General features: G+C 45.3%; 2 protein-coding genes across 2 annotated transcripts in view; both read left to right on the top strand.

Moving 5' to 3' along the window:
• LOC147115601 (very long-chain specific acyl-CoA dehydrogenase, mitochondrial-like) overlaps positions 1 to 3,515 on the top strand; it is a 76,217-nt gene extending 72,702 nt beyond the window's left edge. The window contains exon 18 of the mRNA XM_085989981.1: positions 201 to 3,515. Coding sequence (XP_085846107.1) covers positions 201 to 422 — 222 coding nt within the window. The 3' untranslated portion in view covers positions 423 to 3,515. The remainder of the gene's footprint in view (positions 1 to 200) is intronic.
• A 22,220-nt stretch (positions 3,516 to 25,735) lies between these two features.
• On the top strand, positions 25,736 to 51,733 carry LOC147115600 (apolipoprotein D-like). The gene is made up of 6 exons (XM_085989980.1): positions 25,736 to 25,875; positions 31,794 to 31,932; positions 34,954 to 35,075; positions 39,225 to 39,313; positions 49,123 to 49,158; positions 50,675 to 51,733. Exons 2-6 carry the CDS (start codon positions 31,813 to 31,815, stop codon positions 50,908 to 50,910), a joined length of 603 nt encoding a protein of 200 aa, XP_085846106.1. The 5' UTR covers positions 25,736 to 25,875; positions 31,794 to 31,812; the 3' UTR covers positions 50,911 to 51,733.
• The last annotated feature ends 20,356 nt before the right edge of the window (positions 51,734 to 72,089 follow it).

The following is a 72,089-nucleotide window of genomic DNA, read 5'->3' as shown; positions in this document are numbered from 1 at the left end:
TTACATCTTTTTTGATGAAAAACCCCAAAATATGCTCCTTGAAGGCTACATGGACAACTTTATGATCTGTTCTGTGTCTACAGGGATGTTACATTACAACGGGATCAAAAATAATGATGCACTGTGCACATTCTGGTTTACTTGAATGCTATTTAGAAAATGCATGCAGCGTTTTAATAAACTTTCTGTCTTTGTTTCAGGCATATGCTCGCATAACCAACAATCTGAATGCACTAAAGTCTGAGTCCAGCATGCAGGTCATCAGCAACATGAAGGCTATATCAAACGAGCTTGCGGCCAAGGGAGGAGTTGTGGCAAACCATCCACTTGGATTACATAAGAACATAAGAAATAGGAGCAGGAGTAGGCCAATCGGCCCCTCGAGCCTGCTCCACCATTCAATAAGATCATGGCTGATCTGATCCTAACCTCAAATCTTCTATCACTCTGCATCCACCCGAACCCATGTGATCTCCCGGGAGAGGCGAAAAACCAGATAAAGACCCAATGGCCAATTTGGGAGAAAAAAATCTGGGAAATTCCTCTCCGACCCACTAGGCGATTGAAATTCTTCCAGGAGATCACTCTGTCCCTATATTTTCTACAGTACTTACCTTCTGTAAAGGCGATCTCCACCCCAGCCAGGAACAGGAATAAAACCATCTCCTGAAATCTAACACAGAATTAGAACACAGTAGGTGCAGAACAAGGCTACACGGCCCCTGGGCCCACTCCACTACCCACAGGGCCATGACCATTCCGAACCTAGACTCATGCCCAATTTCCTGCCCGCTCCCCGTAACCCTTAATTCCCTTTACTTCTAGGAAACTATCTATTTCTGTTTTAAATTTATTTAATGATGTAGCTTCCACAGCTTTCTGGGGCAGCAAATTCCACAAACCTACCACCCTCTGAGTGAAGAAGTTTCTCCTCATCTCAGTTTTGAATGAGCAGCCCCTTATTTTAAGATTATGCCCCCTAGTTCTAGTTTCACCCATCATTGGGAACATCCTCACCGCATCCACCTGATCAAGCCCCTTCACAATCTTATATGTTTCAATAAGATCGCCTCTCATTCTTCTGAACTCCAATGAGTAGAGTCCCAATCTACTCAACCTCTCCTCATATGACCACCCCCTCATCCCCGGGATTAACCGAGTGAACCTTCTTTGTACTGACTCGAGAGCAAGTATGTCTTTTCTTAAGTATGGACACCAAAACTGTATGCAGTATTCCAGGTGCGGTCTCACCAATACCTTGTACAACTGCAGCAATACCTCCCTGTTTTTATATTCCATCCCCCTAGCAATAAAAGCCAACATTCCATTGGCCTTCTTAATCACTTGCTGCACCTGCATACTAACTATTTGAGTTTCGTGCAGCAGGACCCCCAGATCCCTTTGTACTACAGTACTTTCCAGTTTCTTGCCATTAAGATAATAACTTGCTCTATGATTTTTCCTGCCAAAGTGCATAACCTCACACTTTCCAGTATTGTATTCCATCTGCCAAATCTCTGCCCACTTACTTAGCCTGTCTATGTCCCTTTGCAGGTTTTTTATGTCCTCCTCACTCACTACTTTCCGTCCCATCTTTGTATCATCTGCAAACTTTGATATGTTACACTCAGTCCCCTCCTCCAAATCGTTAATATAGATTGTAAAGAGTTGGGGACCCAGCACTGACCCCTGCGGAACACCACTAGTTACTGGTTGCCAATCTGAGAACGAACCATTTATCCCAACTCTCTGCTTTCTGTTAGAGAGCCAATCCTCCACCCAGCCAGAATATTACCCCCAATCCCGTGATTTTTTATCTTGAGCAATAATCTTTTGTGTGGCACCTTGTCAAATGCCTTTTGGAAGTCTAAATACACTACGTCCACTGGTTCCCCTTTATCCACCCTGTATGTTACTTCCTCAAAAAACTCAAGCAAATTTGTCAAACATGACTTCCCCTTCATGAAACCATGCTGAGTTTGTCCTATTAAATTATGTTTATCCAAATGTCCCGTTACTGTCTCCTTAATAATGGACTCTAACATTTTACCAACCACAAACGCCTGGTTTGAATCTAAATATTTGCAGGTCCTTTGTTTTTCTCCGCTTTCTACAGGACCCCCTTTTCTGAGATTCCTTGCTCATATCAAGATCTGGGATGGAAAGAGCAGCCTGGTGATGAATCAGTTACAGATTTTGTTTTCCTGCAGAGCCATTAAGACAAGTGATAATGATGGAGGTTATTTATTACCGACTTTTCTGTATGTTTGAGATGTGAAAAATTGTGACAATACTAGTTTTAAAAGTTTCTGCAAATTTGAATCTTGAAGTTTCACATTTGTCCACGATACTCTTCGATGTCAGAGCATTAGGGCTGACCATATGGTCCAAGTCAGATGGTGAAGTTAAATTCAAAATATTGGTAACATTCAAATATCAACATCAGTAACTTTCTGGGTTTTAATTAGTGTACAAACTGTGTGAAACTTGCTGTTACAGGTTTTGATGTCATCCAAGCCTCCTGAGTATTGTATTGAGTATTGTATTGAGCCATCTGTTATTCTTTATACAGTACACCATTAACATGTTGTTAAAGCAACAATAAGCATGTTTTGACAAGTAGAGCAGCCTTGTGATCAGGAGGTTCACAAATACACTTAATGAGGCCCAAGGGAACAAATTTACAGATTTTAATATGGTTATGGTGTTCTTAAAGGGATATTCTACTCACCGAATTACTTTTACCTAACATACGAAGAACTTCTGTGGAAGAAGTTTCTGCCACTATTTGATGTTTCACACAGTAAAACAAGTAATGGAGTGAAAACTTTTCCACTTAGTGCCCACAACCACTTTGTCCTTAGCAGCCATTTGGCAACAGATCATAATGTCATACTGTTTGCTGTAGGTTGAAATCATAGAGGAGTCTAGAGGGGCGATTTTAACCCTGGCTGCTTCCTTCCTGCAGTCTTCTATTTTAACCTTCTCTTTTGTGCAGGCGGGAGGGGCACCTGCCAGAAATCAGCAGGCCCCTTTAAATATGCAGATCAGGCTCCGATGATGTGCTATTTTAACCAGTGGCCTGTGCGGGAAAGCCAAGTGTACCTAGCGGGAAGAGGATGTGGGACCAGGAGAGGGTCAAACAGGAAAAGATGGCCTTCTGCCACCCAACATTCCATTCCTGACCACCAACCAGCTGCTACTTCCCACCGGTTTCGGTCGGGCAGCTGACTGGGGGTGTGTCGAAGTGGCCCGAGAGTTAAGGTTGCCTAGGCCGGACACTGCCAAGATCTGGATGGTTTGCCACCTGCTCAATTCCTGCCCTGAGTTAAAATCAGGTTAGAGTTTAGTTTGTTTTAAGTTTTTTCTAACTTTATTTAGCAGTAGGAAGTAGGGCATCCTTATTGTGACCTGGTGACCAAAGGCTACTTTCCATAAGTGAGAGATTTCATTTTAATCTATTTTTCCCCTGTGTAGATGAAAAGAATACAAATTAAATAGTGTAAAGAATTAGACATTGGAGTAGTACTGTGTATTCTATAAAGAAGTTATTTGGAGTCTGGAGTTCCTCTTTAATAGGGGATTATACAGTCATTACTATAAATATTTCTGGGAGAGGGAGGGGGGTCTGTTTCTGACTAAGTATTGACCATGGCTCAGTGATTGCACTCTCGCCTCTGAGTCAAAAGGTTATGGGTTCAAGCCCCACTCCAGAGTCTGGAGTACGTAATCAGTGCAGTACTGAGGGAGTGCCGCACTGTTGGGGTGGTGTCTTTTGGATGAGACGTTAAATTGAGACCCTGTCCTCTCAAGTGGGCATAAAAGATCCCACACCACTACGTGAAGAAGAGCAGGGGAGTTCGCAGTGTCCTGGCCAACATTTATCCCTCAACCAACATCTAAAACAGATTAACAACAACTTGTATTTATACAGCACCTTTAACATAGTATAACACCCCAAGGTGCTTCACAGGAGCATTATGAAACAAAATTTGACACAAGCCACATAAGGAGATATTAGGGCAGAAAGAGGTAGGTTTTAAGGAACGTCATAAAGGTGGAAAGAGAGGTAGAAAGGCGGAGAGCTTTAGGGAGGGAATTCCAGAGCTTAGGGCCTTGGTAGCTGAAGGTACGGCCACCAATTGTGGAGTGATTGAAATCGGGGATGGTCAAGAGGCCAGACTTAGAGGAGCGCAGATATCTTTGGGTGGTCGTGGGGCTGGAAGAGATTACAGAGATAGGGAGGGGACGAGGCCATGGAGGGATTTGAAAACAAGGATGAGAATTTTAAAATCCAGGTGTTGCTTAACTGGGAGTCAATGTAGGTCAGCGAGCACGGGGGTGATGGGTGAACGGGACTTGGTGCGAGTTAGGACACGGGGAGCAGAGTTTTGGATAACCTCAAGTTTGCAGAGGGTAGAATGTGGGAGGCCAGCCAGGAGTGCGTTGGAATAGTCAAGTCTAGAGGTAACAGAGGCATGGATGAGGGTTTCAGCAGCGGATGAGCTGAGGCAAGGGCGGAGACGGGCGATGTTACAGAGGTGGAAATAGGCAGTCTTAATGATGGCACAGATATCTGGTCATTTATTTCATTGCTGTTGGTGAGACTTTGCTGTGCGCATTTTGGTTGTCATATTTCCCTAAATTACAACAGTGATGGCACATTGAAAGTACTTCAGTAGCTGTGAACCATTTTGGGACATCCTGAGGTTGTGAAAGGCACTACGATGACATAAGTTTACAAGCTATATTGTAGAGATCAGCTTATATAGAAATCGCTGAAGTTACTAATGTGACTTTTTGTTTAAAAGGAAAAACTATCCATTTATTTGATTGTGGGGCAGAGGGCAGAGACGGAAATGAGGTTGCAATGACTGACCTCTGCCTTAGTTTTTCTATTTTGAAACAGAGCTTTTAGTGGAAGGGCAGCAGTAATTGGTACAGTGATGGAAAACCACACTGTTGACTGGAAATATCAGTCTCCTGTGTAGCTTGATCTTACTGTTTGTCTGATTTGTGCTGTTTTTCTGATGCCTCTTTATAGTAACACCTGCCTATGTTCAGGAAGAAAACAGTGAATCAGAATCATGTGGTGAATCTCTTTTCAATTAGGGCTGTGTGTTTTTAAAAAACAACTAAATATGTAATGTTACAAAATTGTAGAAAACATGCTAGACTAAGGAGTTGGGAATTGGGGGTAGAGATTAATTACAGAAGGTATAATGAAAGCAAACCTTTTCAGTGTGCGATGCCTTTCATTCTGAGTTGGGAAGGGGTGTTAACCTTCCCTGTAGAGCTTTGCCCCTTCATCTATTCCCTTTGGATCCATTTTGTACTAGATACTCTCTATAATGTACTGTTCATGACACCTGTTGGCAAGTGACTTGCTTTAGAATATGTCACTTTTTATACATTTTCCCTATTAATAAGAGACATTTAAATACTGGTAGTATCTGATGTCATGTAATATCAGAAAGTGCCTCTGTGAAAGGACGTGGGGTCTATCAGAGTGTTATGGAGAGGGTGTGGAGTATATCACAATATTATTGGATGGTTTATATCAGATTAGTTGTAATGTAGGACAGAGGATGTATTAGAGGATATTTTAGTAAGGGATGTGGGATATGAGCGAGTGTTTTTGGTGTATCGACGTATATTACAGTGAGAGGTGGAGCTGTAATATAATCAGGAATGCGTCATTCTAAGAATGTTCTAGTGATAGGTGCAATGTACGTTAGAAGCTAGGGAACTAACAAGTGGTGCCATAAGAGTGCGAAATAGAGGTTCGGTTCCCCCACACTGGGGAAATCCCAAACTCAGCAACACTTTCATTTCTCCTACACCCATTGTTTTCACTTCTTCTGAAGCAATGGCTCATGTTGGGGTATGGTCCATAGATGCTTGCAGTCTTCCAGTTCCTCACCCAAGTGGCCATTCTTCTTGTGTGAGACGAGGCAGTATCGGCAGGCCATTCAGTTATATGGGGTATCAATTTCAAGTCTACTCCAGTCCTTTCATAACATCCATATATATTCACCTTACAGCAAGGATCACTGGATAGCAATCAGAAGTGGGAGCTCCGACTCTCTGCCACCGCTCCTTTTAAATCAGTGGTGCTTATACGGTACCATTTAATAGACTAATGAATAAGGTCAGAGCATGCGGAGTCAGAGGACAAGTAGCAGAATGGATAGCTAGCTGGCTGCAAGATGGAGACAGAGATAGTGAGAGAGAGAGACAGAGGCCACGATTTTGCTGACCTCGGTGGGCGACGTTGGTGGCGGGTCCCGAGCCCGCTGCTGGCTCCATCCCGCTCTGTGAAATGAATTTCCCTTGATTGGGCTTGTTAAGCCTGCCCAGCGCATTTCCCGGCCAATTAGAGGAAGCGGGTCTGGTGAAGTCATTTCATGACGCGTCATCATCCTTAAAGGGACCATGTCCAACATTTGTGCTGTCAGTGTTCTACAGCATTGAGGTGCTGCAAACACTGAACAGCACTGCACAAAGGCACAGGGCTGCACCCAGGCTCACAGCACACATGAAGGTACTCTTTCCTTCCCATGGGCGGAAGAGACCTCACCAGGAGATCAACACAACCTGGTTGCACATTGCAGAGGCGAGCACAAGCAGGGATGTGGTTAGGAGGACCAGGGTGCAGTGCTGCAAATATTTCAATGATCTCAGTAGATCATGAAACGTTAGTACAAAGCCACACTCAACCTCATCCTGCTGTGCCTCTCATCACATCCCCATCACTCTGCCATCCCTACATTAATCCTGCACATCCTTACACCAACTTACCTTGCACCTCCACCCATTCCTCTCTATTTATATTATCACATCTCATTCTCACTAGCCACCCCTCACACTCACCCTCATCCTAGTGCAATCATACCAACTAACAACACACAAGGGTAGGCACTTGGGTGTTTTATGCAATGTTCATGTAAAGTTTCTGTTAATGTGGTGTCAAACATTGAACCCTTTATTTTCAAAACTTTGTGTTCTTGGACAGATTTGTGTGTGCCTTTGGAAGTGTCTTAGTGAGTTGCAGTGAATGGTGAGACATAACGGTACCCCCTGCAATGGCAATGAGTGTGAAAGGAATGGCTTGGGCATTGAAGGGATGCTTTATGGTGTGGGTGTGGCGTGGTGCCAACCTGGCGCATCATGTGACAGCCCGGGTGTAGAGCGTCAAGTGAAGTAAATCTGGCCATGGTGAGACCATCCCTGCCCTCCCGGGCAGCAATGTGGTTGGGTTCTGATGCCCTCTATCCCGTGCAGCATCAGTTGATTGCGGAGAAGGTTGGTGTTGTTGTTGGTGCTGCTGGTGTGCCTGGTGCTGTGGTGTTGCGGCTGATTGTGGTGGGACTCTGAGGACCAAGGTGAGAGTATAAAGGGTGCCCAAGCTGATGGAATAGATGGCAGGTGAAGTAGAGATGACAGAAGCGACCTGTCAATGGTGAGAGAGGTAATGAAGTCAGACTGGTTGGAGACTTGAGTAAAGACTTGCAGCATGGTGAATCTGTTGTGGAAATGCAGTGAGGAAGAGCTTGTGGCTGAGGGAAGATATCTCTTTAAGGTGGGAGCTTTTACTTTACATTTGAAGCGGTCAAGGAATCAGCTGGAGCAATGACCACTGAACTCCTGCCTCAGCTTGACAGATGTGGTCCACGACTAGCGTGAACCCCATGGGCGAGCTGTCAAATGCAAAAGGTGAGCTGAAAATCATTCTTAAGTGGCTCTAAACAAGCCACTAATTACCTGAATTGGGTCGCCCGCCGCTGCGTGTCAGGTCTACTCAGCGCTGACAAATCGGGAAAGGCGCATGGCGGCGGGTTCACAGCAGGGTCCTGACCCGCTGGTGGAAAAAAAAACACTTTGCCACCCGACCTGCCACTGATCGCGCCCGCTGACCCCCCACAAAATTCCGGCCAGAGAGAAAGTGAGAGAGGAATACAGCAAGAGGGATGGACAGAGAGAGAGTAGGGGTAAAGGATAGCTATTCAGAGTGGCAGAAGGTGGGAAGTGGGGTCTCACAAGGATCAGTGGTAGGACCAATGGTCCCTTTAAATGAGGCCGCGCAGCACTCTGGACCTCCTGTGCAGCTGGCTCATGGCGTTTCAATGAGAAGAACCACACATGCGCGATATTTTGAATGGGCCACGCAGCCCCTTAAAGGAGCTGCGTACCCAAAAAAAATTAAAGGGAACATTGGCTGGGACCACTGTTGTTCATAATTTATATTAATGATTTAGACTTTGGAATCAAAGACACAATTTCTAAATTTGTAGATGACATAAAATTAGGGGGGATAGTCAATGTTGAGGAGAACTGCAACAAATTACAAAAAAAATTAATAAATGGGCATATAATTGGCAAATGAATTCCAACATGTGAGGTGATACATTTTACTAAGAAAAATAAGGAGGTCATATATTACTTGGAAAATAAGAATCTAAATGGGGTAGAGCAGCAAAGGGATCTCAGAGCACAAATACACAAATCACTAAAAGAAGCGATGCAGGTTAATACGGCCATAAAAATGCAAACCAAACACTCGGGTTTACTTCTAGAAGGATAAAATTGAAAAGTAAAGAAGTTATGCTAAACTTGTATCAAACTTTGGTTAGACCACACTTGGCACAATTCTGGTCGCTATATTGGCCCAGTAATTCGGGTCCCAACGCGTGAGTAAGCACCGTGTACTCACGCGTGGGCCCGATGGAAGTGCCGGTTTTCAGCATGCACAGCGCATGCGCGGAAAACCGGCATTTCCTTTCCTCTGAACCAAGGGGTTCAGAGGTGGAACGCGTGCGTGCAGGAGTCTGCGCGTGCGCGCTGAAATTCCTTTTTTTTTTACAGGGTTGCCCGTGCAATAAGGCCTCCAGTTTTTACGCGAGAAAAAAGCAGACGTAAGTACTTCGTTTTAAAAGGTAAGTGGTCTATTAATTAAAGTTAGAATTTTTTTTCCACAGGTTTATTATTTTTAAAGACTTTACAGTAAGGTAAGTGTATTTTTAGACCCAATTTTAAAAAAAAATATTTTTTTCAAAAATTTGAATAATTGTTTAAATTAGTTTTTTTTACAGTTATTAATAGTTCATTTAATTAGTGGGATTTTTAAAAACTTTTATTTGAAGTTTAAGTACTGTTTTGGGCGCCTGGGGTTTTCATGAGTTTGACAGTTCTTACTATCAAACTCATGAATGAACTTTTGCAACATCCGATTGGTTGCCCAGTGCTCACGTGATCCCAGCTGGCTCATCGAACTAACTACGCTGCTGGATCACGCAAGCACAGCGCGCCGGGAGCTGAACCGGGCCACAGACAGGAAATCCACGCAGGGCCAGGCTTCAACTGTCGGCGCGCTATGTAAGTGTAGGTCGGGGGCTTGCACCCGTGGGAAGCCCCCGACACCAATTTCTGGGCCATTATAGAAAGGATATAGAGGCACTGGAGAGGGTGCAAAAAAGGTTTATGAGGATGATATCAGAACTGCGAGGTTTACCTATTGGGAAAGGATGAACTGGCTGGGTCTCTTTTCTCTTGAAAATAGAAGACTGATGGGTGACCTAATAGAGGTCTTTAAACTTATAAAAAGTTTTGATAGAGTAGACACGTTTCCACTTGTGGGGAAGAGCAAATCTAGAGACCATCAATATAAAATAGTCACCAAGAAATCAAATTGGGAATTCAGAAGAAACTTCTTTACCCAGAGAGTGGTGAGAATGTGGAACTCGCTACCAACAGGGATTGGTTGAAGTGAATAGTATCGATGCATTTAAGGGAAAGATAGATAAGCATATGAGGGAGAAGGGAATAGAGGGTTATGCTGATAGAGTTAGATGAGGAAAGATGGGAGGAGGCTCGAGTGGAGCATAAACACCAGCATGGACTGGTTGGGCCGAATGGCCTGTTTCTGTGCCGTATATTCTATGTAATTCTATTTTCCTCTCCCCACCTTGGGATGCTTCCCACTTTGTATAATGCAGCAAAACTCTGTGTGATGCATTAACCTCGTGGGATAGTAAGGAACCCCATAACTAAATCAGCGAGGGAATTGTCCCTTGACTGTTGATGGTTTGTGCATATCATGAATTTCCAGTTAGCAAGCTGAAAGTTCTTTACACTGCTCCTTTAAAAGGTAGAATTGCCTGCCATCCAGATCACTCTATCCTCTTTCCTCTGATGTTTCAAGTACATTTTAACATCTAACTTATTTCTTTTTTTTGTTTGAATCAACAAGTCTCGTCAGGATACAGGCTTACCAAATGGTTGTTTTTATTGCGTGATTATTGGACTTTGGTGTAACAAACATTTCTCATTATTAAAATTATAACCAACTCACAAATATTATTCCAAGGGCGGTATGGAGATAACATCCATAAGTTTGAATTTCTACTGATCTATTTTGATCTATACAGTATTGGACTGTTGGTCCATATTTCCGAGAGATCACCACAAGAGCAGGATTGGCTGAAACTTGGCAGTAAGTTTTTATTTCCCAATTTTCATTTCACTACCAGGCCATTGACATGGTAAATCGAGGTGACAGTGACATGAAATTCACCAATACCCAAGTTTATCCAGTCCTCGGCCCTCCAGCCTGGCAGAAAGTGGGATCCCGACGGGTAGTTAAAATAAGGTCAGTGACTTGTGCCCGGGGATTTTAATCTGCTGTTTGCAGCAGGTGCACAGGACTCCTGCTAAAAGGCAGCAGGATTCTGCTTTAAATACGCAGATCGGGCCCTGATGACATCATCGGGCCTGACTGCAGTTTTAGCCTAAGGCCTGAGTGGGCGAGCAGTGGGATCTTCCCTGCCAGGCCAAACCTGCTGGGGATTCACTCAGGAGTGTTCCTCTGGGGCCCCACAAGGAAACCTTGGGTGTCTGAAGTAAGCCCCCAAAGTGTGGACTAAGTGATATACAAAGTCGACTACACTGGCTTGTTGTAAGAAAGACAGACCCAATAATTGAAGTAAAAACGGTTTATTCAGGCCTGGGGAGCTATGGCTCTTGCGTCCCAACACAAGGCTCCAACTCCACCGAATCTCTTGAGGTTTACACAGTTATACACATATTCCGAGACCTCCTACTCCAGAGGTCCAATCGATTTAAAAGTCTATACATTAATCACTAACTAGGTGTGTCTAACTTCTACAAGGTAACCAATAACATAAGTTTCACTTTTCACTGTATGGGCCTGTGGCCCCTCTGATTTCTTGGAAATGAGTCATCAGGTCATGTGATTTCTGAGAAACGAGACCCTCTCTCTCTTGACCACTACTAAGTTTCGTTTCTCCAGAAAAGGGTTATGTCAGTGTCTCTTTTTGTAAGTTTCATCTCTCTAAACTGGTATGGTCATTTCTGCAATTAAACATACGAATAATTAGTACATTTCATCTTTAAACATTTTGCTGCGCAATTGCGTTCTACTAAACGTGCCCTTGTTACGCTCATTTTTAAATCTTACTTCAGTCCCTCCTTTTGACCTTTTGGACAATTGTTCCAAAACAGGTCAACATGTATTTCCACTGCCTGGTGTCTGCCAAAGCGTGCACTCCCTGGCCTTCTACCAGTCTAGGTTATACATGTATATGTCTTATTAATTTGGAGGCCGACTTCCCCCCCTGTGGTATGGTGATCTTTCCTTTACGGTGGTCTTTCCTTTAGGGTGGGCTTTCCTTTATGCACTCCTTCCGGTGTAACCATTCCCGGGGCCCCTTAGACCCTGCACTAATGGTTGAGGCTTTTCTGCTCAAGCCTGTCCCTCATTCCCACGTGGGGTGTGTGACGTGCCAATTCGAGACTGTCATCACACACCAATCCTCATTCACCACCCTCCTGCCACCCTCCTTCTGCCACCTCCATCTTACGGTTGGCCGGCTCGGTCTTTCATTACCATGCCCAATTAATCCCATATAATTTCAGGGCTTCCCATCGCGTCTTACACCATTTGCCTTGGAGAGGCGGGGGAGTTGTCCATTCTTAACATCGCTACCTGCCCCTCCTCAGTCTCTACTTCCTTCACCGCACCAATTTCGGCCTTACTCATTCTGGCACAAAGGCACTGGAGAAATAAAAATACACAATATATCAGAATAACAATCAAGAGGAATATCATTATGCCTTGTATCACTGAGGCGCCCACAGTCCCCGACCATCCTGGTCCCCAATTATCAAAATATAAGGAAGTGGGTAAGTTTCCTCTAATGTTGTACTAATGTCTTTTTGTTGTTTCTTTAAGCCTTCTTCTATTTTATGATAGTACTTTAAAATTTCCTTTGTTTCCTGCCGTAACTTCTGCCAAGCTTCCTCTAACTTAGGAGTTGCCTTGGGCTCTGGTATGACATAAGTTTCAACCCTTTTTAGTAAGTCCCATATTATCAAATGACCAGGTTTTCCTATCTGTGTAGGTATTTTTAGACCAAAACAACGGTTTGGTTGGGGAATGGTATAAGCCATATCTTGATATTCATATTTCTGTTCAATTGTGGTGACACAACAGGTCCCATTGTTCCTTGATGCTACCCAGGTCCAGTGTATCCCCTTGGGTGAACCTCGAGGGTGCAATTGGTAATTTTCGCAAATCCGCACTCGGATGTGTCTCCCTCGGTGGGGGTGTGTGTGCACACCCATGTCCTTCCCTTGTGGTGGCACCCGTCCACTACCACCCCCCTTTAGGTTTCATTCTTCTGTTTATTATCTTCATCCCTTTCCCAAAGCGCCTTGGTAGGGACATCATGATATTTAACCCACTTTCCCTTTGTACTTCTCCTATATTAATCACATCGTATCGGGGTTGTCCCCCTTCTGGGAATTGTGGGATGGCCAGTACAAAGCCAATCATCTTAGTCCATGGGGTCAGACAATCGCCTGCCAGGTATACTTGTCCCATTTTACATTCCTTACATAGGCTTTTATTTGTGTCAATCCTGGGTTCCAGATCCTTATTAGTAATCCAATCAGGGATCTGTCCATTATTTATTTGCCTCATGTTGTGCTGAGCATTCGACAATATCCATGAGCCCTACGTGGCACATATTAGTTCCTTATCGGTTTGGCGAGAAGCATTATTAAGTCTATCAATAATTGTATTGATTGTTTCTGCATGGGGGGCTACTATCTCTTCCACCCCTGACAATTGCATTATTGTTTGGTTTCCCTGCCAGTGTCAATTGCTGGCTATTTCCAGTAGCTTGTTTTAGTAACTTCTCTATTTTTGCTTGTAATTCTTCTACTCTTTCGTTTACTCCTTCTATGTCCAAGCTATTAACTGTTGCTAACCCGGCCGCATACCCTGCTCCGGTCGTTTCCAATACTCCCCGTTTCTTACATCTTTGTAAGATAGATTTTTTTCTGTGGATCCTCTAATTGTTTTACCCACAGGGAGTTCCAGGTTTGTTTTGTATCTCAAAAGTACTCATATTAATGGCAAGCTTAGTAACTCTATGTGCTACACTAAAATACACCTCATCCTGTGTTCTCCTTATTACTAATCCCCCTTGATAATGGCAATACTTATGTTCATCCCTAGAATCAAGGCAAGGACGCTCCATCTCATTCCGGACGTCCAATGTTCCTGTAATTACAAAAAGGGGCTGGTCGTCACCAGCCAGTTAGAATTATTCTGCTCTTATCCATTTTATCAGTTCAAAATGCTGTACATCTGGTTCATTTCTTGTTCTGTGGCTCTGTCCCCAGACATACCTGAAGATGCAAACTATGGCATATAATATCATCATACACAGCCTATTATCATCATACACAGCCCTATCATTGATATATGTAGTAACTCCCCTGCCCATTCTTTATATCTTCTAGTATACTCCTCACTCTGTCAAAAAGGGCACCATCTCTGGTTTACTCATTGTCTTTCTTATATATTTTTAACTGAGTCCAGTGTTTCCACCTTCCTTTACCCGTTCCAGACCCATCTACATGAGCACATGTGTCATTATTCATTAATACTTCATAAGGTCCTGACCATCTGGGTGCTAGCCCTGGTTTGGCTGGTATTATTTCTGCTATCACTTTGCTATCTATTGCTAAGACCTCCTTCTGGTCGTCCCGTGTATCCTGTTCTCGATCCCGTATAATCTGTTGGTCTTTGGCCTCATGTCTCTAACTATCTGTCCAGATTTATCTTTGGGTAACCGGACAGCCTCCCCAGCAGTCTCCCGGCCGTTTGAGACGGTGCTGCAATTAGTTTATAAGATAACTTCCATTTATCAAATCCTAATTTTCCTTCTATCACTGTGGGGAAATATTAACTCAACATTAAGAAATTTACATTTAATAATGTCCAATATCTTTAAATTCTGTTCAGTAATACTGAAGTTGTTACTTGGTGAACTCAAACAGCTGTCAGTGGAAAGGGTTAACTCCTTCGCAGGCTTTTGAAGGTGGAGCTAAACATTATTGCGTCACTTCACGCAACCCAAAAAACATCCCTGACTGAAAGACAGTTGTGGTTTCACACTTTGATTCAACATGAACATTTGGGCTTCATTGGTCAGATTCCCTCTCTCAGTTGATCGTTTAGCTGCCCATCTTCTTGTGCGCTTTAATTTATTATTACGGACTCTTTGGGTAGGAGAGAGGTTCCTACTAATTCTTTGATTATATTCTTGTCTCTTACGGGTCTTCTCCTGGTGTCATATATCCCTGCCTACTCCCGCTATCATGTAATCAGACACCACCCCAAAGGCATTCCGACTATCTATATAGGTTTACACATTTTCCTTTGGCTACCCCCCTTTGATCAAATCCTGTATAGGCTGGGCCATTTCTACTTTGTTTCCCGGGCCTGCCTGTTTGTTTGACTTATAATCTGGGGGCCAGTACACTTCATTCGCTTTAGGGTCGACTAAAGCTCTTACTTCTCGCAGTATATCTATCCCTAGGATTGTTCCTTCCGTGTTCTCGCATACCCACAACTGTGTAGGTATTATTATACATCCAATTTCTAGTAAGACTGTTTCGCTCTTATAAGCCCTGATTCTTCGTCCACCGATTCCTGCTATACTAACTGAAAGTTTCGTTCGGGGCAAGGGTAAGTCTGTCAATGAGATTGTGGCTCCTGTGTCTATTAACATTTTGCCCTGTCGGCCCCCTACCAATGCATCAACAAACATCCTCGGATCCCCCTCCCCTCTCTGGCGCGGTCCCTTCCTGCTGCCATCCCTAGAAGCTTGCGAGCAATCAAAGCACGCAGCCAGTCCTAATGCCCCTCCCATCTGTTTTTGGGCATTTGTCTCTTCCCTTGTGTCACTATGTATCCTAGGTCGACTACTTCATCCTTCCCTACCTATACCTTTCTAAGGTTTAACTCTAGTCCCGCCTTCTATAAGGCTTCCAGTACCATAGTCAATTAAATATTGTAAAGGGACCTGCCGCTATCAGATATTCTTGCGGAGTGGAGTTATCTTATTCAATTCGGACTACACCAATTTACATCAACCAGAATTTCACTGTGGCCACAATGAAAGTCTGGTTTTAATAGGTTAATTTACCTCATAACTTCAAGGTTAGATCTTAGACTGGAACTTAATCTTTCATTAAACAAACTTTTTGTTGCTCTTCTCAGTTTTTACACTCCAGCTTAACTTAAATTGTAATAGATTTTTTTCATTCTGAGGGCACAATCTTATTTGCACATTCTTAAACTTCCAAAATCCAAGACCAGACAAAGGGGTTAAATGCTTTTTCTTTAACACAGAGAAGTGGGTGGGGCTACAACACACAGCAGACATTTCTTTTTCTTAACGGACAGATTTTCAGACAAAGGAATATTGTAACCTCTTAAACATTCCTAATCAGGAAAACATCCACACTCACATTTTTATACAAACTGTAATTTCAGCATATGTCTAAGGTTCCTTTCACTCAGCAAATCTCGTGTTTTACTTGTCTTGGTACAGATGCTAATAACTTCCATGTTGGTAAAACTTTAAGTTTATCTTTTCCTTCCTTTTTAACTCGGTGACTCAACAGCTTTCCCTAGTTTCCAAATCCCTGTTTGTTTCTTTTTTTTTTGCTGGGGTTTCAAATTGGTTCGCCTGCAAATTAGATCTTTTTCCTTCTTTATCTCTCCCTTCTGTTTCAATTCCTTACATTATCTGTTGCCTCTTTATCTTTAGCTCCTCCCTACCAAGCCTTTGGCTCTCTGCACTGTTTTTTTCCCCAGGAGTCGGGTTATAGAATCCAGGTCCCTTGAGGATTCTTCTTCCACCCTCTTAGTCATAACTAACTGCTATGTTTAATGCGTAATTCACGGTATTGGTGAATTAGGTTTATACACTACGTTGCTCACCCCTATAGCGTTACCTTAGTTTCTTGCTTTCTGTTAGTCACTTCGTTTCGTTAAACACACCAACCCTTTAGTTCCGAGGTTTCGGTACTGTGGGGTCTGTAGCTCCCGGCGTCCTACTTGATCCTGGCCATCACGTGGGACTACTGTCCTCTTAATTCAGGCTCAGGCTAGGTGCTGGGGACAGACCTCACCCTTGTCCGTTCTAACCTCTTTATGACCGTAGGGTTTTATCTCATTCACTCACCACGGTGCACCCATTCATTCAATTGTTGAGATTTCGCTGTCTCACGGATAAAGAGGATTTCCCGCCTCCCGGGGTAGGGGTCTTTCCGCCCCTGTCGGTTTGCCGCCACACGGCTAAATGAGGATTTCCCGCCTCCTGGGGTAGGGGTCTTTCCGCCCCTGTCGGTTTGCCGCCACACGGCTAAATGAGGATTTCCCGCCTCCCGGGGTAGGGGTCTTTCCGCCCCTGTCGGTTTGCCGCTATACGGCTTAGGGAACACCTTATCCCTATCTTTTTAACCGCCTTCAATTAAGGGTGTCTTTCTCCTTATAGTTCTTTTATACGTCGATTCTGACTCAATGTCTCGCCAGCGATTAACCCCTAATTTTACAGGTGGTAATTAAAACATACTCACCCGTCTTAGGTTAACGCTGTCCGAGAGTCTGGTTCAGAACGCGCATCCCATCCTCGTCGCCAATTGAAATAAGCCCCCAAAGTGTGGACTAAGTGATATACAAAGTCGACTACACTGGCTTGTTGTAAGAAAGACAGACCCAATAATTGAAGTAAAAACGGTTTATTCAGGCCTGGGGAGCTATGGCTCTTGCGTCCCAACACAAGGCTCCAACTCCACCGAATCTCTTGAGGTTTACACAGTTATACACATATTCCGAGACCTCCTACTCCAGAGGTCCAATCGATTTAAAAGTCTATACATTAATCACTAACTAGGTGTGTCTAACTTCTACAAGGTAACCAATAACATAAGTTTCACTTTTCACTGTATGGGCCTGTGGCCCCTCTGATTTCTTGGAAATGAGTCATCAGGTCATGTGATTTCTGAGAAACGAGACCCTCTCTCTCTTGACCACTACTAAGTTTCGTTTCTCCAGAAAAGGGTTATGTCATTGTCTCTTTTTGTAAGTTTCATCTCTCTAAACTGGTATGGTCATTTCTGCAATTAAACATACGAATAATTAGTACATTTCATCTTTAAACATTTTGCTGCGCAATTGCGTTCTACTAAACGTGCCCTTGTTACGCTCATTTTTAAATCTTACTTCAGTGTCCCCTGCCCCAGGCTGTCCCCACTCTCCTAACTGCGATCGCCTGCCGAAACCCACCCCCATCAACCTATTTAGTGCTGAGGACTGTTCGTGCATGTTCCCAGCGGTGGCCTCCTGCCACCTGAATTCCCACTCCTGCCCACCATTCAGATAGTCGGTTTGGCCGGGAGGTTGGCAAGCTACATGTAAATAAGGCCTGGTGATTAAAATCGTCCGAGCCTCGCACCAATTCCAGCATTCGAGTCCGTCTTCCACACCTATCCCACCTTGAGTTAAAGTCGACCCCTCGGACTCAGTCCTGTGACCCTTCTCCGCGCTGCTCCCTGCTCTTGAATGATTCAGCAACATGACTTGAACCTGGAATTTCTTCGGAGCTGCTCCCGCTCCATTGTCATAACTTGACTAGAAATGCGGTGGAAACTCCTCAAGAAAGGGCCACACCCGAATCGCAAACTTGTCTGTTCCCTCCACAGGTGCTGCAGTGTAGTTTCAGCATTTTTTTCAAATCCCTCCATGGCCTTGCCCCTCCCTAGCTCCATAATCTTCTCCACTGCCCCGAGATATCTGCGCTCCTCTAACTCTGCCCTTTTGAGCATCCCTGATTATAATTGCTCAACCATTGGTGGCCGTGCCTTCAGCTGCCTAAGCCCTAAGCTCTGGAATTCCCTCCCTAAACCTCTCCCCCTCTCTTTCCTCTTTCAGACATTCCTTAAAACCTACCTCTTTGACCAAGCTTTTGGTCATCTGCCCTAATTTCTCCTTAGACGTCCGGAGATCATGAAAGGCGCTATATAAATGCAAGTCTTTTTTATATGGCTCGATGTCAAATTTTTTGTCATACAATACTCCTGTGAAGTGCCTTGGGATGTTTTACTACATTGAAGGAGCTGTATAAATACAAGTTGTTGCTGTTGTTTTCTATTTCTGTTGCAGATTGCAGCATTTTGCTTTTTATGTGCTACTTTGCAACCTTAACTTCATGAAATGGCAATGGTTGCACAGAAAATTACTGCTCTGTTGTTATCTGTGGGGGAAATTGGAAGCTATGTACTTTACCACTGACTGAGAGGGAAAGTCACTCGGGGTGCCATTGCGGTCCATTCTCACACACTCTCAAGAGGTTTGTTCTCTAACATTATTGCCAGAGGCCTGGTGATAGGTTTCCACCATGGGAAGACACATGGTACAAAGAGACCAAAGGAAAGGGAAACATTAAGAATATCAAGAAAATAAAGTGTAGCGCTCTTTCAAAAATAGTTCATGTGGAAGTTGATATTTCTATTTACCTATTTATATCCTACCCCATGTGTACTTGTACATTGTGTGTCAGCTGGAGAAATGAAGTGGTAGGTTTGTTTTGCTGATAGCTAGAACTAGAAACCTCCTCTTGCTGTTCCTGGACTAGATATATGTACGTTATGGAGAGCAGCTTTTTGGTGCTGCAATGTGTTGTACTATGATTGTAGCAAATGATTCATGTGCGTGATTCTCCTTTAATATAGTTTGAGTCCTTGAGCAGAGACCAGGTATTTGCCTACAGAAAGGAAGCATAAATCAGTGGTGAGTGATTTGCCTCATGTCACACTTAGGAACAAAAGAAATAGGAGCAAGAGTAGGTCATAGGCCCATTGAGCCTGCTCCGCCATTCAATAAGATCATGGCTGAACTTCTACATCACTCCACTTTCTCACCCTAACCCCCATATCTCTTGATTCCTTTAGTGACCAAAAAATCTTGAATATACTCATCGACTGAACATCCACAGCTCTCTGGGGTAGAGAATTCCAAAGATACACAACCCTATGATTGAAGAAATTTCTTGGCCATCTTCCGACTGCCAACTCGAAAGCAAGAGAGGCAGAGTCCTGGAAGTAGTTCGTCAGTGTTCTGTATCAACTGACATGATCTGTGGCATTGGGATTGAGAACAGTTTAAAATTAGGAGGGAAAAAATATTAAATCCACAGACTATCGGTTATAGCCTAATATTTTTCCAAGGAACTTGAATAGGTTTGTCCTGTTGGTCTCAGTGAAGGAGTAGTATGTGATATAGAGGGGGACTATTGCTTGTGGTATTCCATGATAAATAGTAAGGCCCTATCATAAATCATTGTAACAGTTATTAAAGAAAAGGTTGTAAGAGCTTTAATTATAAGGTCACATGACCTCAGATTGATTAATCTTGTAAAGCAAACACTTTCTCTGAGGAAATAGGCAGTATAATCTAATTGGTTCTATTTTGAGCAGAGGGACAAATCCTTGAAGATGGCAGGGCAAGTTGATAAGGCAGTTAATAAAGTGTATGGGGTACTTGGCTTTGTAAATAGGGGAATTGAATACAAAAAGAAGGAAGTCATGCTAAACCTTTACAAATCACTGGTTAGGCTTCAGCTCAATTGTGTACAATTCTGGGCACCTCAATCGGGTACAGAGGAGGTTTACCCAGATGATACCAGGAATGAGGGACTTTAGTTTTGTGGAGAGTGTGGTGAAGCTGGGATTGTTCTCCTTAGAGCAGAGAGGGTTAAGGGGAGACCTAACAGAGGTATTCAAAATTATGAGGGATTTTGATAGAGCAAGTATGGAGAAACTCTTTCCGCTGGTAAGTGTGTTGGTGACCAGAGGTCATAGATTTAAAATAATTGGTAAAAAAACGAAAGGGGATTTGAGGAGAAATTATTTCACAAAGAGGGTTGTTATGATCTGGAACGCATTACATGACAGGGTGGTGGAATCCGATTCCATGGGAACTTTCAAAAGGCAATTGGACATGTATTTGAAGAGAACCAATTTGCAGGGTTATGACGTGTGGGACTAAATTGGATAGCTCTTTCAAAGAGCGGGCACAGGCACGAAGGACCAAATGGCCTCCTTCTGTGCTGTAAGATTCTATTGTGGGAGACTACAGTCTCCCGTGTAAAGAAATAGGCAACACAGCGAGCTACAAGAAATAGGTCTTTACTCCAACTCTCACAATACAGTACTGAATTCGTAAAGCCCGCGAGCCTGTGATGACTCACGGATTGGTCACCTGCTGGAACCTGATTGGTTTTCCTTCTCTCAGCAGCAGGCAAGTCTGAACATGCCTTATTCCTCTCAGCTTGCAACTGTCTTGCGGGGGGAGGGGAATACAGCAGTTAAAAGGGGATTATACAGGTTTATCTACATACACACAGTGTTTCCCCAATGTGGCAACGCCACATACGCCCCCCCAGAATCCTCGTTAACTGTAAAAGTCAGTCTCTGCGGAGGTTTGACCAAACGGCCGTAGCGGCTGTAGTAGCCATCTGGCGTGTGAGGAGGGCTGTCTGGGAGGTCGGCCGGTTGGTTCGTCGGCTGGTCTGGCGGCTGGTCTGCCGGTGGGCTGGCTGGATGGGCTGCCGGCGAAGGTGGGGCGGCAGCTGGGAAGTAAGGTTCTGGCATGTCTTGGTCCTCTTGTGGGGCCGCCGCCAACGCGAGAGGTCTGCCCCGCCGTGGGGGAAGAGCCGGACGAACCGGGAAGCTGAGGTCCAGGTGCACCGGTTTGAGGCGGTCTACTGAAATAAGGTCCGGCTTCCCGCCGACGTCGATAAGAAAAGCTTTGTCCCCCGTCTCCAATACTGAGAAGGGGCCGGTGTATGGTGCCTGCAGCGGGCCTCTGTGCGTGTCCCGGCGCACGAAGACGAACTCCGCATGTCGTAAGTCCCGAGGCACGTAGGATGGCTGCGGGCCGTGTTGCGAAGTGGGCACTGGACGGAATTGCTGGGCCGCGTCCTGGTGCAGGGAAAGCTGTCTGGCGGCCGACCATGGCTCCATTGTCAGGGGGAGGAAGTCGCCTGGTACTCTGAGCGGTTGGCCGTAGACCATCTCGGCCGCGGAGGCGCGGAGGTCCTCTTTGGGCACGGTGCGCAATCCCAGGAGGACCCAGGGTAGTTTGTCGATCCAGCTGGTGTCGGCCAGGCTGGCGCAGAGGGAGGCTTTCAAGGAACGATGAAAGCGCTCGCAGAGCCCGTTGGCCTGCGGGTGGTAGGCTGTTGTCCTGTGCAATTTGGTGCCGAGGCCGGCGGTGATGGCATTCCACAAGTGGGAGGTGAACTGGGGGCCTCTGTCCGAGGATATGTCGGTTGGCACGCCGAACCGGGCCACCCATGTCGAGACGAATGCTCGCGTGACGTCAGTCATGGTGGTGGAGGTGAGGGGAACCGCCTCGGGCCATCTGGTGGTGCGGTCGACGATCGTGAGCAGGTGTGTGAAACCGTGCGACAGCGACAAGGGGCCTACCAGATCGACGTGGACGTGGTCAAAACGCCTCTCGGGCACCGGGAAACACTCCAATGGCGCCTTGGTGTGCTGCTGGACCTTAGCGCGCTGACACGCCACGCATGTGTTGGTCCAGTCTCTCACATCCTTGTGGAGTCCAGGCCAGACGAACTTGGCGGACATGAGTTTCTGAGACGCACGCATCCCTGGATGTGAGAGGCCGTGGATGATGTCGAAAACTCGCTTGCACCAGGCGGATGGGACGACCGGCCTAGGCGAAGGGACTGAGACGTCGCACAGGAGGGTTGTGCCGGCTGCGTGGAAGTGGATGTCGGCCAGAGTGAGGCTGGTGGTTGACGTCCTGAGGGCCTGGATCTCCGCGTCGGCGGCCTGGTCTCTCGCCATGCTGGTGTAGTCGACGCCCAGGTGCACTGCGTGGAGTGAGGGTCTTGAGAGGCAGTCGGCCACCAAATTGTCCTTGCCGGCAACGTGGCGGATGTCCGTGGTGAACTCCGAGATGAAGTTGAGTTGGCGCTGTTGGCACGCGGACCAGGGTTCGGTTACTTTGGCCATGGCGAAAGTGAGCGGCTTGTGGTCCACGAATGCAGTGAACGGCCGGCCTTCCAGGAGGAAACAGAAGTGTCGGATTGCCAGGAACAGGGCCAGGAGCTCTCTGTCGAACGTGCTGTAGGCCTGCTCGTTCTTGCGCAGCTGTCGGCTGAAAAATGCCAGTGGCTGCCATGCGCCTTCGACCCACTGTTGCTGGACAGCACCGACGGTGTAATCCGAGGCGTCCATGGTGAGGGCGGTCTTGGCGCCCGGGATGGGGTGGGCCAGTAGTGTGGCGTTGGCCAAGGCACTTTTTGGTCTGGTGGAAGGCTGTCGCCATCTCGCTGGACCAGGTGAGTTGCTCTTTGCCCATTTTGCCCCTGGTAGCTTTGTAGAGGGGGCGCATGAGTGAGGCGGCCTTGGGCACGAAACGGTGATAGAAATTGACCATCCCCAAAAATTCCTGCAGCGCCTTGACCGAGGTGGGCTGTGGAAAGTCCGCCACCGCCTGCACCTTGGAAGGTAGGGGAATGGCTCCCCTTGGCGAGATTCTGTGGCCGAGAAAATCAATTTGCGCTGCTCCGAACTGGCATTTGGCCGGGTTGACGATTAGCCCGTGTTGGCTGAGGCACTGGAAAAGAGAGCGCAAATGCGCGATGTGCTCGGCCTTGCTGGTGCTGGCCACGAGGATATCATCCAGATAGACGAACAGGAAGCTCAGGTCCCGTAGGACAGAATCCATGAGCCGTTGGAAGGCCTGTGCGGCGTTCTTGAGCCCGAAGGGCATGCGCAGGAACTCGAACAGTCTGAAGGGGGTGATGACCGCCGTCTTCTGGACGTCTGCATAGTGGACGGGGACCTGATGGTAGCCGCGAATCAGGTCGACCTTGGAAAAGACGGACTTTCCTGCTAGGTGTGCCGAAAAGTCTTGGATGTGTGAAATGGGGTATCTATCGGGCGTGGTGGCATCGTTGAGCCATCTATAGTCGCCGCAGGGGCACCAGCCACCGCCCGGCTTGGGCACAATGTGGAGGGGGGATGACCAGGGGCTGTTCGAGCGGCGGATGATGCCCAGTTTCTCCATCGTGGCGAATTCTTCCTTGGCCACCGCCATCTTGGCTGGGTCCAGGCGCCTGGCTCGGGCGAACACTGGTGGTCCCGTAGTGGCGATGTGGTGCTCGACACCATGCTTGGCTGCCGCGGCTGAGAAGGTCGGTTGTGTGAGCCTCGGGAAATCTGCGAGTAGGCAGGCGTAGTCGTCATCCGCCGGGGCAGAGCAGGACCCGACAAGGGCCGGGCTGTTGCTCTGCTGGCAGGCCAGTGAAGCGAAAGTTGCTGCGTCGATCAGGCGCCTGTCACGGATGTCGACCAGGAGTCCGTGGGCGCAAAGAAAATCGGTGCCCAGCAAGGGATGTGCCACCGAGGCCGTCACGAAATCCCACGTAAATCGCTGGCCGTTGAAACAAACCTCGGCCCGTCGCTTTCCAAAAGTAGCGATGGCTGCGCCATTTGCCGCCACGAGGGGTGGGCCGCTGCAGCCTGCCTGGATGTCGAGCTGGGAGGCAGGAATTATGCTGCATTGGGCTCCGGTGTCGCAAAGGAATCTGCGCCCTGAAAGGGAGTCGGTTATGCACAGCAGTTTACCTGCGGCGCCGATGGCCATCGTGGCGGCGGGGGCGCAGTCGAGCAGGCCTAGATGGCGGCGCGGGGCTGGCGCGTTGGGCCGGGCGGCCATCTTGGTTTGATCGAAAGAGCAGGGTGCTCTGCAGCGTTGGGCCTTGTGGCCGAAACGCGCATGGTAGTAGCATAGTTCTGCGGCCTGGCGTGGCGGCGTGCGCTCGGTGGCATCGGGGGGCCTCGCGGCTGCACAGCCGAGTTGGGCGACGGCGAAGACTTTGTCCGCGGCGGCTGCCAGTTGTACGCAGTCCGTGATCGGGGACCCCGCGAGGGCAGTCTGTACCTGCTGAGGAAGCAGGCTGAGGAAAAGGGCCCAAAACAAGAAGCACTGCGGTTCAGAGTCCAGGAGCGCAAGCATCCGGCTCATCAACTGGGTCGGGGTAGAGTCGCCGAGGCCTGGTAGTGAAAGAAGCCTACGGGCCCTCTCCTCCCCGGACAGGCCGTAAGCCTGCAGCAAGCGGCCCTTAATGGTTGAGTACTTGCCGGTCTGTGGTGGGTTCCCCAGCAGGTCGAGAACTTCGGCGGCGGTGGAGCTTGCTAGTGCTGAGACTACGTGGAGGTACCTTTCTTCATCGTCTTGAACCCTGCGAAGGGTGAATTGGGCCTCTGTGTGCGTGAACCAAGCTGGTGCTTGGTGTTCCCAGAAGGTGGGGAGCTTCAAGGACGCGGCGCCGGCCGACATCGGGCTGCTGCTGGTTGCCGTCGGGTCGTTGCTGGCCTCTGTAGGGCTACGTGAGTTGGGGGCTTCGGCCGCCGACATTCGGGGTCACCAATGTGGGAGACTACAGTCTCCCGTGTAAAGAAATAGGCAACACAGCGAGCTACAAGAAATAGGTCTTTACTCCAACTCTCACAATACAGTACTGAATTCGTAAAGCCCGCGAGCCTGTGATGACTCACGGATTGGTCACCTGTTGGAACCTGATTGGTTTTCCTTCTCTCAGCAGCAGGCAAGTCTGAACGTGCCTTATTCCTCTCAGCTTGCAACTGTCTTGCAGGGGGAGGGGAATACAGCAGTTAAAAGGGGATTATACAGGTTTATCTACATACACACAGTGTTTCCCCAATGTGGCAACGCCACACTATCATAGTAAATGCGCAGTTAAAGTAGTAGAGGCCTGGTAGCCCATTGATGCTGCAATGGTACATGCTGTGGAGATACTTAGGTGGAAAATATTTAATTTTGAAGAGACACTGGAAGGTTTATCCATCACAAAAAAAAATTAACTGGTCATTATTTTAATTGCTGTTTGCGCGATCTTGCTGTATACAAACTAGGCTCTTTTGCCTAAATAACAAGCATCTGTGATTCATTGAACGCCAAGTCTCAGGAGTTTGAGCTCCAATAAAGAGCAACATAAATGAATGTCTTTCGACAACAGCCGGGGGCTGCGCTACTGGCTTCAGTGACACTTCCAACAAAAGCAGAAAGCAAGTGCTGTTTGACGAGGGCTCTTCACATCTTGCAATACATTATATAACGTATATCATTCATCGAAAGTTATAAAGATTAGTGCGATATGGAGTTAATAAGCCGTTTGGTGAGAGTGAGCGCTTTTCATCATTACCTGATGCACACACTTGTACAGACGTGTACATTACTGGGACCTCCCCTGGGGCCGCGGGGTGGGATTGCTCTTACCTGGCTCTGTGAGGTAACTCTGATCTTGTGCTTCTTTGGGTAGCGCTGACTCGGATATAAGGACTCGTTGTGGGGCTGCTCACCAGACACCGGGACACAACCGCTGGGATTCGGGGTCAGCTCCAGATCACATCGCCGTTCAGTCTCCGCTTTGCTCCAGGGTGAGCTATTGGGGGTTATTGTAATACGGGGGGAGGGGGTTATTTCAACAGAGAAGGGTTATTGTAATAAGAGGGGTGGGGGGCACAGCTCCCCACCCCCCACTGCTGAAATGTGATCATCTTGTCCAATATTCTGCCCATTTTGAGTGAGGTCACCGCCTGGTTGTGTTACGGAGGGAACCGGCCGTCGGAGCGTTTGCTTGTTGGGGATTTGAGGGGAAACCCACTGGGGTAGACTGGAACCCCATGGAAATGAATAGAGCCGGTTCATTGATACAGAGATTGGCAATCGATTGAAGTTCTGACCAAAGGTCAGAAACGTGAACTCTGTCTCTCTCCACATGTGCTGCCTGACCTGCTGAATATTCCCAGCATTTTCTGTTTCTATTATTGAAGGAGTAGATTTGGTTTATTAGACCGTACGATTTGAATAAACAGAATTGGGTTCATTTGCAGACAGACTGAGGTGAGTGGAGTTTAGGGAAAGTGATCAGGACCCGTGTTAACGTGTTCGGTTTTCACAAATACAATCTGGAGCCCCGCTAAATTCACAGGTTGAGGGTGAGCTGGACACTCGAGTCCTTCTAACTGAAAGGGAGGAGGATGGTAAAGGTAGAGTCTTGTGTTCACAGGGAGCGCTGAGATGTGATGAGCGACAGGACATATTCCGGTTACTGCCACAGCTCTTTAAACATAGTTTCGAGATTACCGAGTAAGAAAGGCATTAACAATCCTGGACCTGCAGGGGCTGCTTGTACATGCTGGAAACTGACATTAATGCAGATGCTGGGAATACACAACAGGTCGGTGAACAGCTGGAAAGATTAAATACAGGGAAATTCATCTCAACTCAAACTCTGTCTCCCTCTCAGCCGAGAATGGTGTAAGGAAAGTCTGAAAGAAGAACGGGAAATAAATCATTCAGTGAGTCCCTATAATTCTGCCATTTTCTGCCACAAAACATGGCAATCCTTTTGTTCAAATTGTGAATTCTTCCTACATAACGGATAGAACTGATTGGGAGGAGCTGGATTAAAATACATGTTAGCTTGATAACACCATTGAGGCAATCGGAGTATCCGGCAATGTTCATTCACATCTCCTCATCTCAGTACTCGCAGTCTTTTCATCAACACTTTTATATCGTTGAAAAATCTTCAGAAGGAAAGGCAAGCAAACAAGATTGTGTTCGCAATTCGTTGTTAGATTTACAAAAGAGGATTTTATGATGATTCTCTCTTTAAAAAGGGCGAGGCGTCCTTTTTAAAAAGGTCCCCAATGGCGAGATTCTCTCCCCAAAAGGGCTGCCTCGGTAGACTTTCACTCTTTTAAAGGGGTCCTGACTAAGATACCGTCTGCTTCCCCCGAAGGTAATCGGAGGGGAAAAATCAGATGGCAACTTCCCACAAGCAGTTGTCGACTGGAACCAGATGATAGTAGCAGCAAGCTCACTAGACACATTTAAATATAAACTGAAGAATTTGGATGAGTAATTGCACTGTTGCGCTGGCCCAGTCTCCTCACTTTCCAAAGGTTGGCGGAGTACAGCTAGACTGCATGTGCCGACTCAACCGAGACAAGACAAGCGACACTTTAAAGGCCTAGAAATTCGGTTGTTTGCGCCAGCGGTTAGCGCCTTAAGAGACCGAGAATTGGGGCGTTGCCTAATGTTGGGGCGGGCGCAATGAAGATAGCAACAACTCCCATATTGACTATACATTTAACGCCTGCGCTAAGTCTTTGTGCGCGCCCGCGAGCGCAAGCACATAATGACGTCATTTCATCGTGCAACGCCTTTTAGGGGCGCCTGAGTAGATATTGGGTGGCGCCCGGAGCCTTAACGCCTAGCGCTATTAGTGACAGTTCGAGGGAGCGTTAGCAGGCCCTTCTCGGAGTCGGGGGGCGCTATTTAAAGGGGACAGCTCTAGTATTGAAGCTTTAGCCACTTGGCCTGTTCATTGCGATTGTTGGTGGAGAGAGTTGGGGTGCTACTGTGGAGCAGAGTTTTTGGATTTTAGCATTAGAGTACTTGGGACCCTCAAACCTGTCCGGAGCAGTTGGAGCACTAGACCTAACAGCCTTCTGACCAACTGGCATCGGAATGGGAGATGCTTTGGAGGGCGACGGGCTCCTGGCCGAACACTATGAAGGGGCAGAAAGACGGCGGGAGAGAGGGCCGGGATTGGCCAGAAGGAGGAGGGGCAATGGAGGTTGCCCAATCCAAGGGTATGCTGCGAGGGTCTTTAGGGGTCATACCTTGACATGTCGGAGGAGCAGTGTGTGCGAAGGCTCCGAATCGGGAGGGACGTTGTTACTGAGCTGTGCCACCTGCTTGCTGAGGATCTACAGCTGCGTCTACGGTGCATGACCTCTCTGTCGGTGGCCGCTAAACTGACTGTTGGCCTCAACTTTTATGGCAACGGATCCTTTCAGTGAGCCATTGGGGACATTGCGAATATCTCTCAGGCTGCAGTCCACTGCTGCATCCGGCAAGTTACAGCTGCCCTTTATAGGAGAAGGCGTCAATTCATCACCTTCCCTCTGACCCTGGAGAAGCAGGCGGAGGAGGAGGAGGAGGAGGAGCATGCGGACGAGGAGGAGGAGGAGCAGGAGGAGGAAGATGGAAGGGCTCCTGAAAGTAGAAGGGCCATCCATCACTGGCTCATGAGGAGTCGTCTCGAGGCCCCTCTGGCGGAATGATGAGTGTCTTAACTGCTGCGCACTTTGGATGTTTGAAAGCATCTGAAGACCAGCATCACTGTAATTATTCACGTACATCTTAGCACATTTAAACTTCTCTTTATTGTCACAAAAGTCTTTCATTACAGCAAAACAACATCATGTCAACAGAAACCATAACAAACAAAATAACACTAAACTCTTCGGCAAAGCCGCCAAAATGAAAAAACTTTTCCCAACAATTCCAACAGGTGAGGGTCTCCTTGAGTTTGGCCAAAGAAACATCTCAGGACCTCCCTCTACTGCTGGCCCCTTGATGGAGAACGACTTCTCTTTCGCGCTCGGCCCCTTCCCTCCCTGCTGCTCCTACATAATTGAACCCCAGTGGCGGGGTGAAGGCTGGGGGACGCCTGCTGGCTGTCTGGAAGTGCAGAAGCCCCTGAGGGACGGCCTGGCCGACCTCTGGGCTTGGAGGGTGCGGACGCAGGATGCTTGATCTGAGCATGGCTGGAAGCAGTGTGCCCTGCAGGTGGTGGCAGCTGCACTGCAGACGTGCCAGCGCTGGCATGTGGAATGGTCACCTGCCGAGAGAGGACACCTGCACCATTGTCGGACGACACACTGGCTCTCTGAGGGGACCGGCTCGGCTCATCCGCCACAATCGCATGCTCCACTGATTCCTGGCCTTGTATGGGACTGGAAGGGCCCGGGGTGATCCTAGCTGATGCAGATAGGGTGGCTGCAGTGAGAGTTCGCGTTGCCTCAATCTGGGTGTGGACGAGGCCGGCAAGTGACTGTGTGGCAGCAGTGAGGACCTGTGAGCCAGGTGCCAGTGCTTCGGAGAAGCCCTGGACAGTTCTTTCCATTGCTTTGGACAAGGCTGGTGCTGACCGCTCCACTGCCTCGGACAAGCCCTGGACAGACCTTTCCAGGGATTGTCCGAAGCCCTGAACAGTCCTTTCCATAGCGGCCTCGAAGCCCTGGAGAGTCCTCTCCATTGTTGGTGCAAAGCCCTCGACAGACCTCTCCATTGTTGCCCCGAAGCCCTGGAGAGTCCTGTCCATTGTTGCCCCGAAGCCCTGGAGAGTCCTGTCCATTGTTGCCCCGAAGCCCTGGAGAGTCCTCTCCATTGTTGCCCCGAAGTCCAACACACTCTTTGCCAGTGAATCTATTGACTGAGGCATCCTCCCCACTGCAGCCATCAGCTCAGTGTGCCTGAGCCGGGCCTGGGTGCTCATTTCAGCCAGGCGACGCACCTCCTCTGCACTCTGTGCAGCAGTCATCACTACCTACCTTGCCCTCCGGGGAGATGGTGGCTGAACTTGCCTACCCCCCTTGCGTTGCTGCATGCCGCTTGTTCCGGCAACTGGCTGATCCTCAGAGCCCCCCCCCTCCCCTCCAGGGAACTACTATCCCCAGTCTGTACATGTGTATGCTCCTCTGAGATTGGAGCGGATGGCCTGGCTTCCTCCTGATCCTCAACTCCGGAGGCACTGGCACTGGCAGCTTCAGGGCGTGGAGCCCCAGTTGGTGATGCATCATCTGAAAGCAGGGAGGTGGAAGAGTGGCTTTAGCAAAAGGACAGGTTGGCAGAAAGGCATGGCAGATTGCGGCACACTGAGGAAGCATGCTGGCGGGGGGACCAAGTGGAGGGAGACAGTTGCAAAAGGTGAGAGCCTTACCCTCGCTGTCGAGAATGGGGTCGGCAGCTGCAGTGGTTACAGGACCAGACAGACGTCCTCCAAGAATCTGGTGCACTCTCTCCTCGAGATCCATGAGCGTGACCACTTGTGGAGGTCCGCCACCGGTTCGACGCTGCTCCCTCCGCATCATCGCCAGCTTGGACTGCAGGGGAAAGAAGGGGAAGTTCTGTAACATGATGCCTTGAGAGATCATCTGATGCCCCCCATGGTGCAAGAGCCCTTACACGATGCCTTGAGAGATCATCTCATGCCCCCCATGGTGCAAGAGCCCTTACATGATGCCTTCAGAGATCATCTCATGCCCCCCATGGTGCAAGAGCCCTTACATGTGGCCTTGAGAGAAATGTCCATGTGTGTGCCCAGAAAGGGCCATGGGTGCTTGCTGACACATGGCCATTGGGGCATCATGGCAACAGGGTCCTCGAAGTTAGGTGCAGATGGAGGGAATCAAAAGTTTGCATAACCAACACTCACCCTAACGACCCGAGTGAGGTCATTGAATTTCTTCCTGCACTGAACAGGGGTCCTGGTCGCCAAGCTGTTGGAGTTGACCCTCTGAGAAACCTCCCTCCAAGATCGCCGGTAAGCCTTTTGATTCGGCCTCTTGCCATTGTCAGGATACAGAACATCTCGACGGCGCTCAACTGCAGACACCAAGTGGTCCAGGGCCTCAGTGCTGAAGCTCTCTGTCTCACCTTCTCCATCCTCACCAAGTTTGTTGCGCCAGAGAAGGGCGAGCGCTGATTCTGAGGCCTACAGGGCGTTGAGTGTAGCAGCTCAGGCTGACTGACCCACCCCTTTAAGAGCCGGCCGGCGCCTGGAAGTCTTGTGGTTTCCGGTAATTGAGATCACCTGCGCTGCGCCCGTCCACGCCGATATTGGGTAGCGCCTGAACTTTTGCGCCTTAGGAGCCCCGTGCAACGTCTGAGTTAGCGCCTCAATCCCCTTTGGGGGCGATGCAACCCAATATCTCACCAGGCAGCGATAAGTTTCGTCTGGCTATAAACTTTGCGCAGCGCCAGTTCTAACACCTCAAGCGGGGCTATACCCAATTTCTAGGCCTTTACCTTAAGGTGAAGAGCGACATCGGCGTTACCTGTCAGTAGATCAGCTGTGTGCCCTTCATCAAAAAGGAATGCACAGGTAGGGAAGGAACCAAAAGAAGATGAAAAGAAGCAATTTGCACAATAGAGAAAATGAAAACAAAACAAAGCCTGGGTAAAGAAGTCTGACCCATTCACCTGAGGATTATCGATGCCTGGAACTAACTTTAGCAAAATGAAAATCAGTGTTTAAAAACACTCCTTTTTAAAGTTTAAGCTCTTTTTATATTTAAAAAATGATGCATGTTAACCCAATACACAACATGCAACCCCACAGCTTAAAATGTGATTGCCCTCTATGCTATATTTTAAAGAGATGGTTCAGTTTAATCATTTCTGTTATTCTCAGATGTTACTCTCCTCCTCCTGTTTCTGAATGCCAAGATCAGAGTGATGAGGTTGAGAAACCTAATTTAACCTCTTTGTCTTTCAGATCCTCCCAAGACGGTAACATGCAGGGGGTACTATTGATGCTGTTAGTTTCTTCCATCTGTTTCACCACAACAAACAGCAAAAAAAAAAGCGTCCTTTGTTCTGAAATACCTTTGCAACAAAATTTCACTCTAAGAGAGGTTAGTAGGTAGTTAAATGTATAGCTGTAATAGTTAGTTAATTGTAAAGCTGTATGACATCATCAATTCCGTTATGTCAAGATATATTCCTGACAGCCTTTATGAAGTTAATAAACAGCACTAGTCAGGGGGACTGAATAGGACAGCAGTTTAGCACATGGGTTTTTCACCTGTGGGCCTTGGATTTCAATCCAGACCAGCCTGATGAAATCGATTCTTCTCTCCTGTTCGGAATAGAAGTCCTGTATGAAATGAGGTTTGGTTCCTACCACCTGGTCCATGTGGTGGGTGCAATGTTTAGTAAAACTCAGTAGTACTAAATTAGCAGATTCACTTAAAGAGGCCCAAAGTATGATTGTTGTAGCTACCAAATTTAAATAAGTGCAATAAGTAGTCTTCTTTTGAGTTTGGTTTTAAGGCAAATGTTTGAGATAGTTGAGAGAGCGTTATTTTGGATCTGGTTGTGCTATACCTGAACCGGGAGTCCTTGATGCTCACAATGGTTGACAAATTCTCAGGCATTGGCATCTATCACCTCGATGGCTGCAACATTTACACACAAAAATGTAGAAGAGACTGCCAAGCACACCACATGATTAGTTCTGAGTGATTGCTAATAATTATAATGTGGTGTCACATGGGGATTGTATCCACAGCAAGTAACGCCACTAAGTTTATTTCAGCCAAAGGCTATGCCTTGAAATAACTATCGGATGTTGACGATGATTGGTGGAAGGGAAGAAACTGCAACTCTGCCATGTCATCAGGCCACCATTTTGAGGGAAATAATTCAATTGAGATGTACTTGTTAGCAGATCCCACTGTTAATTCTGATATATGTATGGTGTTATGAAAATATTTTTTGTCAGGAGGAATACAGTGGGCTCCTTGGCTTTATTGGTAATTGTTGAGCATTGCATAGTGTCCTGGATGTATTTCTTTACTTTGTAAAGCATAATTGATTTCTGTTAAGAACATGTTAAACAGCTCACTGATGTCTCAGTACAATTCAGCTTAACAAAATGAGCTGGTTGGGAAATGTGAAGAACCAAATAAAGCACACTTCAGAGCTAGGAGTTAAGCTCTGGATAGTCTTAGAGGGCGAAATTCAGTCGGTTAGCACCCCCAGTTAGTGCTTGGCGGGGGCACTAACAGGGTGCTCAGGCAGTAGCACCGCGGCGGGGTGAATCCCGCACCACACAGCAGATTCGCCGGCCCCATAGCGCCCGATCTGCAAGCTTCAGTAGCGCCCCCCATCTTACCGCCTCGCGTCGACAGCGTCAGGGAGCGGAGACGTGAACCAGTCGGCTGGCAGGGCGCTACTTAAAGGGATGTGCCCCAGCTGTCAAGGAACTTCCGTTCCAAAGGTCAGTTCTGAGTGTCCGAGAGCGCAGGATGTATCTGCAGCCAAACAAATGCTGCTTAGTCCCCGGAGTGTTGTGGGTCGTCAAAGCACTTTGCATTTCATCTCACAGCATATCGCCGTTCTGCACCCCCCAAATCATTGGGGGCTGGTGTGCAGACTCCAGTTACCCTCCCCTTTAATGGCTGGAATGTGCCTGGGCCAATGCTCACCCCCGATTACACAACACCTCATATTCATTATCGCTTGGAGCCTAACACGACTCACCCATGCCATTAGCGCCTGATTTAGCCCTCCCCTGCATTCTTTGAGTGCTGAGACTGAATTTAGTGGGCAGCGAGATTGATTAGCGCCTGGCGCTCAATTTCCAACTTCTCAAAAGTTAGCGCCCCTTCCTGGGTGCTACTGAATTTCTCCCCCTTAGTTCCTTAATTTTTAAAATCTCAATTAGGTGGATGAACACCTTGAGGCACAGGTTCTGCCAGTCTCCCATCATAACTCCACTGTTTCTATGAGCTTCCTCCTTGGCTTATGAGGGACAGAACTTCCATCCACCCCTTACAAAGCAAATGGCAGCTGGGATGGAGATTCCCTAAGCTGGGAGTTCCCGCTCCTCAGGCTGGAAGGAGACCTGGTGTAGTTGTGGCAGCTGGTACGTCAACTGAGTGGCCATATACCAACCTCCATAAGGCCATATGTGGGCTCCATCAGTGAGGGCAAAGTAAGTGACTTGGACCCTAGAAGAATTTTAAATTGAACCTTTCTCAGGAGGCTGATCAGTGTATTGGCTGGGTCGGAGGAGACCTGGGCCATCCCTCCCCACACTGGCAGGAGGGCGCTAGAGTTTCTGACAGGCATAGGCAAGCATGTGCCAGAGAAGTTCCTGAAGTGATGCTTGTGTCAGGCTGACTCATGCAAATGATGTTCACCTCCCCCCACCCTGAGTGACCCTGCAAACTCCAGTGGGTTCAGCATTGGAGGGCACCACTGGGATTGTGTCCAGAGAAATTTTGGATCCTTTATAACCATAAATGTTGAATTATGTACTGTTCATATATAGTAATAAGGAGTCAATCCTTTTGACTGAGGACTGCATATGCACGCACATGCGCGTGTTTGGGTTGGGAAGGGAATGACTTCAACACATGGCAAATTGTTGACATTATCTTCTTATAAGTATCAACTTGGCTCACCTGTGGACTCCCCTCAAGGCCATAAGGTTCTGGGTTCAAGTTCCACTTGAGCATATAGTCTAGGCTGACACTTTGGTGCAGTACTGAGGGAGCATTGCATTGTTGGGAGGTGCTGCCTTTTGGATGAGACATTAAACCAAAGCCCCATCTGCTTGACAAGCAAGGATTTCTTCCAATGTCCTAACCAACATTCATTCCTCAGCCAATATCATCAAATGGTCATTCATCTCATTGCTGCTTGTGGGGCCATACTGTGCAAATTAGCTGCTGTGCTTGCCAACAAAAACAAAAGTGATCACATTTCAAATAGTAATGAACTGATTGTGAAACACTTTGGCATAATCTGAGCACATGAAGGATTCTAAATGAATGCGAGTTCTTTCGTCTTTCTTTCTAAGTTACTGTTGAATCCTGAGTGATCTGTGCACTCAGGCTCATTAATCTATTTTTTGTTTAATTTCACAGTATATGGGAATATGGTACGAGATTCAACGACTTCCTACAGCTTTTGTGCAAGGCAGATGTGTCGCAGAAAAATACACCCTGCAAACAGATGGTTGGATAAAGCTTGTCACTCAGGAGGTGATGTAAGTATTCCAGAAACAGATGGAGGGCAGAGCAATGGAGAAAAGTCAAGAGCACAGATACGCTCACTAATAGTTTAAACTAATAGTTAATTGCTTTAATAACCTGGAAACAAATTTGTTTTAAAATCAGGAGTTCTAAAGAAGCCCTTGAAGTTAATTTGGATCCTCTTTATTCAGTGAAAAAGCAGTTTTTGCAGTGTTCAGATATAAATTCTATTCAGTGACTGCAGATCTGTCAATGCCCAATATTCTCATCTAACACTTCTTAATCTATTGCGAGCAGTAAGTTGCGCGATGCAGTTATCACTTGTCAGCAACAACAGCTTGCATTTATATAGCACCTTTAACTTGGTAAAACATCCCAAGCATCTTCACAGGAGGGCAATAAGACAAAATTCAAACCGAGCCAAAGAAGGAGATATTAGCTCAGGTGACTAAATGCTTGGTCAAAGAAGTAAGTTTTAAGGAGGGTCTTATAGGAGGAGAGAGAGGTCGAGAGATGGAGAGGTTTAGGGAGGGATTTCCAGAGCTTCGGGCCTAGAAGGCTGATGACATGGCCTCCAATGAGTGGGCGAAGAAAGTAGGGGATGCGCAAGAATCCAGAGTTGGAGGAATGCAGAATTTTTGGAGGGTTGTAGAGTTGAAGGAGGTTACAGAAATCGGGAGGGGTTAGGCCATGGAGGGATTTAAACCTAAGGATGAGAATTTTAAAATGGAGGCGTTGCTGGACTTAGTATGGATTAGAATGCAGGCAGCAGAGTTTTGGATAAACTCAAGTTTATGAGGGTGGAAGATGGGAGGCCGGCCAAGAGAGCATTGGAATAGTCGAGCCTGGAGGTAACAAATGACACAGTTAAGCACCTGATCAGGGCAGAAATAGGCTCGTAACCTTCACTGAATTACCATGTGAAATACTGAAGATAGAAGTGGTCAGAAAATGGTGACCGGAGGTAGAAAAAATATTCAAAGCTAAATGAAAGAGAAGGACCTTGCGATAAAATAGGCAATAGACTGGAGGATATCTATTTTTGAAGTGAAATTAATCAACTAAATAGTTTCATGAAGAAGGAGACTTGGGAAGCAACTGCTGATTGGTTGAATGCAGTCTCTTGGAGTAACAGGAGTTGACACAACAATAGAAAGAAATGGAATGATGTTAAGCAGAATTTACAAAAGAAAATGTATTTTAGAAACAGAGAGGCCTGGGGTTCACATACATAAATCTTTGAAGGGGGCAGGACAAGTGGATAAGGCTGTTAAAAAACATATGGGATGGAGGGCTTTGTAAATAGGAGCATAGAGTACAAAAGCAACAAAGTTATGCTAAAACTTTAAAAATCACTGGTTCGGCCTCAGCTGAAGTATTTTGTGTCCAATTCTGGGCACTGCACTTTAGGAAGTGAGTCAAGGCCTTGGAGAGGGTGTAGAAGAGATTTACTAGAATGACACCAGGGATGAGGGACTTCAATTATGTGGAGAGACTTGAGAAGCTGGGATTGTTCTCCTTAGAGCAGAAAAGGTTAAGAGGATATTTAATAGAGGTGTTCAAAATTATGAAGGGTTTTAATAGGGGAAGTAAGGAGAAACTGTTTCCACTAGTAGGAAGGTCTCTAACCAGTGGACACAGATTTAAGATAATTGGCAAAAGAACCAGAGGGAAGATAAGGAGAAATGTTTTTATGCAATGAGTTGTTACGATCAGGAATACACTGCCTGAAAGGGTGGTGGAAGCAGATTCAATAGTAACTTTCAAATGGGAATAGCATATATACTTGAAAAGGAAAGATTTGCAGGGCTATGGGAAAGAGCAGGGGAGTTAAATTTCTATGATTTGATATGTGAAGCTATTGGAAGATGTAAGTATAGTGAGGCTTTCAATTGTAAGCTGCAGCCAGCAGTGTAACTGATGGTCATTAAATTACACGTTACATGGAACACTTCATTTGTTAAGTTGCAGTGAGTTGTTTTCTGCTGTTTTATTTACTGATTGGATTAATTACTAAACGGATTAATTGTTTACTTTTGCAGTTTTCTTAAGGTCAGACACGTTCTTCCTGTCTTATTCCCAAGTGTGAGTGTGTGAGATGAACTTGACTATTTCTGCTATCTTCCATTTCTGCAATAGGCTCTGTTACTTTATTGTCCTTCATCACCAAAGATTCTGATTGGCTGCACAGGAGCCGAGAGGGCACCATTGCTGAATCTTTCTTTCCTTGATGTCTTCTCTGTTCCACAGATCGTTTTTTCTTACTGCAGAGTTGGATTAACAGAAAATGTGTCATTAACTGGCCGTTACATATTTGGCTCTGCAGTAGACACCTTGTAGGGTTTTGTGGCATCAGTTTCTCCCATATGCAGTCTGAACATACTTTTATCAACTCACACAATGGCAAAGATGGAGATGTAAAAATAGCATCCCATTGTGACCAGGACCCAATATTCATGTCTTTGGCAAACACAAATTGTTGGGAAAGGATTCATTCCTTTAAGACACTGTTTGCTTTAAAGTAGCAATTTCGAGACCTTAATCTCTGTTTATTCAAGTTTTGAGCAGGAATCGGGCAGGCGGGAGCTGAGGAGGGCGGCAAACTGTCTTGACCGCAGCAATGTGGGGCCCGGACTCTTTTAACTCCCGGGCCTTGTCTGCATGCCCCCAGTCACTTACCCGCCTGACACTGTCAGGAAGCAGCATCTGGCCAGTGGGTATGTTGGGCGGCAGGAGGCCGCCAGCCAGGACCAAAGAAAGATCCCTGGCAATCAGCTAAGTTGCAGGTAGGGGCTTTCAGTTGTGAAGGGACATTGTGTGGGGGGTGGGGAAGTCCATGCAGGGGAGACCTAAACTTTCTTTGTGGGCCTGGAGGAGCAATCCAGCTCCTTCTGACTCCGCAAGGCAAGTTTAGAAACGTACCTGTTTTGCCTCTTCTGGCCCTCGCTCTTCTTTCTGCTAACTTCATCTGCCGGGAAAACCTCAGGCCACCAGTTAAAATGGCTGTCGGGGCTCGATGAGATTACCTTAGCATGATCTGCATATTTAAAGGAGGACCCCACCGGTTTCACTCCGCTGTCCTTGCCGTCTATTCAGAAGATCTGGTTATAATTGAAGACTCAGGGAAGGGAGCGCGATGTTGGTGATTCAGTCTTGCTCCTGATTTTAACTGTCCAGTTTCTGCTGGGTGGGTAGGGTTAAATTCAGCCCTTTGGCTGTGAACAATGCTCTTGAGTTAAATGGGTGATCCTCATCAACTGGCAATCCATGAAAACAGATGCACTCACTTCATATGTTTAGTGGGATCCATAGATAATGACCCAGCAGAACCCCCAGGGAAATGGTGTAAATGGCCATTTTCTGCTGTTTACGTCATTGTCTAGAGGGTTCCACTGGTCTCCCGGCGGAGTTACAGTGGGAGATTGGTAGAAATCCCTGTGCAATTACGGGGCCAACAACTCTGTGCAGAACAATTGAGTTCAACACATTTTTCAATTGTATGAGTTGAATAGGAGTAGTACACAATCAATAACCTTTTTATGTAAAGAAAGTGGAGTTAGATTATTTTAAATATAGAAAATAGATTTCTCAGCGAAATTTCTCCGTTACAAAGTGCTTGCTTTTTCCAAGTGCAGTTGGAAAGTCCCTCTGAGGCTGTGGATGTCTTGTACAGGAAACAACCGGACTAAATCAGTGAAAGGGTTCTGAAAATAACTGGCTGTTGTTTTCAAAACCTTTCTGCTTATTGAGAAACATCTTAAATAAGTCCATGAAGATTTCCTTTTATCAATTTTTTGAATGTATTTATGATTTCCCTAAAAATACTGACCAGAATAAATCTTGATGACCACTTTTCCTTCATGCCCTGCACCCATCGCCTTGGAAAAGGTAGAACTGAAGTAAATTCTGTTTCATAGTTGGTCAGCTCCCTACATTAGTGTGTTGTGGAAGGTGGAGAAAACATTTTCCTTTAATGAATTGACTACAGAGGATGATAGAGTGGTGAGTGAGTTCTCCACTAGCCTGCCTCTGCTCACTGAGCCAGACCTGTTCAGGTACTGTATCCGAGATCTCAAATTGTATTATCTGTCTGAGGTCACAAAATGCTGAAGTAAAGCTGTAAAGATTACACTTTAAAAAAATAAAATCTGTGTTTTATGCAGGCCTAATGGTTCTTTGATAGCTTATCAAGGAGATATTGTTCCAGCTAAAGTGAATGAAACAGCTAGACTTCAATTTAAAGCCTACAAAGGTAAGTACACAAAGCTAAGTGAAATCTACATATATTGGTCTATAAATTTTGCCAGGTTTTTCCTTTACATGTGAATCACCTTTTGCTACCCATCTGCCACCTCCAAATAAAAGATGAAGGGATAGAAATGGAATTGGCTTCAATGTGACTGAATCCCAGTTGGGGCCTATAAAAGCGGGCCAATGCGACACCGCCCACTTTGTGCTACAGCTCAAGACCAATTCCTACTCCTGGTGAGTGTGCTTTTCCCTCAGCCTGTGAAGAACACATTTTACTCCCTACTCGGTGAGAATGTGTTTGCCTTCTCCCAATGAGGGAGCATGACACTCTTCTCTCTCTTCCATGCAGAGACAGCATGTCATCCCTTCTCCCATCTCCACAGGGAGCACATGTCCTCCCCTCTCACCTCTCCATGGGAATTTGTCCAACCGGCGGTCTGTTTCCCCATTCCCTCGCAGAGAGAGCATGCCTCTACCTCCCTGTAGAGAGAACATATTCATCCCTATTCTTTCCTCATATTCCACCCTTCCTGCAGTGTCAACACATCCTCTTTCGTGCTGACAGAGAATGTGCAAATTCTCTTTTCACAGACGTTTGCACCTCCCTCTCCTCATCACAGAAAACATAGATTCTCCACTCTCCAGTTATCGGGAGAAGGTTGTTCCTCATTGCCCTAATTGGAGAGACTATGGCCTAGAAATTCAGTGGCCTGCGCCACCAGTTTGCGCCCAAAGAGGGCTTTTGCGCCACTGGCCACACCTACCGCGATATTTAGCGAGGCGCTAATGGCGGCGTTAGCCTGTAGCGCTGCGCCACCACCGATGACGTCATCGGTGCGCGCAGCGCCCCGATATCGCCCCGCTAGCCATATTTGGTCGCTACCGCCTCCTCCGCGCCGGCCGCAAACAGCGACCGGTACACAGGGGCCTACCTGTGGCGGTAGTGGGGCGAGTTAAGGTGGAGGTGCGGCCGGCCGCTTTTTCGGCGGCCGCCTGCCCGCACCTCCGTCCCCGGCCTCCTACACCACCCCCCCCGCGGCATTGCCGGCTGTTTCCCGAGAGCCCGGCACTTCTCCTTGGTGCCGGGCTCATTTGCCGGCACTCGCGAGCGGGGATCGCGCTGTTGCAGGCACCTCCCCCTTAAGAGTGGGAGGAAGGCCTGCAGTACTGCAGGCTGCCGTGCTGCAGCGGGTGGCGCTGCGGCACTTTGCGCGCCGATATTCAGTTTCAGCGCCCCAAGCGGGGCGCCGGAACCCTTGTTTAGCGGCCGACTTCCACTTGGAGCGCTGAAACTGAATATCCCGATGGCGCAAGTGGCTCCGCGCGCAGCGGTAATTCCGGCGCCCAGGCGAGCTGTGCGCCCCAAACTGAATTTTTAGCCCTATATCTTCCTCTATCCTGCCCCCCAGAGACAAATTTCCCACTCTCCCAATCACATTGAGCACTTATTTCCTTTTTGCCCCCCACAAAAGAAGCCATTTTTTTCCTGTTTCCCCTCAACTGTAGAAGAACAAGTAATATTTATTTTTTGACACCCATTTGATGCATTTTGGAGTGAATTGTGATTAGAAATGATTTACCCCAGTCTAACAGCAGTCCGTGCTACTAATACAATATAAGCCATGGTGTGGAGATGCCGGTGTTGGACTGGGGGGGACAAATGTAAGAAGTCACACAACACCAGGTTATAGTCCAACAGTTTTATTTGAAATCACAAGCTTTCGGAGCGCTGCCTGACGAAGGAGCAATGCTCCGAAAGCTTGTGATTTCAAATAAAACTGTTGGAATATAACCTGGTGTTGTGTGACTTCTTACATTAATGCAATATAAGGCATAAATGATAAATTTTCTAGTCTTGCAGTTGAGGATGGAGCCCACAAATTCAAAAGAAAGGTAATTATTTTTAATCTTATCTATATTTTATCAAATGCCAGGCCGGTTAGCAAAGATCTGCATGTCCCCCAACCTCCATACTTGTGCACAACTTTTCGTGAGCATAGAACTCCAAAGATTTACACATACATGAAACTCCAGCACAAGAGAAATTCAGGCCATTCTGGGCTGTGCTTAACAGAAAATGACTCGAGCTGTAACAAATGCTGATTTAGATCAGCAAACCACGCCATGCTGAGAAAATGCTGACTGTTAGGGACAGAAACAAAGTACGCAGCTGACATAAAATGAGAAGGGGTTTCAAAAAGAGGGAATAAATGCAAAGGGATCTGGATAGGTTGGGCAGGTGAGCTGATGAGTGTTGAATGACATTTAACATTGGACTAAAGCAATGTGATGAGATCACGGAAGGGAAAAAGTTTGTGGAACTACATGCTAAATAGATATCAGAGAAGATCTGGGGGTATTGCTGGATAGCTCACTGTGCAGTATGTGGCAGTAGTTAATGAAAGAAAGAAAGAAAGACTTGCATTTATATAGCGCCTTTCACGACCACCAGACATCTCAAAGCACTTTACAATCAATGAATTATTTTTGAAGTGTAGCCACTGTTGTAATGTGAGAAATGCGGCAGCCAATTTGTGCACAGCAAGCTCCCAGAAATGGCAATGTGATAATGACCAGATAATCTGTTTTTGTGATGTTGATTGAGGGATAAATATTGGCCAGGATACCGGGGATAACTCCCCTGCTCTTCTACAAAATAGTGCCATGGGATCTTTTACATCCACCTGAGAGGGCAGACGGTACCTCGGTTTAACGTCTCATCCGAAAGACAGCACCTCCGATAGTGCAGCACTCCCTCAGCACTGCACTGGAGTGTCAGCCTAGATTTTTGTGCTCAAATCACTGGAATGGGACTGTGAACCCACAACCTTCTGACTCAGAGGTGAGAGTGCTGCCCAATGAGCCACAGCTGACACTCGGGAAGCTAAGCAGATATATAGACAGAGAGATAGAGCACAAATCCCAAGAGGTGATAAAGAGTCTGCACAAGGCACTGGGTATGGGAACATATGGAGTAGTGTGTACAATTCTGGTTGCCATACTACAGCAAGAATATCCAGGCATGGGGCAATCCTGAAAAGATCAAACTAATACCTAGCTTAAATAGGATCTTTAAAATCAGATTTTATTAATTTCTAAGGCATTATTCACTCATAGCAAGATTACAATTGTTCCCCTGCGCATAATCTCCAGCAATTCTTCTTATCCCACAATCACAGGGGGTCCAGAACTCAGAGGGCTGTTAATCCTGGTGTAAGTGTTGGGATCCACCTACTGATGATCTGTGGTGCTGAGCTGACCCCATCAAATTAAATGGGATCAGAGGAGGTCATCTGATTTAAATATGCTGGGTGGATGCCTACACTACTAAAGGTGCATCTCAGGCCCCTGCCAGTGGGGACAGGGTGCATAATGGAGCAGACAATGCCCACTCTAGGAGAGTGCCATCATCCCCACCATGGAAAGAGCCCAGAAGTGTGTCAATCAGCCCCCTTTATGGAGGGCCAAAAAAAGTTACAAATTTAAAAAATCTTTAGAGGTCCAGGTTAAGTCCCAGGTGGGCCTCACATCCACTGGTCGGCAGATGAGTATGGCTGAGTAACAGACATTAAACCACAATGGAAAGATTACTGAAATCTTGGCAGCACAGATGGAATTGAAGAACAATCCTGAAAGCAGGGAATGAACTATAAAGACAAAGGGATTTAGGAGAGAATTCCAGAGAATAGGGCTGAAGTGGCTACAGCTTCTGCCACCAATGGTGGGGTAAAGGGAGGAAGGCAATGCACAGTAGACTGGAGGACTAACGGGCATGGGAAGACTACAAGCTTAGAAGAGATGGCCTGAGAGTGGCCATGGAGGGATTTGAAGAGGAGAATGAGAATTTTAAATTCCGTGCATGCATTGATGGACAAGGTGCCAGTGTGATCAGTGAGGAAGGGCTGATGGGCAGATGGGATAGGATACAGTCAGGGAACCTTTGGTGAAGTTGGAGTCTATGAAGACTGGTGGGCGGGTGTCAGCAGGGAAGCCATTGAAGAAATCCGGTCAAGAGGCGACAGAAGCATGGACAATACTTTCAGCAGCAGTGGGATTAAGTGACAGGGGGAGGGCACTCTTGTGGAGGTAGAATTGACACATTCTTGGTGCTGAATAAGATACAGGGGAGGTAGATTTTCATCTTGCCGCCCGGGCGTCACACTGGTGTTGCGGATCAGCCGCCTGTTCTACAAACTGCCCGATTTTCATTCCCATTGAAACCAGTGGAAAGGAAAATCAGACTGTTTATATAATGGGCAGGATGATGTCAGTTTTACGCCCAGGTGGCAAGTTGAAAATCTATCCCCAGGTTTGAAGCTCAGCTCTGGACTGAACGGGATGGCGTGTTTTTGCACAGCCCGATTAAACCTGAGCAAATGTTGGGGATGATGGATTCTGTGACAAGAGGTTGGTGTTTATGGTGGGGGCTGAAAATTTCAGCTTCAGTGTTCCCAACATTCAACTGGAGGAACTTTTAGCTCGTCCACAACTCAGGCCAGAATTTTCCGGGGTGGTTGTGGGCGCGATCGGGGGTGGGTCACGTGGGAAAGTGGATAGTTTTTGGGAGCGGGTCGGGAACCCGTCGTCATCTCAACCCGACGCGCCTTTCCCTCTGGCGTGCTTGGCAGTGCGGCAGCGACCCGACCGGCAGAGGCGGGCGACCGAATTCAAATCATTAACAGGTAGTTGTCAGGACAGAGGGCATCAGCACCCGAGCACATTGCTGCCTGGGAGGCCAGGGTTGGCCTTATCATGGCCAGATTTACTTAACTTGACGCTGTACACCCATATGGCTGCCACATGATGGCCCAGGTTGGCACCACCCCGCACCAACGCCAGAAAGCATCCCTGCAATGACCAAGCCATTCCTTTCACACTCACCACCATTGCTGGAGGTACCGTTATGTCTCACCATTCACTGCAACTCACTAAGCCACGTCCAAAGGTGCACACAAATCTGTTTAAGACCAGAGAGTGGTGAAAATAAAGATTTTTATATTGGACAGCACATTAACGGAAAGTTTACATAAACATTGGCTAAAACACCCAAGTGGCTACCCTTGTGAATCTACTTGTGTGTCATCTTTCCCTTCTGTGTACTTCTACCAGGTGCTAGCCCTGTGGCTTCAGCAGAGGTAGAGGCAGCCTGTTCACTCCCCTGCTGCCAAGGAGCTGAAGAGCACCTTGCTGCACATCAGTGGGGCCATGAGGATCCACATCTACTCTGACATCCCTCCTAGAGAGGAGGTCTATGAGCCTCTGCCATCTATTCTCTGTAAATAGCCATCTATTCTCCACAGAGACCATGTGCTCCTGTGAGTGGCGCATTAGCTGCTCCATGTAGGTGGCCATCCTATCCATGGAGGAGCCTGCGACATGGTGCTGTTCATGTTGGAGATGGACTCCTCCATTCTCTGAACATTTGCAGACACACGCTCACAAAACCTGTCAGAGCCCCCTGCCCTTCTTCCTGCACCTCCGGGATTGCCCTCTTTCTGGATGGCTCCTGAGACTCGGCATCTGCATGCAGTTGAGCAGAGCTAGGAGCGTCCTGCGATCTCCGGACAGGACTCTCCACTGCTGTCCCTGTCTCCACCATCTGCTCTTGCTTACTTGTGAGTTGTGAGACACCAGATGACAACACTATATCTCGCGTGAGACCCACCCAGGTGTGCGTATCTGCACTGGTGCTACGTGCGCTTATGTCTGGTGACTGTGTGCCCTCAGAGGCTGGAGGCTTCCTCTTCCTCCTGGACAGTTGGAGGGGGTTGCGGGGGGCCTCTTGATGGACCTGTGGGAGAGTAAAGAGATGAGTTAGATATGTCATATGAAGAATGGGTACATAAACCATTATGCATGATGATCATTCATTGGCTGCTGACATCAGTTCCCATATGAGTGACTGATGTATGCCATGTAGCTGTATGAGATGTAATTCTGTCACCAGGTTGCTGAGATGTCCCCCTCTCTCCATCTCCCACCTCCAGCTGCTCGGCGATTCCAGATATTTCTAAAGCAGCCTCCTCTGCTGTTGTAAGGTTTGCAAATGATGGTGGGCCACTGCCGCTTCTCCCCCTCTCCTTATTTTGGGCTCTCTTTTCCTGCAAGGAGCAAAAGAAGAGAAGGCTGAGTGAGACTGATGGAATGAGTGTAAGGAATGGATGGGTTAGATCTTTAGCGGGAGACTATGATGGAGTGGGGTGGCAAAGCCAAGTGGACTGCTTGTGTGTTGCTAATTGGTATGATTGCACTAGGATGAGGGTGAGTGTGAGGGGTGACCAGTGAGATGGGGATGTGATAATGTAGATAGAGAGTGAGGGATGCGTGGATGTGCAACGTATGTTGGTGTGAGTAAGGATGTGCAGGGCTAGGCTTGGGAAGGCAGAGTGATGGGGATGTGATGAGAGGCACAGCAGGATGAAGTTGAGTGTGGCTTTGTACTCACCTTTCCTGATCTAATGAGATAATTGAAACATTTGCGGCATTGCACCCAGGTCCTCCTGACCACATCCCTGCTGGTGACCTCCTCTGCAATCTCCAACCAGGCTGTTTTGGTCTCCTGGGTAGGTCTCTTCCGTCCATTGGAAGAGAAGAAGACCTCCCTGCATGCTCTGACTCCCTCCATAAGCACATGGCCCCTTTAAAGATCCTGGCTGAAAACGCGTCATGAATGTCGTCACCAGACCCGCACCATTTAATTGGGCCGGGTAACGCGCAGGGTGGGCTTAATAGGCCCTATTAACGTAAAGTCGTTCTGTGGAGCGGGATGGAGCCAACAACGAGGTCACGACCCGCCATGGCCACCGCCCACTCCGGACCTGTTTGGGTAGGCAAAATTCCGGCCTTAATGTCAGACAGGGACTCTGGCAGTATAGGCTGTCACTGTTGGCTTCTAAATCATTTCTAAATCACAACACTACATAAGAACATAAGAAGTAAGAGCAGGAGTAGGCCATACGGCCCCTCGGGCCTGCTCCACCATTCAATAGGATCATGGCTGATCCGAATCTAGACTCACGTCCACTTCCCTGCCCTCTCCCCGTAACCCCTAATTCCCTTATCAGCTAGGAAACTGTCTATCTCCATTTTAAATTTATTTAATGTTGCAGCTTCCACAGCTCTCTGGGGTAGCAAATTCCATAGATTTACTACCCTCTGAGTGAAGAAGTTTCTCCTCATCTCAGTTTTGAAACCGCAGCCCCTTATTCTTAGATTATGCCCCCTAGTTCTAGTCTCACCCATCAGTGGAAACATCCTCCCCGCATCCACCCGATCAAGCCCCCTCACAATCTTATATGTTTCGATAAGATCGCCTGTCATTCTTCTGAACTCCAATGAGTAGAGTCCCAACCTACTCAACCTTTCCTCATACGTCAACCCCCTCATCTCCGGAATCAACCGAGTGAACCTTCTCTGAACCACCTCGAGAGCAAGTATATCTTTTCTTAAATATGGAAACCAAAACTGCACGCAGTATTCCAGGTGTGGCCTCACCAATACCCTGTATAACTGCAGCAAGACTTCCCTGTTTTTATACTCCATCCCCCTTGCAATAAAAGCCAAGATTCCATTGGCCTTCCTGATCACCTGCTGCACCTGCATACTAACTTTTTGTGTTTCATGCACCAAGACCCCCAGATCCCTTTGTACTGTAGCACTTTGCAGTTTCTCTCCATTTAGATAATACCTTGCTCTTTGATTTTTTCTGCCAAAGTGCATAAACTCACACTTTCCAACATTATATTGCATCTGCCAAATCTCTGCCCACTCACTTAGCCTGTCTATGTCCTTTTGCAGGTTTTTTATGTCCTCCTCACTCATTGCTTTCCCTCCCATCTTTGTATCGTCGGCAAACTTGGATATGTTGCACTCGGTCCCTTCCTCCAAATCGTTAATATAGATTGTAAAGAGTTGGGGTCCCAGCACTGACCCCTGCGGAACACCACTAGTTACTGATTGCCAGCCCGAGAATGAACCATTTATCCCAACTCTTTGTTTTCTGTTAGATAGCCAATCTTCCACCCATGCCAGTATATTGCCCCCAATCCCGTGATTTCTTATCTTGATCAGTAATCTTTTGTGTGGAACCTTGTCAAATGTCTTTTGGAAATCCAAATACACTACATCCACTGGTTCCCCTTTATCCACCCTGTATATTACATCCTCAAAGAATTCGAGCGAATTTGTCAAACATGACTTCCCCTTCATAAAACCATGCTGACTCTGTCCTATTAAATTATGTTTATCCAAATGCTCTGTAACTGTTTCCTTAATAATGGACTCCAACATTTTGCCAACCACAGATGTTAGGCTAACTGGTCTATAGTTTCCAGCTTTTTGTCTACTTCCCTTCTTAAATAAGGGTGTTACATTAGCAGTTTTCCAATCTGCCGGGACCTTTCCTGAGTCCAGGGAGTTCTGGAAAATAATCACCAATGCATCCACAATCCCTACCGCCACTTCTCTCAAGACCCTAGGATGTAGGCCATCAGGTCCGGGGGATTTATCCGCCTTAAGTCCCATTATTTTACTGAGTACCATCTCCTTAGTGATTTTAATCATCTTTAGCTCCTCCCCCCCCCCATTGCCCCCTGTTTGTCCAGTGTTGGGATATTTTTAGTGTCCTCTACTGTAAAGACTGATACAAAATATTTGTTCAGCGTCTTTGCCATCTCCATGTTCCCCACCACTAGTTTCCCGGTCCCATCCTCTAAGGGACCAACGTTCACTTTAGCCACCCTTTTTCTTTTTATATAGCTGTAGAAACTCTTGCTATCTGTTTTTATATTTTTTGCTAGTTTACTTTCATAATCTATCTTCCCTTTCTTAATTAATCTTTTAGTTATTGTTTGCTGGCTTTTAAATGCTTCCCAATCTTCTATCCTCCCACTAGATTTGGCTACTTTATATGCCCTTGATTTCAGTTGGATACTATCCTTTATTACTTTACTAAGCCACGGATGGCTGTCTTTTCTTTTACTCCCCTTTTTCCTCAGTGGAATATATTTATCTTGAAAGATGTGAAATATCTCCTTGAATGTAGACCACTGCTCTTGTACCGTCTTACACTTTAATCTGTTTCCCAGTCCACTTTAGTCAATTCTACTCTCATACCTTCATAGTCTCCTTTATTTAAGCTCAGTATGCTGGTTTGAGATCCAACTCTCTCACCCTCAAACTGAATTTGGAATTCAACCATATTATGGTCACTCATTCCAAGGGGATCCTTTACTAGGACATTTTTTATTAATCCTGTTTTATTACACAGGACCAGATCTAAGATTGCCTGCCCCCTGGTTGGTTCAGTTACATACTGCTCAAGGAACCCGTCCCTAATACACTCTATGAACTCTTCCTCAAGGCTGCCGTGCCCAATTTGATTAGTCCAGTCAATATGAAAGTTAAAATCCCCCATGATTATAGCTGTTCCCTTATTACAGCCCCAACTATTTCCTGATTTACTGTTAAATAATTTTATTTTTAGAAGAAATTAATCTTTATGAAATCCATTCTTACTCACAATAAATTTAGTGAATTCTGCCTAATAAATGCAGATCTTTAAATTTTGCTACTTTCTAATGCAAATGGTTTGCTGGATTGCTCGGAAAAATCCATCTCTTGCTAATTTGGGGGATTGTGTGTCAATCCTCACTTTCTTCAGGGAGAATGAGAGAGCAGCATTCACTTACCATGAATTTAGCTGGTTTTACTTTTAAAGTTATATTGATATTGTTACTTGTAGTTTTGTTCCTGTTTGGCATATGCGGTTACTTTTAATCCATTAATTTTTGTTACGTTTTGTTAATCCAGTGGAAGTTCCGCCAAAATACGCAGCACAGTTTCCAGGTACGTACTGAAATATACAACTCTCTGAATAATAAGTGTAACACAGTTTAACAAATGATGTCAGATCCTGTCCGGAATGTAATAATCGAATTCAGTGTATTAAGTAATGATCACTTTATTTCTGGTAATTCACTGTTGATTGTTTCTCATTAAATTTGCAGTAATTATGTAAGATTTGTTAATCATTCAGTACAGGCAATGCATTTATTCAGGATAAATCAAGATCAGTTGCTATTTGACTGATTTGTTTCCACACAAATTTCTCATGATGCAAATAGATAGGCAGTGGAGTAGGCTTTTATTCAAAAAATAGGCTTAATGTATAAAACTCTGCTGGGAGATGATATCTGGCATATCACACTTTCTACATCCAGCCCAGTGATGGAGTACTATGGTGTATCGACAGCCATTTAGGATTGATACGATACAGAATTAATGAGCTCAGGCACATCACCTGGAAGAGGCAATGTGTAAAGACCAGGCCAAATAGGGAAGTGAATATCTTGAAGAAGGTCACTTTAAGGTCACTTATAAAGCTTCAGAATGTTATTGGAATATTGTGCAGAAGTCAGCTGTTATGTTTTTGGGTTTTTACTCTTGATATTTTTCAAATAGAGGTTGTTTTCTCTTAGTAAACCCTCAATTAGAGATCAGACTAAAGTTTCTTTCAAGCTTTCTTTTTGTATATCTGTAAACTTTCTTTCAGTATGACTCGATGTTAATTAGGAGCTATTTTCTGTTGCTGGTGGACTTCCTTTGTAGATTAGAAATGCTTGGCTTTCTTTCTCCTTATTTTTAAAGATTGTTTTACACCTGTAAAAAGGTTTGATGTCTGGAGTATGACGAATCTGTGCTGGATGCAAAGGGAGTGAGGCAGCCAGATATAGATATAGATAGATAGAAGCAAGTGGTGTGGGATGTTCTGTCAATTGTTCATTCCTCTTTACCCCACGTTATATTAGAAGAATGCAGGGTCCTTCTGAGTAGAAAGTTCTCTTCTGCTGGTCAATGCTAATGTGGGATGATGTGTTACTTTTACCTTCAGTCATAATTCTTTGATTTCAATGACGTCTTTCAATCAAGATCCATCTTAAATATTGGAGCAGTTCTACTGCCCCATTTTGAAGCAGTATAGTCCTCATGACCTCCTATTCCTATTTGTTTGTGTTATTACTATCCTTACTTCTCCATAAATGATAAAAGTTGAGTAATTTCTTTATGCTGTTTCATATTTCTTCGGTGGTTCTGTTGGTCATTTGGCAACAGAGCCGTTGAGAGATACTAAATATTTATACATGAAAGACCAACTGGACAACCTGTGGACATCAAAGTCACAGGTGAGGTTGTCTGTAACCATCCGATGGAGATATTTTTCACGTCTCGTTGTTCTCCATGATGTATTGTAGTATTTTTTAAAGGTTTATCCAGGTACTGAGGTTAATTCTACTATCTAGGTAGCCAATGGAAATTACTTGCTTTATCCCAGATTAATGTTCTGTGTCCTGTGTTTTTGCAGAATTATCCTTTATCCCATACTGGGTATTAGCCACTGACTATACAAGTTACTCACTGGTATTCTCCTGCTGGTCCACGTTTGGTTTTAGACAAACGGAATATGCCTGGATTTTGTCAAGAGAACGGCAGCTACAAGAAAATACCACTAACTACCTGCATGGCATCCTAACTTCAAATGGTATCGACGTTACAAAAATGATTACATCTGATCAAGAAGGTTGCCCTTCATACACATAAAGAGGTGATCAGAATCCATACAAAATCAACACTTTAATCTGTATCAAAATCAATTCATCTTTAGTTTTTATGATTGCACTTTACAACTGAGTTAGTATAACTGGGATTACATCATATGTGCTGAGGTTTTTGTGATGAGCTGTGAACTGAGTACAATTTATTTTACTAAAAGTGAAACAGTCATAATAAACGCCTTCAAAACATGGTCAGTTGTCAACATTTGCCCCCAAAAACAAATATAACAATGTTATATTTATATAGCACCTATAATGTAATAAAACATCCCAAGGTGCTTCACAGGAGTGTTATCAAAAAGATACAAAATTTGACACCGAGCCATATAAGGAGATGTTAGGGCAGATGAAAAGGTAGGTTTTAAGGAACGTCTTAAAGGATGAAAGGGAAGTGGAGAGGCAGAGAGATTTAGGGAGGGAATTCCAGGGCTTAGGACCTAGGCAGCTGAAGGCATGACCACCAATGGTGGAGCATTTAAAATCGGGGATGTTCAAAAGGCCAGAATAGGTCGAGCGCAGAGGTCTAGGGGGATTATAGTGAGTAGCAAAAACATCTGTGGTGATTTTGAAACCGTGATCAGTCGATCATTAGAAGTTATTGAGCCACAATACACATGCCCTGGCATGTTTTGCCCAAATTACAAAGCACTTGGCTGAGCTCCTGCTATCAACTAGTTGGCATAAACAGATAACTGACTTGTTAGTACTGATGCATGTGAAAATAATGCACCTCATGATTTCAGACTGCACAAGCCATCTCATCCTTTGTAGTCACGACTTAGTACAGTTTGACCTCACTATGGGGTAGATTTTCAGCTTTCTGCCCGGGTGTAAAACTGGTATTGGGGATTGGTTGCTTGTTATAGAAACGGCCTGATTTCCATTAATTTTAATGGAAATGAAAATCGGGCAGTTTCTACAACAGGCAGCCGATCCATAACACAATCTTACGCCCGGGGGGGGGGGGGGCGGTGGGGGTTTGGTGGTGGTGGGGGGGGGGGTGGTGGGCGGGGGCGGGGGGCACGTTGAAAATGTAACCCAGTGAGTTTTGTTCCACAATTATCTGTCTGCCCCATTTCAGTTATTTTATCACAGTTGATTTTACAAAGTGCACAGTTCTTAGAACTTCTATTATTAGTTGAGTTGTTGTGCATGCTACCATTTTGCTTTGTGTACTGTGATAACACAGAAAACTTGCAGCAATGAATGCTACTCTTGGCAATAAAAATATGAAACCAATGTTGTTATGTTCTTTATAATCTGCTCCATGCTATCCGTTTGAATGGGATTGTACATTTTTTGTACACTGTTATCAGTGGCACAGTGGCAAATTTAGAAGTGGGTGCACTCTATATAATATATTATATATATTTTCTAGGGAGTCGAGTGATATGCCCTCCCCCACCCTGAGAAAATATTAATTTTTAATACTCTACGAGAGGACGAACCATCCGTGGCTAACTAAGGAAGTTAAGGATGGTATCAAATTGATGAAAAAGGCATACAATGTTGCAAAGATTAGTGGTAGGCCAGAGGATTGGGAAATTTTTAGAAACCAGCAAAGGATGACAAACAAAATAATAACGAGGGAGAAGATAGATTATGAGAGTAAACTAGCAAAAAATATAAAAACAGACAGTAAGAGCCTCTACATGTATATAAAAAGGAAGAGAGCAGCTAAAGTAAACATTGGTCCCTTAGAGGATGGGACTGAGTAATTAATAATGGGAAACAGGGAAATGGCAGAGGCTTTGAACAAATATTTTGTATCGATCTTCACGGTAGAAGACACTAAAAGCATCCCAATAATAACTGATAATCAAGCAGCTATAGGGAGGGAGGAACTTAAAACAATCACTATCACCAGAGAAAAAGTACTAGGCAAACTAATGGGATTAATGGCTGACAAGGCCCATGGACCTGATGGCCTGCATCCTAGGGTTTTAAAAGAAGTGGCTGCAGAGATAGTGGTTGTAATCTACCAAAATTCCTTGGATTCTGGAGTGGTCATACGAGGAAAGTTTGAGCAGAGTGGGCCTATACTCATTGGAGTTTAGAAGAATGAGGGATGATCTTATTGAAACATATAAGATTGTGAGGGGGCTTGACAGGGTAGATGCAGGGAGGATGTTTCCCCTCATGGGGGAATCTAGAACTAAGGGGCATAGTTTCAGAATAAGGGGTCACACGTTTAAAACAGAGATCAGGAGGAATTTCTTCTCTCAGAGGGTCGTGAATCTTTGGAATTCTCTACCTCAGAGAGCTGTGGAGGCTGAGTCATTGAATATATTCAAGGCTGAGATAGACAGATATTTGAAAAACAAGAGAATCAAGGGTTATGGGGAGCAGGTAGGAAAGTGGAGTTGCGGCCAACATCAGATTAGCCATGATCTTATTGAATGGCAGAGCAGGCTCAAGGGGCTAAATGGCCTACTCCTGCTCCTATTTCTTATGTTCTCATGTGATCATCAGTAAATTGAGAGTGACATATCATACACCAGACATTATAATTTGCTACTGATGCAACAGTTTTTAAAAAAAGCTTTAAAAAAGTTTACTTCATGCTGTGTTCTTGCGAACCAACAAGCACCTAGAATGTGCAATGTTCCCTAACCAAACAATAATTAAACTCCGCGTGAACTGAGCTGCCGTTTACTTCACAATAATTTGGATCTGGTGCCTTAAAGGAACACACCTCAGAATAATTCATTATGCATTGCATGGTATACATTTCTACTCATATGAAACTGCATATTATCGTATTTACTGTGAGCCATGCCACAATAGATCTACTAGTGATATTATAATAATGGTACAACTGCACACACTTCCTGTCTGTCACATGTGCATCATATTTGGCGGTAGGCAAATTATATATGATTTTCTAGCAGCTCGTTGCTTAGTATTTCAACAAATCTAATCTCTAACTATGAAGATGAGGACAATCTAGTGATCGAAAAGCAGAAACTGAATGAATGAAACCACTTTTTTTTCCCAAAATCCTTTCGGCTGCAACATCTCAACTGAGATATTAACTGAACAGAAACCAAATCAATAAAACCATTCATAACATTTTTAATAAACTTTTGTTATTTCACTTTCTCACAAACTCAAACGTGCGGGGCTCAGAATAAGATTTCTAACATAATAAAATAAAATTAAATATTTCCCAATAACATGATTAATCATATCTATAAAATTACATTTGAGTCTTTGAGCACTTTTATTAATGGTTTTACATGGAGGCCCAAACTTTCTCAAAAGCCTGGGGTTGGAGTTCATATTCTTTTCAGCGGTATCACTCTGCCAGCTGAAGGGAGTTACCAACTATATCTGTGCCTACAGTTCCCAGGCTGCCACAGTCTGAGCATGTGCAATGTGGAGCATCTCCCAGGGTACAGAAATGTGTCTCAAGGTAACTGGAAGAGTATCATTCCTCATGCCTCAGCAGTAAGTAAGTTTGTTTAATGAATTGGAAGCAATCTAAAACATGAATTTTAAATCCTTTTTACAGTATAATTTCACAGAAAATCGATTTTAAAGTGCTTATTTTTTTACTTCAGCGGTATAAGGAAAGGGTTAATCAGAGTAACAGCAGAAATCTGCTATTGACTTAGAGTGATTTAATAATGTTGTGCTAATTCTTAACTTGTAATATCTGACAATTGTATAGCTGTACAGCAATTCTAAGATAGGGACCATCAAACCTTCGAACTGACAACTGACGCTATGGGCTGGATTTTTGCCAATGGGGAGCATTTGGAGGCGGGACTCCCACTTGTCAGGTTTCGGTCCCGCCTCCATGAACTTCTTGCCAACCTACGCTATTTTCCCTTGATTGACCTTGTTAATCCCGCCCAGCAGGCTTAGCAGGCCAATTAAGGGGAAGCCAGTTACAGAGAACGTCAACGTATGACGTTTCATCTGTCAAAACTTTTTGACAGATGAATTGTCATCGTTTGACAGCTCTGTGAAGCTGTCAAACACTGACATTCTCTGTAGTTTTATGAGTTCTTGAATTCAAGACCTCATCAAACCTCTTTCTTTTGCAGAAATTAGATGGTTGTTGCATTGGAGAATGCAACGGCCATCTGTCATCTCTGCCACTGAGGTGCGAGACTCTCCGCATCCCCAACTTTTGAAGCCTGCAGGAAGAAACAAAGGTAAGTAAACTTTTTCTAACACTTTCCACTTACATCACATACTCACCTCTCCACACTTGCAACCATCACTTACCTTCACAGCGCACTTTTACACCCCTCCGACCCCCGCAGACTCACTGCTCACCTTGGTGACCCTGGCGGGTTTTGGAGCCTCTGGGAAGCCCGCACTTGTGTGGGCAAAATGGGGATAATCCTCTTATCTGCCTGTTAACTACCTGTTAATAGGCAGATAAGTGGCACTAATCCCCTTCCCGCTTCCAAGGAGACGGGACCCGACGCGAGACAGCTACCCGCCTCATGGCAAGATGGCACGGAGGCGGGTGGGTGGCGGGTTGGGTACCCGCCCCCAGATTCTGCCATTTTCCCGGCAGTCCCACCTCCAAACCCACCTCCCCAGTGCTGGCAAAATCCAACCCAATAGCACTGGCAGTTAAGTTAATTGGAGATATGCCAATCCCAGGTTTGAGAAAACGGGAGCACTTAGATAATTGCAAGAGCTGAAAATCTGTGCAAAACATTATCTTTTTAATTAGAGTTTAGAACTAGGGCCGGACTTTTAAATAGCAGTTTCACTCGGTGGAATAGCAATTATAGGTAACAAGAGAAATGTGTGATGAGATAACGAAATAGGGAGCATTATTGATCTTATTAGCTCATCAGAAAAATAGCTTGTTAGTGAGGAAATCAGCTTATAAATGAAGTTATTGTTAAGGCATAGGTTCTTATTAGTTTCCTCTTGAATAGAATAGTTTTTAACTTTTGGTATAATCAGCTAATGGGATAACATATGGATGGTCATGTAGTAGGAGTAAGGTTAATGTATAAAATGTGACAAATTGTAATGAGAGTCTTGATTCAAAGGCTTCAATCAACCTGAATACTGAGCTTAGCACAGGAATGCATTAGAATCCCAACCTATATCACCCAGTGTTAAGTACTATTGCATGTACTTAATAAATCTATGAGCATTAACCTTGACGTTTCAAGAACCTTACTTATTTTGAAGAATAGATAGAACATCTAATCATAAATAAATATATCCTCTAACAGAGATATGAGTTAAGCAACAGAGGGAGATGATTAAGCACCTGCTTTTATTGATTTGTTTATAGTGAGAATTGGAAAACAATGATTGTTTACATAAAGAATTATTTATGCAGCTAAAGTGGGTAAGGGAAACATTATTTCTATTTTCCAGGAACCAATGTATAAAAAAACACTTTACTGTCTCCAGGTATAAATCTTTGAAACAAAAAGCAAAAGACTGCAGATGTTGGAAGTATGAAATAAAAACAGAAAATGCTGGAAACACTCAGGATGTCAGGCAGCATCCTTGATAAAAGAGAAAGCTTCGGTTAATGTTTCAGGTCTATGACCCTTCGTCAGAGCCAGAAAATGTTACAGATGGACAGCTTATAAAGAAGAACAGGACAAGGGAACATGGAGCAAGGGAAAATGACCACATACACAAGAAAAGAAAAAGAATGATCTGTAAACTGTTCTCCACCTAATCACTTTACAGATCATTATTTTATTTTCTTGTGTACGTGCTTATTTTTCCTAACCCTCTTTTCCCTTGCTATGTTCCTCCGATGAGCTGCTCATCTGTAACATTTACATATTACATAGTGTTACATAGGCCTGGATTCTGCGTTGGGAAATATGGTGAGGTTATCGGCGCCCACCGTTATTATGGAGTAAATTGGACAGCAACTTCCGGAGTCTGCACATGCACAGTTAAGTGCGGAAATCTGGAAATTGTGGTGCGAGTTACCTTGCTCCTCCACAGGACCTCGTGGATCGACTCGGCATTGAAATCCATGTAAGAGCGTGAAGTTGTGGTAACTTACCCACTAGTTACCCACTAAACATGGCAGAAAAAGTTAGGGCTGGTGCATTCAGGTGTAAGTGAATTTTTAATGGCATGATCAGTCATAATTACTGCCAAACAACCTCTTTGGCCCTGAATATTTAATTTTACAAGTGTGGAGTCTCATTCATTAATAATTGAATTCGTGTTGGATATTTGAAAAAAAAAATAGATTAAAAAAAAAACTTTTTCTGTCTCTCTTTTCTCTCCCTCTCTCTCTTAATCACTTGGATCAGATACCCGATGACAGTAAGTCTCTGCTCAAAAGCCCGCAAAAACTCAGTGGCAGCTGGCAGCGTAGTAAACGGCAAGTGTTGTTCCTTCACTGCTGACCACAGCATTTACAGCACAGAAACAAGCCATTCGGCTCAACCGGTTCATGCCGGTGTTTACGTCCCACATGAGCCTCCTCCCGCCCTTCTTCGTCTAATCCCATCAACATATCCTTCTATTCCTTTCTCCCTCATGTGTTTATGCTATTCACCTCAACTACTCCTTGTGGTAGCGAGTCCCACATTCTAACCATTCTCTGGGTAAAGAAGTTCCTCCTGAATTCACTATTGGATTTATTGGTGATGACCTTATATTTATGGCTCATAGTTCTGGTCTCGCCCACAAGTGGAAACATATTCTCTACGTCTACCCTATCAAACCCTTTCATAATCTTAGGTCATCCCTCAGCCTTCTCTTTTCTAGAGAAAAGAGCCCCAGCCTGTTCAATCTTTCCTGACAGGTATAACTCTCAGTTCTGGTATCATCCTAGTAAATCTTATTTGCACCTGCTCCAGTGCCTCTATATCCTGTTTATAATATGCAGACCAGAACTGTTAACTGTACTCCAAGTGTGGTCTAATCAAGGTTCTATACAAGTTTAACATAACTTCTTTGTGTTCAAATTCTATCCCTCTAGAAATGAGCTTTGCTTGGTTTTTTTATGGCCTTATTAACCTGTTTCTCTACCTTTAGTGATTTGTGTATCTTTACCCCCAGATCCCTCTGTTCCTCTGCCCTGTTTAAATACTTAGGCCTATAATTTCCGATCGGAGGCTTCCAGCGTGTGGATGCCTCCTATAGGAAAAAATCTACGCACGTACCTGAGGGCTCCCGAGGTCCGGCCATTTCCGATCCTGGGCCTGTCCAGAGTTGAAATGCGCAGGGCCCACGTATCCCAGGGGCGCAGGCGGTTCGCAAGCGTCCCTGGGATCACGCGGTCCAGGCAAGTAATGAAAGAAGAGAATCCCCCTTCATACTTTTGACAGATGGACCTGTCAAAAGTATGAATGGGGATCAGTGAAAAAAGACACTAAAACATTAAATGAATTTTTTTTTAAATCACGTTTTTAAAATGAGTTAAAATTACATTAAATTAAATATTTTAAACAAATAATTCACTTTTTTACAGGGCTAAAAATAAACTTACCTTTTTTAAAAGTATTTTAAAATTATGAGTGAAAATTAAAAAAAACAAACGTTTAAAAACTCTTATGCTGGTAAAAGCAGGCCTTACCAGGCGTAAGATTTCTAGTGTTTTCAGCGGGCGGAGGTTCTGCAGAAAGCGGAACTCTCCACCCACAGAGGCCCTTCTCCAGGGCAGGCGTCCGATCTGTCAAGAGGATTCTTGACAGATCAGAAATGCCGGTTTTCAGTGCATGCGCTCCGCGTGTACACACCCGTAGGCATCAGAAAATATGGGCCTTACTTTCCAAGGAGTATGTGGCCTCCTTATTCTTCCTACCAAAATGTACCACTCCACACTTAGCTATGTTTAGGTTCATTTGCCAATTACACGCCCATTCTGCAAGTTTATTAAAGTCTTCCTGTATTTTGTCGCAGTCCTCCTCTATTAATTACACCCCCAATTTGGTATCATCTGCAAATTTTGAAATTGTACTTCCAATTCCCAAATCGTTCATGTAAATGGTGAACAACAGTGGTTCCAGTGGCAATCATTGTGGAACACCACTTCCCACCTTTTGCCAGTCTGAGTATCTTTACCCCTATTCGCTGTTTTCTGTTTTCTAGCCAGCTTGCTATCCATTCTGCTAATTGTCATCTGACTCCACATGTTCTGACCTTAGTCAGGAGTCTACTACCTTATCGAAAGCCTTTTGGAAATCCAAATATATTATGTCTACTGCATTGCCCTTATCTATTCTTTCTGTTACTTCTTCAAGTAATTCAATAAGGTTAATCAAGCATGACCTTCCCTTTTGGAATCCATGCTGACTATTCTTTTTATTATATTTCCAGTTTCTAGATGTTTTTCTATTACATCTTTGAGTAAGGATTCCATTATCTTTCCTACCACCGATGTTAAGCTAATTGGTCTATAATTCTCCAGACTTGCTCTATCTCCCTTTTTAAATATAGGAATCACATTAGCTGTCTGCTGCCACTATTCCCTTTCCTAATGAACTTTTATATATATGTAATACTGCTTCTGCTAACTTCCCTAACTTCTTTTAATAGGTGCAGATGCAATCCATCCAGACCAGGGGTTTTATTCTCTATAAGTTTGACTAGTTTATCTCACCCTTTCTATCTTAAATATATTTATATCTTGGTTCATCTCTTCTTCTAATGTTATGCCCACCATGTTCATCTCCCTGGTAAATACTGAGGCAAAGTAATTATTTAATATTTGTACCATTTTGCTGTCATTACCTGGGATTTTATCATGTTCAATAATTCAATAATTAAGCTAAATCGTAGTAAATAAAAGGGTATTGTAAGGGTTAAGTCATGGAAGGGCAGCTCGGACCCGTGCCATGCTCCTCCTGTGCCATGTGGGAAATCAGGGACACTGTCCCTGACAACTATGTGTGCAGGAAGTGTGTCCAGCTGCAGCTCCTAGCGGACCGCATGGCGGCGCTGGAGCTGCGAATGGACTCACTCTGGAGCATACGCGATGCTGAGGATCTTGTGGATAGCACATTCAGTGAGTTGGTCACACCGCAGGTAAAGGCTAGCTCAGACAGTAAATGGGTGACCAAAAGGCAGGGTAAAGGCAGGAAGGTAGTGCAGGAGTCACCTGCGGTCATCTCCCTCCAAAACAGGTTTACCATTTTGGGTACTGTTGGGGGAGATGACTTATCAGGGGAAGGCACCAGCAGCCAGGTTCAGGGCACCACGACTGGCTCTGCTGCACAGAAGGGCGGGAAAAAGAGGGATAGGGCTATAGTGATAGGGGATTCAATTGTAAGGGGGATAGATAGGAGTTTCTGTGGCCGAGACCGAGACTCCAAGATGGTATGTTGCCTCCCTGGTGCAAGGGTCAAGGATGTCTCGGAGCGGGTGCAGAGCATTCTGAAGGGGGAGGGGGATCAGCCAGTTGTCGTGGTACATGTAGGTACCAACGATGTAGGTAAAAAGAGGGAGGAGGTCCTACAAGCTGAATTTAGGGAGTTAGGAGCTAAATTGAAAAGTAGGACCTCAAAGGTAGTAATCTCTGGATTGCTACCAGTGCCACGAGCTAATAAGTTTAGAGAGAGTAAGATAGATAAGCTAAATACGTGGCTTGAGCAATGGTGCAAGGGAGAGGGATTTAAATTCCTGAGGCATTGGAACCAGTTCTTGGGGAGGAGTGACCTGTACCAAGGGGACGGTCTACACCTGAACTGTGAGGGAGCCGATGTCCTCGGGGTAATATTTTCTAGGGCGGTTCGGGAGGATTTAAACTATTTTGGCAGGGGGATGGGAACCTAGGTAGTGGAAAAGAGGGAAGTCATATGAAGTCAGAAATAGATGGTAGAAAGGTGAGAAGCAATAAGCAAAGGAGAGAAACACAAAGGGCCAAACTAATTCATAATGAGAGTGTGAAAAAAGCAAGCCTGAAGGCTTTGTATCTTAATGCTAGAAGCATTAGGAACAAGGTGGATGAATTAGTTGTGGAAATAGAGGTAAACAAGTATGATTTGATTGGGATTACAGAAACGTGGCTGCAGGGTGGGCAAGGCTGGGAACTTAACATCCAGGGATATACAATATTTAGGAAGGATCGGCAAAAAGGTAGGGGAGGTGGGGTAGCATTGCTGGTAAAGGAGGGGATTAATGCAATGGAAAGGAAGGATATTAACTCGGATGAAACGGAATCTGTATGGGTAGAAATGAGAAATAGCAAGGGGAGGAAAACGTTAGTGGGTGTGATATATAGGCCTCCAAATAGTAATATGGAGGTGAGGGAAGGCATAAAAAGGGAAATTAGAGAAGCGTGCGATAAGAGCACAGCTGTCATCATGGGTGACTTTAATTTACATATTGATTGGACTACCCAAATTAGTAAAAATTCTGAGGAGGAGGAATTCCTGGAATGTTTTCGGGACGGTTATCTGGACCAATATGTCGAGGAGCCGACTCGAGATCAGGCCATTTTAGACTGGGTATTGTGCAATGAGAAGGGACTTATCAGCAATCTTCTTGTACGAGGCCCCTTGGGTCAGAGCGATCATAATATGATCGAGCTCTCAGTCGAGATGGAGAGTGAGGAAATTGAATCAGAGACTAAGGTCCAGAACTTAAATAAAGGGAATTACGAGGGTATGAGACAGGAATTGGGTAAGATTGATTGGGTGGTGTTTCTGGGGGGATTGACAGTGGATAGACAATGGCAAGCATTCAAAGATAGAATGGAAGAATTCCAGAACATGTTTATGCCGGTTTGGCATAAAAATAAACCTAAAAAGGTGACTCAACCGTGGATAACGAGGGAAATTAGGGACAGCATAAAATCAAAAAAAAGGGCATATCAACTGGCAAATAAAAGCACCAGACCGGAAGATTGGGGGCAGTACAGGATACAGCAAAAGAGGACAAAGGGATTAATCAGGAAGGGGAAAATAGAATACGAAAGTAAACTTGCAGCAAACATAAAGACAGACTGCAAAAGCTTTTATCGGTATATCAGGAGGAAAAGACTGGTAAAATCCCAAGTCGGTCCCTTGCAGTCCGATTCGGGAGAATATATAATGGAGAATAAGGAAATGGCAGACCAATTAAACTCATACTTTGGTTCTGTATTCACAAAGGAGGACACAAATAACCTCCCAGGAATATCGGCAAACATAGGGACTAATGAGAGGGAGGAGCTGACAGAAATTAGTATCTCTAGGGATATGGTGTTGGGTAAGTTGAGGGGACTGAAGGCCGACAAATCCCCGGGGCCTGATAAACTACATCCTAGGGTACTTAAGGAGGTGGCCCTGGAGATAGCAGATGCTCTAAGGATCATCTTCCGGAACTCCATTAACTCGGGAACAGTACCCGTGGATTGGAGGGTAGCTAATGTTACCCCAATATTTAAAAAGGGGGGTAGAGAGAAAGCAGGGAATTATAGACCAGTAAGCCTTACATCGGTTGTGGGCAAAATGCTAGAGTCCATTATTAAGGATAAAATAGCGGAGCACTTGACAAATGGGGAAAGGATCGGACAGAGTCAACATGGATTTACAAAGGGTAAATCGTGTTTGACTAATCTGCTGGAATTTTTTGAGGAAGTAACTGGTAAAATAGATGGGGGAGAGCCAGTGGATGTGGTGTACCTTGACTTCCAGAAAGCCTTCGATAAGGTTCCACACAAAAGATTATCATGCAAAATTAAGGCTCATGGGATTGGGGGCAAAGTATTAACGTGGATAGAGAACTGGCTGGCGGATAGAAAACAGAGAGTTGGAATAAACGGCTCGTTTTTGGAGTGGCAGGCAGTGACCAGCGGGGTGCCGCAAGGATCTGTCCTGGGACCCCAGCTGTTCACAATATATATAAATGATCTGGATCAGGGAATTGGATGCAATATTTCCAAATTCGCTGACGACACTAAACTAGGAGGAGGGGTGGGCTCTGATGAGGATGTCAGGAGGCTACAGTGCGATTTGGACAGGTTGGGGGAATGGGCGGATACGTGGCAGATGCACTATAATGTGGATAAATGCGAGGTTATCCACTTTGGGGGTAAAAACAGGAGGGTAGATTATTATCTAAATGGCAATAGATTGGGAGATGGGGAAGTGCAGAGGGACCTGGGTGTTCTTGTGCACCAGTCACTGAAGGAGAGCATGCAGGTGCAACAGGCGATTAAGAAGGCAAATGGTATGTTGGCCTTCATATCAAGGGGGTTCGAGTATAGGAATAGGGATACCTTACTACAGCTGTACAAGGTGCTGGTGAGACCGCATCTGGAGTATTGTGTACAGTTTTGGTCGCCCCATCTGCGGAAGGATGTTCTTGCCATGGAAAGAGTGCAACGGCGATTCACCAGGCTGATACCTGGAATGGCGGGAATGACCTACGAAGAGAGATTAAATAGTTTGGGCTTGTACTCACTGGAGTTTAGAAGATTGAGAGGGGATCTCATCGAAACATATAAAATTATGGCAGGCCTGGACAGGCTGAATTCAGAGAGAATGTTTCCAATGGCCGGGGAGCACAGAACCAGGGGCCACAGTCTAAAAATAGCGGGCAAATCATTTAAAACAGAGATGAGGAAGAATTTCTTCACTCAAAGAGTGGTGAGCCTGTGGAATTCCCTGCCACAGAGGGCTGTGAAGGCTAATTCAATAAATATTTTCAAGAGAGAATTGGATATATTTCTGAAGGCTAAGGGGATTAAGGGTTACGGAGAAAAGGCGGGGATGGGGTACTGAACTGGTAAGATCAGCTATGATCTCAGACGAAGATCAGCCATGATCTCATTGAATGGCGGAGCAGGCTCGAAGGGCCGAATGGCCTACTCCTGTTCCTATCTCTATGTATCTATGTATCCCTTAGTAGCTCTAACCCTATCCTGATTGTTCCTTTGTTATTTATGTATCTGTAGAATATTTTACTTTTTTTTATATATTCCTTGATAATTTAAGTTTGTAGTTTCTCTTTGCCTTCCTAATTGTTTTTTTCGTACTTCTTTCCGAACCCTATTGTATTCCCTTTTGTCATCCTCTCCTTTGTTGTCTATGTACATAGTGTATGCCTTTTTTTAGTTTCAATTTTGGCCTTATTTCTTTATTCATCCATGGTGTGTCATTACTGGCTAGTTTGTTCTTGCTTTTTTAGTCGGATATATATGTCCTGGACATTATTGATCACCATTTTAAATGTTTCCCGCTGCTGTTCTATTTCTTTGTCATTAAATGTTTCCATTTATTTTTTCTAGTTCCATTCCCATCCTCTTAAAAGCAGCTTTTTTCCAATTTATTACTTTGTACAGGCAGTTTAATTCGTCTTTAATAGTTGTTCCTTTTACTTTATTTTTAACAGTTCTTTTATACTTATGTTTTATAAATGCATTTGTTTCCTGACCATTTATATTACCCTCGTTCCTTACCTTGCTCTGGCCTTTACTTTCATCTCCTATTTCTTTTGTCTTCAGACTTATGCTACTTTCACCAGATCCCTTCCCCCCCCCATCCTACTAGTTTAAAATCCTAGCGACAACCCTATTTATCCTTTCTGTCAGGACACTGGTCCCACTCTGGTTCAGGTAGAGCCCGTCCCAGCGGTACAGCGCCTTCCTGTCCCAGTACTGGTGCCAGCATCACATGCCATTCCCACACCAGTCTTTCAGCCACGCATTCACATCCCTGATCTGCCTATCCATATGCTAATTAGCACACGGTTTGGGTAATAATCCCAAGATTACCACCTGTGAAATCCTGTTTATTAATTTAATTCCAAAACTTCCTCCCTTTTCTTTCCTATGTCATTGGTTCCAACATGGACCACAACAACTGGATCTTTTTCCCCATCACTTTCCTAGTTCCTCTCCAGTTGCACCGAGTTATTATTTACCTTTGCATCAGTAGGCAACACACCCTTCTGGACTTGCAACTGCAGAGGACACTATCTATCCTCCTAAATACTTGACTTAATTATGTAGTAAATTAAACACTTGACATAATTATATAATAAGTTAAACACTTAGTTGTAACTCCTCGGGCGTCACCGCTCCTCTGACATGACTTTTTCAGATTCAGATTCTGCCCTGCATCACAGAGCGGCCTCTCCTCTCAGCCGCTCCTCCTGCACTTTATGGCCGCTCCTCTGAGTTGCTCCTCCCATGATTATGGCCACGGGAGGAGCGGTTGCAGAGGTTTCTCGCAACCTCCTTCAGCCCTCGGTGCTGACATGTGCCGTCCACTCTTCTGGCTTTGGCCACCTTTCATCCCACCTCTCTTTGCTCCATCTTCAGTGTCGGAGCCTTTAACCACCATAGCCCGTAAGTAGCAGCAAGACCTGAACAACATCCAGGCTTGGGCTGATATGTGGCAAGTAACATTCATGCCACAACAGTGCCAGGCAATGACCATCTCCCTTTGACATTGGCATTACCATCCCCGAATCCACCACCATAAACATCCTGGGGGTTGCCTGGATGGGTGCAACTGCAACAACACTCAAGAAGCTTGACACAATCCAGGATAAAGCAATCGATTTGATCGGCAGCCCATCCACCACCTTAAAAATACACTCTCTACACCACTGGCACACCGTGGCTGCAGTGTGTACTATCTACAGGATGCATTGCAGCAACTCATCAAGGCTTGTTCGACAGCACCTCACAAACCCGCAAACTCCACCACCTAGAAGGACAAGGGTAGCAGGTGCATGAGAACACCATCACCTTCAACTTCCCCTCCAAGTCACACACCATCCCAACTGAGACATATATTGCCATTCGTTCATCATCGCTGGGTCAAAAACCTGGAACTCCCTACCTAACCGCACTGTGGGAGTACCTGCACCACACAGACTGCAGTGGTTCTAGAAGAAGGCGCCCATCACCTTCTCAAGGGCAACTAGGGATGGGCAATAAAAAACCCTCTGGAATGCTCATACTAAACACCTTGCTATTTATTTCACCTCTTTCATAAGACTCTCCAACATCTTTCTTTTAGACCATACCTTCAGTTACCCCCCACCCCATCCCGAACTCTTCTCCCACCTCTGCTTGTCATTCATTTCTGCCTCAGTGAAGCATTTAAGATGTTTTACTGCATTCATTGTGCTCTATAAATGCAAGCAGCTGTTTATACTGAAGCAAAAAGGATGTTGATGACTGCTGGAAATCATGTGACTCAACTTGGTTCACGGCGTATAGTGGAGTCTGTTACTTCAATCCTCATTCTTTATTTTGAGTGGGTGGAGGAGGGGAATTGTATTTATCCAAGAAAGGATGTTCGTACTAGGAATTGAACATTTTCCACTTTTGGCCTCACAGCTAAAATAAAGCACTCCCAGGACAGATAGTAATGTTTGTTCTACTCAACTCAACCTACTGGTAAAAGTCTTGCTTCTGCATCATGAGGTTGTGGGTTCATGTCCTAGTCTGACTTGAGCACATGATATAAGCTGACACTTACAGTGCAATATTGCGGGAAATACTGGATTGTTGGTGGTGCTTTCTTTCACGTGAGACGTTGCACAAAGGTCCTACCTGCCTGTTCATTGGATGTAAAAGATCCCAATGGTAGTATTTGAAGAAAAACTGGAGAGTTGTCCTGGCTAACATTTATCTGTATTCAACATCTCCAAAAACAGATTATCTGGCCATTTATCTCATTGCTGTTTGTGGGACCTTACTGTGCATAAATTGGCTGCCGTGTTTGTATACAGAACAACAGTGACTACACCTCAAAAGTAATTAATTGGCCGTGACATACTTTGGGAAGTTCTGAGGACATGAATGGCACTGTATAAATACACGTCCCTTCTTATTCTGTCCTAAGAATGTGCCTTAAAACTATTAAATCAGTGAGATAATCAATTTCCCATATTTATCATCATTGCAGTCTCTGAGCGAGGTTGCCCACTAATATCAAATTATAGGTAGCTTTATGCTGCGACCAATCTTCATTTAAAGCTGTGTTAACAGTGTCCAAAATTAATTTCACAAAAGAAACTTTTAATCAGAGAGGAAAATTCCATCGCATCAGGCTGGATTGGAGTCAAACCCAGGTCTTAGTGGTGAGAGGACAGTGTGCTAACCCACTGCACTACTTAGTCGCAGTAGCCTTACGACATTAAGCAAGGGATCAGTTTTCCTGCCCACTCTCTGGCTTGGCCCTGGATAGGTGCATCGCACCTGAAATGCACTGTGCCTGTCCAGACCAAGCTGCACCTGATTTTGGTGGGCTAGTTGCATCCTTGGAAAAACCCTTCACCCTCTAGCTGAGCCTTGTGCTGGGAAATAGTGAAGGAAAGAGGATGGACCTATCTGCCATCTTCAGGGACGCTGCCTGGTGTATTTGGCTTGCTGCAAGGCCTCCTCAGACCCTCTTTCATTGCTGATGCTAGCTGAATGCTCGGGCGAGTGGTGCAAGCTGTGATGGAAGGTAGCCGGAATCATAAATACCAAAGGCACCACTCAGTGCACATGGCAGTAGTGTCATAAGAAGGTGAGTGATTTGATTTTAAGCACCAAATAAGAAACCCCAACCTATTTTATAATAATGGAATGTATTAAGCATTGCAAGGCATGTGCAGTTACCTCCCACTCACAGATTGACTGTACTTTAAATGCTTCCCATGAATGCTCATTATGTAGCGGTTGCCTCTTAAATGCTTCTTCCCTCGCATCTTTAAATGCTATTCCTTCTATAATTCCATTCATATATTGCTCCTGCATGATGAATGTTCATACACTCACACTCAGAATGTGCTGCGTGCTCACACATGGGCATCACCATATGTGTGCCTGGTAATTTCAAATGATCAGCTCTTCTACTATTACAAAAGCCAAATACTGCGGATGCTGGAAATCTGAAATAAGAACAGAAAATGCTGGGAATACTCAGCAGGTCAGGCGGCATCTGTAGAGAGAGAAACAGAGTTAACTGACAAAGGGCCATCGACCTGAAACGTTAACTCGGTTTCTCTCTACAGATGCTGCCTGAGCTGCTGAGTAACTCTTCTACTATGTTTGCAGCAGAAGACTGTACATAACAGGAAGGATAGAAGACATGGAAGGAGGCAACCCAACCTCTGTCCTCTGACTACTGTCGAGGGTCAAGAGGTAAAAGGGGATGGGGAGGTTGGAGATCCAGCCCTAGCTCAGAGTTTGTACTGAACTTCTGCAACTCTTTTTGCTCATCCGATTCACTCACTCACTTACTGGCAGCAAAGTATATAGTGAAGAACATTTCCATACCCGACACACAGGTTCATGGTTCTCAGAGGCCAATCAATGTAACCCCACGATAGTGCTGCTGCAGAGTTCCTCAGGGCTTTGCCCTATTGAACCCACCATTTCTGGTGCTTAATCAATGACTTTCCCTCTGTCATAAGCTGTTCACTGTGAATTCGTGTTCGGCTCCAGTCACAACTCCTCCAATAATGAAGCAGCCACGCCAGCCTTCAGCAAGACCTGGATTGCATCCAGGCTTGGGCAGACAAGTGAAGGTATAATTTACAACAACCTAAGTGCCAGGCAATGAAACAAAAAAAGGCTTAACCAGCCCTGCATGACCGTCAACATTATCACCATCACCGAGTCCCCCACTATCAACATTCTGTGAGTCACCATTGATCAGAAGCTTAATTGGGCCAGTCATATCAACACCATGGTTAAAAGAGCAGTCCGCAGGGTTGGTACTTTGTTATGAGTGGCACTCCTCCCAACCCATCAAAGCCTCTCCATCATCTACAAGGTGCAAGTTAGGAGTGTGATTGAATATTCATCACTCACCTGGATGGGTGCAGCTGCAACAACAGTCAAGAAGCTCGATACTATCTTGAATCCAGTTTGGGTCAGCATATACCCATGCTGACCCAAGCTGGACTCAATATCCACTCCCTCCAACATAACTCCTAGCCCCACGACCTCTACCATTGAGAAGGGCATGAGTAACAACATCATGGGAACATTGTTACCTCTACATTGCTCTCCAAGTCACACATCATGCTGACTTGAACATATATATTGGTTTCTTTCTCATCACGGGATTAAAATCTTGGAATTCCCTACCTAACACCACTGGGGGAGCACGATCACCACAAGGACTACAACAGTCCAAGGAGAAGCCCTGCTACCACTTCAGGGTAACTAGCCATGGTCAATAAATATTGCCTTGCCAATGTCACCCATATCCTGAGAACAAATTAAAAATCAGCAGAAAGTTGTCATCAAGATATATGTTCTTCTCTTTCTCTAGGTGTATTATGTGAAGCAGAGTCGAACCAAGGGACTCCAAGAAAGCTTCCAGATCATTGCACAAACTATCCCTCACTCTAAGCCTTCACAGCACCATCTCAGGTACATCCACCCTGGAGGTTTAGCAAATGAAGTTGAGGAGAATGTAATGGTTGATAAACAGAACAGAAGTAAACAGCAGCAGGTGGTAGTGGCACACGATGAACAAGAACATGCTCTCTGGCGTATTCGCTTCTGTCCCTCCTCAGTTATTGTGGACTTTGTTTTCAAACCATGAAAAATGGTTTAAACTTAATCTTTCGTAGATGCTGGCTAGTGTGGACTAATCCATTACCTGCATTTGCAATGTGGATTGCCTTAAGTAAAGTCATCATGACTACTGCACTGGATGTGGGCATTGACATGCATGATCCTGTGCAGATGTTCACCAACCAGTTGCACATTGATGGAGTGATAGCTTGTGTGGTTCATGAATTCATAATTATTAATAGCAGGAGCAGGTAAGACCACAGTGGCACATTAAACTTGGGGGAATCTTGCGATTTGTAATAAATGTAACACCCGATCATGCTGTTGCCAGTTGTCCATGGGGAACGTGATGATGTCATTAGCTGTGGTAAACACATAAGTCACCTGCTTGACACATCTGTTCTTTGTGCATTAACTGATGTTACTGAGGTCCCCTGTGACAGCCTGGAATGAACCTGAGGCACAAAAGTTCAGGCAATGGTGACCCTGAGAGCCACTAGCACTGCTGCACCTGATTTACATAGGATATACGGCACAGAAACAGGCCATTCGGCCCAACCAGTCCATGCCTCCTCCCATCTTTCCTCATCTAAATCTATCTATCTATTCCCTTTTCCCTAATATGCTTGTTTAGCCTCCCCTTAAATGCATCTAGATTATTCGCTTCAACCACTCCCTGTGATAGCGAGTTGCACATTCTCACCACTCTTTGGGTAAAGAAGTTTCTTCTGAATTCCCTATTGGATTTCTGGGTGACTATCTTATATTGATGGCCTCTGGTTATGCTTTTCCCCACAAGTGGAAACACTGTCTCTGTATCTACTCTATCAACATTTTTCATAATTTTAAAGACCTCTATTAGGTCACCCCTCAGCCTTCTTTTTTGAAGTGAAAAGGACCCAGCCTGTTCATCTTTTCCTGATATGTATACCCTTGTATTTCTGCTATCATCCTTGTAAATCTTCTCTGCACCCTCTGCCGTGCCTCTATATCCTTTTTATAATATTGCGATCAGAACTGTACGCAGTACTCTAAGTGTGGTCTAACCAAGGTTCGATACAGGTTTAGCATAACTTCCCTACTTTTCAATTCTATACCTCTAGAAATAAACCCTAGTGCTTGGTTTGCTTTTTTTTATGGCCTTGCTAACCTGTGTCACAACTTTAAGTGATTTGTGTATTTGTACTCCGAGATCCCTTTGTTCCTCTACCCCACCTAGACTCGCACCCTCCAAGTAACAAGTGACCTCCCTATTCTTCCTACCAAAATGTAATACCTCACATTTATCTGTGTTGAACTTCATTTGCCAATTATATGCCCATTCTGCAAGTTTATTAATATCTTCCTGTAATTTGTTGCAGTCCTCCTCAGTATTGACTATCCCTCTCAATTTGGTGTCACACGCAAATTTAGAAATTGTGTTTTTGATTCCAAAGTCTAAATAGTTAATATAAATTGTGAACAACAGTGGTCCCAGCACTGATCCTTGTGGAACACAACTACCCACCTTCTGCCACTGTGAATAACTACCTTTCACCCCTACTCTCTGCTTTCTGTCTTGAAGCCAGCTAGCTATCCATTCTGCTACTTGTCCCCTGACTCCGCATTCACTGACCTTGTTCATCAGCCTATGTAGTGGCGCTTCTTAGTTTCCAAACAGGCAGGCCACTGGGCTGTGGGGCTTTTAACATCGAGTAGACGCGTGTCGAAATAAAACGTTCCCAAACGTAGCTTTGTCTTTTAAACGGTTTACTATAACACTTAACAAACAGAATTACAAAGCAAACACGTATAAACGAACACGGTCAAAAACTGTACTGCTCCAAACCTCACAGCTTCTGCCTCTTTCACCACGTGCAGTTTAAAACTGTAAGATGGCTGCACCCATGTGTGGCTTAGGGACTGTTCCATTGTGGCAAGAATGAAGGGGGTGTCGGACTATACTACTGGAGCAAGAAAATAGGGGGTTTCTTAATACAATAAGTCGTTCAGGTAAATTAACTGTATTATGCCATTTAGCCACTATTTTAAAGTATTTTCTTAAGCTTTTATGGCTCTTACATTCCGGCCCCTAATTGACTAGGCACATGAAGCATATCAATTACTCGAACATTAAGAGTCATAAACTAATGAGTTCAACATATTTACAATACAAGTGTCCACTTTTTTCTTTCGTTCAGGAGCTTTTCACGCTGCTTCTTGTAGCAGGCAAAGCTTTGTGATCGGTCTCTCCAGGGTACTGGTCTTGGTTTGCAAACAGACGCGACGAACAACGCCTCTGGAGTCTGGCATGGTCTTAATTATTTTTCCCATCAACCAAGAATTTCTAGGGGCTGAATCATCCACAATTAAGACAATGTCTCCGACGATGAAGTTCCTCTTTATTTTGGACCATTTTTGACGCTCCTGTAGCAGAGGTAAGTATTCTCTTGTCCATCTGGTCCAGAAGAGGTCTGACATATACTGAACTTGCCTCCACTTCCGACGGGCATACAGATCTTCCTTTTTGAAGACTCCCGGGGGCATGGCTGGCTGTGTTTTCAACAACAACAGGTGGTTCGGAGTCAGGGCTTCGAGGTCATTGGGATCATCTGATGTCTTGGTTATCGGTCGGTCATTAATGATGGCTTCGACCTCGCACAGAACGGTTTGGAGTCCCTCGTCGTCCAGCGCTTGCTGCTTCAGTACAGAACTGAGTAGTTTTCTTACGGTGCGTATCTGTCTTTCCCAGACACCTCCGTGGT

Source organism: Somniosus microcephalus, chromosome 6 (assembly GCF_052327205.1).
Source record: "Somniosus microcephalus isolate GS21.2 chromosome 6, FLI_Smic_1.0, whole genome shotgun sequence".
Lineage (NCBI taxonomy): Eukaryota > Metazoa > Chordata > Chondrichthyes > Squaliformes > Somniosidae > Somniosus > Somniosus microcephalus.
Note: the sequence above shows the minus strand (reverse complement) of the source record. Positions and strands in the feature narration are given on the sequence as shown.

What these genes read in the sequence shown, in the direction of transcription:
- LOC147115600 (XM_085989980.1), top strand. Translation starts at nt 31,813, where the DNA reads ATGCAGGGGGTACTATTGATGCTGTTAGTTTCTTCCATCTGTTTCACC. An exon ending in CTTGTCACTCAGGAGGTGAT is followed by an intron (nt 35,076 to 39,224) that starts GTAAGTATTCCA and finishes TGTTTTATGCAG; the next exon opens with GCCTAATGGTTCTTTGATAG. An exon ending in TCAATTTAAAGCCTACAAAG is followed by an intron (nt 39,314 to 49,122) that starts GTAAGTACACAA and finishes TTGTTAATCCAG; the next exon opens with TGGAAGTTCCGCCAAAATAC.